Here is a 72,089-nt window from a genome sequence, read left to right on the forward strand (position 1 = left end):
TCCGAGCGGACCATGCTTGGCATGGTGCCAAGTCGAGCATGTCCGTGGAAGCCTAATTCAGGTGTCTGATCGGATGCTTCATGGTCCGAGAAGCTTATATGTGGTTCGATCGGACCACATATTTACCAAGAAAAAAAAAGCATAATGCCCAATCGGCCATACCCCAAATCTCATTATAAATCTATATCGAAAAGAGCAATAGCCTAAAATCCCTAACACTAACATGTTTTCTCATCCAAAGCACACAACTACAAGATCAAAAAGGGGAAATTGAAAAGTTTTTCAATGTTCTTGAAGCCACATATACCATCAAAAACCCAAAAACCCATAATCATGATTTATGATTAAATTGACCTATTTTTCTTGAAATTCTTATGAAATTGAAGATAATGTTGGGTTACCCATAATACAAACATCATCAAAACAACCACCAAACACATTATATCTATAAGATTCATGGACAAATTCAAGGAAAAATCCCCTATGAAGTTTCGGCCCTAACATGTTATTTCATGAAGTTTTGGAAAAAATAACACAAGTAAAGATGGATGAAAGGGCTTACCCAACTTTGAAGAGCCCTTGATTTGCTTGGAGAAGTGCTTGAAGAAATGGAGAGACTCACCTTGAAGACCTTGAAGTTTCGGCCAAGAGAAGGAAGAAATCTAGGGGTTTCGGCCAAAGAAAGAAGGAAAAGAAGATGGAGGGTTTTTGAGCTCTAACTTTCTTGTGTGTGTGGGAATGTATAAGTGTAGGGACCTATTTAAAGAAAAAAAGTGGGAGTTACCACTTATTTTTGGACCCTTGGAATTCCTGGGATATTTTTTTCTCCCCACGATTATGGACAGTTATTTGCAGTGATCGTGGTCTGTGGAGTTGTGGTCTGCTACATGGCAGGAAGATGAACAGTTTTTTTTATATAGTACCGTTAGCTATAAAGAAGAAAGTTTATTATTTGAGACATCATATAATAAACTTTGGGGGGCAAATGTTATCCCCAAAATTTGAAAATGATGATGTGGCAATAGGAATGACAAGTGGCAAGGAATGGATGGGTGACTTGGCTTAGGAGTAGCTCAGTAAGCCATTGAAGAATTTTGACTAGCTTGAGAAGTGTCATGACCGACCAGTCACAAACTTGTCCGACCAGGCACAAACTTGTCCGACCAGTCACAAACTTGTCTACCCAGGAATGAACTTGTCTGCCCAGGAATGACCTTGTCTGCCCAGGAATGAACTTGTCTGCCCAGGAATGATCTTGACTGCCCAGGCATGATTTTTCCCGACTAGGCATGGACTTGGCCGATCGGACATGACCATGTCCTACCAGCCAAGTGCATGTCCTACCAGCCAAGTGCATGTCCTACCAGCTAAGTGCATGTCTTACCAGCCAAATGCATGTCCTACCAGCCAAGTGCATGTCCTACCAGTCAAGTGCATGTCCTACCAGCTAAGTGCATGTCCTACCAGCCAAGTGCATGTCCTACTAGTCAAGTGCATGACTGCCCAGTAGAGGTATGGCCGACCAGAAGGTGATATTCATCAACTAGGTAGAACAGACTACGTCAAGATTCCCAGAAACGGCTTCAACAAGAATCGGCCTTGGCATACGCGGGAATCTCTCATTCTTCCCACAAATTGGGTGTTCTGTTACATTTTGAATACTTTTTTAATTTAAATATAATGAAATATCTCGATTCTAGGGGATAGCAGATGTATGATCCTAAGCCTATAAATATATGGCTTATGGGATTAGAAAAGGACTTTTGGAAGTTTGAACTTTGATCTGAATTTTCTAGAGAGAGAGAGTACTTTTTCCTAAGAGAACTATTGTATTCTAAGAATCTACACTGGAGAAACTCAGTTGACTCAGGTTCATCTGATCTTGAGTGTAGATAAATAATCATATCTCTAAGTGGATTAGGCTATTACCAACATATTGGGGCTGAACCACTATAAAAATTACGTGTGTTATTTACTTTCTGTTCAAAATTGTCTGTGTCGTTTAATTTCTCTTGAAGGCTTTATCGTTTTCGATGTTCTCACGTCGTTGGCCAAAAACGTGGTCAACAGATTTGATGAACATAGTGTTCAAGGACTACCTGGACCAATTCGTGATCGTCTTTATTGACGATATATTAATATACTCTTGGACAGAAACAGAGCACGAGCAGAACCTCAGATTGGTACTACAGAGATTGAGAGAACACAAGCTATATGTGAAGTTCAAGAAATGTGAGCTTTGGTTGCCACAGGTGACTTTCTTAGGTCACATAATCAGTAAGGATGGAATTAAGGTGGATCCAGTGAAGAATGAGGCGGTCAGGGATTGACCAAGACCGAAGAATGCTTCAGAGAGTTTCTTGGGATTGGCGGGGAATTATAGATGGTTTGTGGAAGGGTTCTCCAAGGTTGCATCATCACTGATAGAGTTAACCCGCAAGAATTAGAAGTTTGTTTGGTCAGACAAGTGCGCAGACAGCTTCCAGCAGCTCAAGAAGAGTTTGATCACCACTCCGGTTTTGAGCCTTCCTACAGATCAAGATAAGTTTGTAGTTTATTGTGACGCTTCAAGGCAGGGTCAGGGTTATGTACTTATGCATACAAGGAAGATGATTGCCTACGCATCACGTCAGTTGAAGGAATATGAGCAGAGATAGCCCACACATCACTTAGAGCTTGCAGCAGTTTTTTTTGCACTGAAGGTGTGGCGGCACTACTTTTATGGTGAGAAGTGTGAGATATACATTGACTACAAGAGTTTAAAATACTTCTTCACCCAGAAGGAACTGAACATGAGGCAGGGACGTTGGTTAGATCTAGTAAAGGATTGTGATTGTGAGATCCTCTATCAGCCTGGGAAAGCCAACGTGGTGGCAGATGCCTTAAGCCGGAAGGGTTTGGGACAGTTATATACTGGTAGACAGGTATCGAGGAGATTGGCTGATGACATGACTAGAGTAGGGATTGAGTTAGTAGTGGGCCGGTTAGCCAATATCACTTTACAGTCTACTCTCTTGGAGAGAATCAAGGAGAAACAGTTAGATGATCCACAGGTGGGGCAGATTAGAGGAGACGTCCTAGCTGGAGTAGCTAAGGACTATACGGTGTCAAGTATGGGCTTATTGAGGTATAAGGATCGTATTTGCATTCTGATGGACATCGGGATCAGAAGGGAGATTCTGGATGAATCTCATACTACCCCTTATTCTCTTCATTCGGGCACCACGAAGATGTGCTAGGATCTGAATGCTTTATATTGGTGGCCTGGGATGAAGAGGGATGTGACTGAGTATGTGGCAAGGTGTCTAACTTGTCAGCATGTTAAGGTTAAGCATTAGAGGCCAGCAAGGTTGTTGTAGCCTCTGGATATCCCATAGTGGAAGTGGGAGGATATTATGATGGATTTCATGGTAGGGTTGCCCAGGACAGTGGGCCAGCATGATTCTATTTGGGTCATCATGGATCGGTATACGAAATCAGTTCACTTTCTACAAGTGAGGACAAATTACACAGTTGAACAGTATGCAAATCTCTTTGTGAAAGAGATATTTTGCCTTCATGGGACTCCGAGGTATCGTGTCGGATAGAGATCCTATCTTTACTTCTAAGTTTTGGGGAAGTTTGCAGAGGGCAATGGGTACACAGCTGAAGTTCAGCACAGCTTATCATCCTTAGACCGATGGTCAATCTGAGAGGACTATCCAGATATTGGATTACATGCTGAGAGCAAGTGTGTTGGACTTTGAAGGGTCTTGGAGTAAATATTTGCCTCTGATAGAATCTTCCTATAACAACATCCACTAGTCTACCATTAGGGTAGCACCTTAAGAGATTTTGTGTTGTAGGAAGTGTAGATCACCCATTCACTGGGATGAGATGGGTGAGAGGAAATATTTAGGTGTTGATGCAATTCAGAGTACCACCGAGGCTATTGAGAAGATTAGAGCTCGGATGCTCGCATTTCAGAGTCGATGGAAGAGCTATTCAAACCCGAGGTGGAGGAACGTAGAGTTCTAGGTGGGAGAGTATGTCTTCCATAGGGTTTCACCTCTGAGAGGGGTGAAGAGGTTCGAGAAGAAGAGCAAGCTGAGCCCTAGGTTTATGGGACCGTTTGAGATCCTAGAATGGATCGGCCAGGTGGCCTACAGGTTGGCCTTACCCCCTGCACTGTCTAGTGTGCATAATGTATTCCATATTTCCATGTTGAGGAAGTATGTGTCAAATGGAACTCATGTATTGAGCTATGAGAATCTGGAACTAGAGGCAGACTTGTCCTATGAAGAACAACCAGTTAAGATTCTAGACAGGAAGGACAAGGTCCTAAGGAACAAGATTATACCTTTAGTTAATGAATTATGGAGGAACAACAAGGTCAAGGAAGCGACCTGGGAGCTGGAGGTGGATATGTAGACTCAGTATCCCGAGCTGTTCAGGTAAAATTTCGAGGATGAAATTTCTGTAAGGAAGGGATAGTTGTAACGTCCCAAAATTAGCTAATAAGGCTTAAGGCCTTGATTAGGGGTCCAGGATGACAATATATGGAATTATAAGCTTAAGTGTTATATTTAATTGTAATTATGTGGACTATGTGATAATATGACTAGTTGTGCATGTTTAGAGATATTAAATATGCATGTGGGCCTATTTCTTATTAGAAGGGAAATCTTGGTAATTTGGCCGTTACGGGCATAATTGTATATTTATGTGATATATGTGTGAGACCACATTATTATGTGGGTTTATTTGAGTTGCTTGGCACGAGGCGATCCTAGAGAGCAAGTTAGCGGGAAAGTCACAACTAGGCTCAATACCTGACTCGGGGCGAGTCGAGGGATATTTTAGGTATTAGGCATTTAATTGGGGTTATCGGGTAATGGAAATGAATAATCGGAGATAGATTTGAAGTTGGTGAGCTTAGGAGGAGAAATTGGGAAATTTGACCATTTTGCCCTCGTGGACGTTTTTGGTACCCCGAGCCTCGAGATTAACTTAAGTCATTTAAGCCTAAGAAAACAAAAGGAAACACTGAGAAGATGCCACTTAACTAACTTTTTTTCTCTCCATTCACTCTCTCCGTCTCAAAAAATTTCTCAAGCAAACCTTTGAAGAATTAAGCAAATTTCTAGTTGAAACTTGGAGAATTGAAGTCTAAACTTTGGGAATTAGCTTTACTGCAGCTTGTAGTGGAGGTAAGCTCTAGACCATGTTTTTACCATTGAAATTTTGTGTGCCATGGTTGTTTTAGTGTATTCTTGAACCATCTAGCTTATGAATCGAATTGGTGATTTAATGGGTTTTGGGACTTAATTTTTGTTGGGTTTTGTTGCTGGAAACATGTTAGAACTATTGTGGTAATTAAATTATGGTTTTGGAGTGAATTTGGGTTAGTATGGAATGGATTTGGCTGCTGAAAATGGATTAATTTTTGGGTTGGAGGGGCCACATCACGGCTGTGTGCTTGTGAAGTTGCGACTTAGCTTGAGCCCAGGGCCTTGGGGATGCCTCTGCTTGGGGGGCACGCCGCGACCCATTAGGGCAAGTCGCGGCCCATGCCTCTTGACAGAGAGGAGGGGCGCACCGTGACCCTCTGAGTTTGTTTTAAAAGGGAACCTTTTTCTTAGGGCTCGGGATCGATTCCACTACTTGGTTTAGTGGAACTCGAGGCCCCAGAGGCTAGAAATCGGTCCAGAAGCCTTTATTTGATCGTTGTTGATGAAATTCTATTATATGGTTATGACTAGGTTACTGCCAGGGGCTTGGAACTGGGATCGTGCTCGAGGGTCATTCTTATTTACGCTTACTTGGACCTGAGGTAAGAAAACTGCACCCAATACATGTTATATGTGATTAGGGCTTGGCCCGACTGTTATCAATTATTATGATTAGGGCTTAGGCCCTAAGAACATTTATATTTATGCTAATGCTTCATACGTTGGTCGATACTTGCTTAAGTGTTCTATAATTGTTGTATGCATTTCGTGGTTAGAGCATGAGGCCCCATTAAATAAGTATGACTAGTATCATGAGAATGGTTATTCGATGGTGTTATGTGATTAGCATGCATGCGTGCTTATTTGTTGGGATATTCCTATCCATAATTGTTTCTGTATTATGGTTTGTATTCCTGGATCAGGGATTGACTTGTTAGTCAAGGACGACAATAGCGCACTGCATGCTGGTCGAAAGGCTTAGGCGTAAACTAGCAACATATTATTACGTCAGCCGACCCTATGGTTGATGAAACATTAAAGCGCCAGGTATGCTAGACTAGCTCTACGGCTAGTTACTCAAGGCTAAGGGCAAAGGCCCCAGGTGACTCTTCAGTCAGGTAGCTAGGGCATAAGACTTGGGGATTGACTCTATGGTCAATTGTATAGGGCAGTGGCCCCAATTTGGTCCAATGACCATTTTTCTGTAACTAAATGATGATATCTAGAGTTTTATATTCTTTGATTATGCACATGTTGAGTTTTCTTGCTGACCCTTGGCTCACGGGTGCTTTGTGGTGCAGGTAAGGGGAAGGGAAAGCTTGACCAGCCATGAGTTGGAAAGCTTCGATGGCGGCATGTACAAATGCGGCTGCTCGACTACCATGGCCGGGGACATCTCAAAGGAACTAGGTTATAGCCCTGTTTTTGCCGCTTAGGCAGGCTGAATGTAATTTTGATGAATATTCACCTTTTGAAAAAAAGTTATTGTAATATTTTGGGATCCCATGTTTGAACGAAACTTTTTATTCAAAAGTCAACGATTCATTTGACCAAAAATTTTAACCCTAACCCTTCACATTAACCTTAGTTTCACATTTTAAACCAAATGACTTGGTTTACAAGTCTGACACAATTTTAAGCATACAGTGTAACGGTCCTGGATTAGGAGGACGTTACATTTTTGGTACCCCGAGCCTCAGGATTTGCCTAAGGTTACTTGAGACCTAAGTAAACCACACAAACACAGAAACTTACAAGCACTCATAACCAAGCTCTCTCCAATCTCTCTCACTCGTGTGTGCTCCTCTCTCTCACAATCTTTTAATTTCTTGCCATCAAATGGGAATCGAAGCTAGCTTAGGCTATGGATTGATTGGGGAAAGGCTTAGCATCATTTTAGACAGCAGAGGTATTAATTTCTAGCCTTAATCCTATGTGTTTTCTCTAGTTTTAGCTAAGTTTTAGAGTTTTAAAACTCAATTATGAATTTGGAGATTTGGTGAGGTTTTGGCCAAGTTTAATCTTGGGTTTTGTGGGTATCGAAGTGTTGAGTTGATTGGGAACTTTACTTTTGGGATTTGGCTATGTTTGGATAAGTTATTGGTGAGATTTGGCTTGAAGAAACGAGGGGAAAATCTGGATTTTCATGTCGAGTCGCTGTCCTATTCTTGGGGCGCTGCAGCTCTCATGAACACAGTGAAAAGGAGGTGCTGAACCTCCATTTGAGTTATGGCACTTTTATGGGTGCGCCACATTGCGTGTGTCTAGAGGAGAGCCCTTGGGATCTCTTACTTGGGGAGGGTCATGACTCTTTTTCCTTGTGCCACGGCGCTTGAAGTGATTTTGAGCCCCGGGAAGGTTTTGAGTGCGGGAACTCAAACGTAAGGGCTCGGGATCGATTCTACTACCCAGTTTAGTAGAATTCAACGTCCCGGAGGCTAGGACTCAGTCCAGAAGCCTTTATTCACTCGTTATTGATAGGATTATATATTATGGTTGTGACTAGGTTACCACTAGGGTTTCAGAATAGGATCGTGCTCAAGGATCGTTCTTATTATACGTTGCACTTCGACCTGAGGTAAGAAAATTGCACCCAATACATGATATATGTGATTAAGGCTTGGCCCGGTTGTTAAATATAATTATGAATAGGGCTCGGGCCCCTAAGAATGAACATGATTAAGGTTATGTTTGTGATTAATTGATTATGCATGCTTGAGTGCTCTGTATCTAAATAGTTGTTTAATGATATACACATGTTTGCATTATTTGTGTAATTAGAGCATGGCCCCATTAAGAAACATAGTTAATGTTGTGTTTGTATTTAATTGGCTGAGATATATGATTGATATGTATGCATACTTGTATTATATGACGTATGCTTATGTGTATCTGGTTATTTATTTATATGGCTGTCTGAATATCTGGTTAAGGCATTGACTTATTAGTCAAGGGCAGCAACAGTGCATTGTGCGATGATCGAGAGGCTTAAGCCTAATTAGGGACGTACTATTATGTTGACCGACCCTATGATTGTTTCTTGGAAAAGAACAAAGCGCTTGGCTAGCTCTATGGCTAGTTACTCAGAGCTAGGGCAAATGGCCCCAGGTGACTCTATGGTCACATAGCTAGGGCATAGGGCCCCGAGTTGACTCTATGTTCATCTATTGAGGAAAGCGGGCCCCAAAATGATCCTATAATCACTTATTTGTAATTGTATGCATGCATGATTATGCACAGCAGTTCAACAGGCTGGCCAAGTTTGCTAGAAACTTGGTAGCAAATGAAGAAGCTAAGGTTGACAAGTTCAAGAGGGGTTTGAAACCCATGATAGCTCGTGATGTTGAAATGACCAGTACGGAGGTGATGTCTTATGCCCAAGCTCTGTATAGAGCACTGAAAGTTGAAAGAATGGAAGATAGAATCTAGAAGGAGAGTGTTGTGAGAAATGAAGCTTGCAAGTCATGCAATAATTTAAGAATAAAGCCTAAATAGTTCTTAATCTAGAGTTAAGCACATAATTCATGTAGAGCCTATCATTTTCCTAGAATTGTGTCCATCACAATCAAAAACTTTATCATCAACACAATTATATTTCACAAGACTATGCAATCCTAATAATAAAAAAAGCCTCAAATAACAAAGTTGAGCCGTCATTGTCTAATTATTTTCGTCCACACTTATCAAATGCATTGTCCTGAATGCATTAGGTTAGTCAAAACAGTATCAAAACTTTTGAGATACAAAATAGAAAAAAAGAATTTTAAAAGAAAAGAAAGTGAAACCTTCAAAATTTATTGTTAGGTACTGTGGTGGACATGCCTAGTCCCTTAGTGAACTAGAAATGTGGTGGCGACCTCGGTGGATAATGTGGAAATTGTGGCTCTTATTGAAATGGAGGAAACAGCAGCGATGCCTGAAAGAAAACATGATCATGTTGATTGTGCTACAACCACAGTGAAATCCCAAGAAAACACGTCTAAAGTTGTAAAAGAGCCTAGAAAATAATTTTTTTAAAATAAAAAAGAATTCAGGTTTTGATGTGACAATGATATGATAATGCCTCATAAATATTCTTCAAGTTCCTTAGAAATTAGTGAAAAATTCTTGGAAATATTTAAAAAGCTAGTTAATCAAACAGTAAAAATTAGTTTGTCACAATTTCAGGGTTATTAGGGTTGGTGTTATTAAATGTCGAAATAGGAGAAAGATGCATGTAAAATCTAAGGAATTTCCAATAAAGTTTTGGCAGAGTTTCAATTTGTTTTTGCAAGGGAAAGTAGAACTGTTTGAGGTTGAAGGTCGGGTGCTTACAAAGGAAGGGATCCTACTCTTTGCGGGATACATGTGGGGTGGAGATTGAAAGTTTCTCTAATTTGACCGTTTAGAATTGTGCGGGTAGTTATCTAATCTACAGATGAGTAAGAAGGAAAATTGACAAGCTGACGAGTCACCTCAGATAGAGTAAAAAGTATTGTTTTAACAGTCACACTTCGCTGTGAAGAACGATTGTAATGCCCTGGATAGCCAAGACCATTACACTGTGTATTTTAAATAGTGATGGACTTGCAAATCAAGTCATTTGGACATAAACGTGTTACTAAGGTTACTTAACGGATTAGGGTTAAAAAAAAATTGATCGTGGAAATAGCAGTTTTCATTAAAAGTTTTAGTTTGTATATGCGATCCAAAAAAAAAAAAGTGTTTACAAGGCATATACAACTTCAAAATATTTACAAGGTATGCTGGCCTAAGCGGCAAAAATAAATTGGCTCTAGTCCTTATTGATCCCTCGGACGTGGTAGTCGAGAAGTTGTAAATAAACACGCCACCCCTAAAGCTCTCCAACTCATGGCTGGTCCAACTTTCATTATCGATGAAGACAATCATGAACTGATCTAAATAATCCTTGAACACCATGTTCATCAGATACATAAATGTTGTTAGGGCATTAGTCAACCCAAATGACATGACCGGGAACTCATATTGCCCGTACCTCATGCGAAAGGTCTCTTTCGGGATATCCTTATCCTTGATCCTCAGTTGATGATAACCAGATCAAAGTCAATCTTCGAGAATATTGACTTACCCTGTAACTGATCAAACATGTTATCTATCCTCGTTAGTGGGTACTAAGTCTTGATAGTTAACTTGTTCAACTCCCTGTAGTCTATATACATCCTCAGGGTCCCATCCTTCTTCTTCACAAATAAAACCGGAGTACCACAAGGTGAGAACATAGGTCTGATAAATCCCAAGTCTAATAACTCCTGTAACAGTACCTTTAACTCCATCGACTCTGCCAGAGCCATTCTGCATGGTGCTATAGACATTAGTTTTGTACCTAGTGCTAACTCAATGACGAACTCGACCTCCCAGTGTGGAGACAGTCCCGGTAATTCCTCAGGGAACACATCCAAGAACTTACAGACCAATCAGGTCTCCCATGGTCCCACTTGCATGACCCTAGTGGTATCTACTGCACTGGCTAGAAAACCTATGCAGCCTCCTTGTAATAGGTCTCTAGCCCTCAACACTGATATCATGGGAATGCGAGGTCCATGCACAGTACCAACAAAAACAAAGAGGTCTTCACCCTCAGGCTCAAATGTCACCATCTTCTTCTTGCATTCTATAGTCGCCCCATACCTGACTAACCAATCCATTCCCAAAATCATGTCAAATTCATCCATACCAAACTCAATCAAGTCCACGGATAGTTCCCTGTTGTCCACCATCATAGCTAACGACCTAACCCATCTCCTTGAAATTACTAGTTCCTGTATAGGCAATATAATGCCAAACCACGTAGTATAATAATCACAGGGCCTGCACAATCTATCAATCACTTTGCTAGAAACAACTGAATGTGTAGCACATGAGTCAATCAATACAGTATATGAGGTGTCAGCACTAGAAAGTTGACTAGTCACCAACGAGGGACTAGCCTAAGCCTCTGCCTGAGTCAAGGCAAACACTCAAGCTGAAGTCAAGTTGTCTGCCTTCCTTGGTTCTTCCTTCTTCAAATTTGGGCAGTCCTTCTTGAGATGCCCAATCAACCCACACAAATAACATGCTTTTGCCCGGCATTCACCCAGATGGTGCTTCCTGCACTGTGCACACTCTGGGTAACTTCTCCATGCCTCACTGCCGCCTTAGTAGTCGCCCTGGACACCTCGGCCCCTCCTATCAAGAACAACAATGCATGAGGTGTCAAGAGTATTTCTCTTCTGATCACTGGGGCCTTCATCCCTACCTGATCCCTCAAATGGAGGCACTGCCCTTTGAACATCTCATCTGGCAGTGCTCTCCCTCCATATCTTGTTTTCTGCCTCATCAGCTATAAGGGCCTTCTCAACCACCTGGGCATAAGTAGTCTCCCCAGGTACTAAGGTAATTCGTGCATCTTGGGCTATAATAACATTCAGCCCCTAGACAAACCTGTCTTGCTTGGTTGCATCTGTAGGCACTTGATCAGGTGCAAACTTCACCAGCCTATCGAATTTCAAGGCGTACTCAATAACTATCATGTTGCTCTGTACCAAACTAGTAAACTTGTTTACCTTTGTTGCCCTAACGACATTACTGTTGTACTTCTGGTTGAACAAGTCTCTTAACTCATCCTAACTCATGATAGAAACATCTCGAGTCTGAGATGCCACCTCCCACCAAATGCAGGCATCATCTCGAAACATGTAAGTGGCGTAGGCCACCGTATCATTACTTGCCACTCTCATGAAGTCCATGATGGAGGTGTCAGACTCATCCACTATTCAGCCTTAAGTGGATTTTGTCCTCCCTCAAAGATTGGTTGATGTTGCTTCTTGAATCTCCCGTACAACGATTCCCATATGTTCCCAATATCAGGCTGCTATATGCCTGGTGCCACAATAGGTGGCAAGTCTGGTGTAATGTTCCCTGGAGGAACTTGCTATCTCAGAAGGTAGATCTCTTCCTCTTAACTATGAAGTCTAGCTTGCATATCAGCAAGCATCTGCTGCTAGTTCTCAGGGACTGGCGGAGGGTTGTGACCCTGGCTATCACTGGCTATTCGAACTGATCACCTTGGAGGCATAACTCTCCAAGTATATCTACAATCAATAATTCGGCTGATCAAGCAATGATAATAAGTTTTCGAAATAACCCCACTGTCCAATGACAACAATCAAGCAACAATATACAATCACAATGCTAACAGGCATTTCAACAATTATCCACATACAGTAGCAATGCTAATAAGCTTGCTTTATCATATACACATTGCAGTCAAGGGCCAAGCCCTTTCAGTATATCTCATGCTTCCTAGTAAATAGGTAGATAAGGCATTCATATTTCATTTGAACAGTCAAACTTATAATCAGATATATAGTTACCAAACCCTGAGTCGAGCTTGTCTTTAGCGGTGAGTGTACATGCCCAGCCCGTCTTCAGGAACCCTTAAACCTAGACCACTCTAGTACCAAGTTGTAATGACTTGGATAGCCAAGACCATTACACTGTGTATTTTAAATAGTGCTGGACTTGCTAATCAAGTCATTTGGACATAAACTTGTTATAACAGATTAGGGTTAAAAGATTTTGATCGTAGAAATAGCAGTTTTCACTAAAAGTTTAAGTTTGTATATGGGATCCCAAAAATAAGTGTTGACAAGGCTTGACATGAAGGACAATGATATTTTGAACTCAAGGTTTGACATGAAGGACATGGGACTGGCTAATGTAATTTTAGGAATACAAATTACAAGGACGCCAGTTGGACTTAGTTTGAGTTAGTGAGACTATGTGGACAAAATTCTTGACAAATTTGGTAAAAATGATTCTGGTGTGTCCAGAACACCAATTGAAATAAGTCATAATTTTTCCAAGAATAAAGGCGACAATGTCTCTCAAGAAGAGTATGCTAGAGTGATAGGCAATCTTATGTACTTGAAGAGTTGTACAAGACCAGATATTTCCTACACTGTAAGCACTTTAAGTTGATTCACGAGTAATCCAGGTGTTGAACACTAGAAGAAAATTACAAGATTACTTAGGTACTTGCGGTATACTCATGACTATGGGTTGAACTATAGCAGAGATCCACCTGTTCCTGAAGGATACACTGATGCAAGCTGGATATCTAACATCCAAGACTCGAAAGTGGGGCTGCTTCGAATGAGACTTGTGGAGTTCAATTCTCTAAAACCTCTCCCAAAACTAGGCAGATCTTCACGACCAAAAATGAACATAACCATGAGAACTAAAACTATGTCGAAAAGATATATGTGTGAGATATATCATTGTTCACACAAATGAAAGAACAGTTCAAAGACATCGTGTCTACTGATCAATTAGTAAAGTAAATATATTCTCACAAGGGAAGGTTCAAAAACTAACACCCACCTATTTTACGCAGGTATCAATCTTAGAACTCTATCACCTTGTTGCGCCAAGTCATGTCGAGTCATTGTTTCTTAATGTTGATCAATTTCATTGATGTGGGGGATTGTTAGAATAATTGAGTGAATGAGAAATTGATGCCTAAAATTGCAATGATTTAGCAAATCACTTTTATTAAAGATGACATTATCATAATATTGTGATTTATTCTAAATGATTTTAGCAAATCACTTTGGCCAAAAAATTGAGATATCAACATATTGTGTGATTGATTTTCAGAAAATCACTTTGGGTAACAACTGATATCACCAAAATAAGTGTGATTAATTCTGATTGGTTTTCAAAAATTAAGATCCTTTGCAACTCCAGCTAGGACATCCCCTCTAAGCTTTTCAATTGTGTATCACTCATCTAGCCCTCTTTTATTCCCTCCAAGAGGGTGGACTGCAAAGTAATATTGGCCACCTGGCCTACCACCAACTATATCTTTGCTCTAGTCATGTCTTCTGCCAATTCCTTCGATATCTGCTTCAAGCTAAACTGTCATGGGCCTCTCCGACTCAAAGCATTTGCCACTACATTGGCTTTCCCTAGGTGATAAAGGATCTCACAGTCATAATCCTTTACCAACTCTAGCCAACGCCTTTGTCTCATGCTTAGGTCCTTTTGGGAGAAGAAATACTTTAAATTCTTATGAATGGTGTTTATTTTGTACTTCTCTCCATACAAATAGTGTCACCACACTTTTCAGTGAAAATACCACCGCTGCGAATTCCAAACCATGAGTAGGGCACCACTGCTCATACTCCTTTAGCTGTCATGAAGCATAGGCAATGACATTCCCACTTTGCACCAACACACATCCTAATCCCAGCCTTGATGCATCGCAATACACCACAAACTCATCCCCGTCTGAAGGAATACTCAGCACCAGAGCAATGATCATTTGTCACTTTAGTTCATGGAAACTACTCTCACATTTGTTTGACCACACGAACTGCAGATTCTTCCATGTCAACTCCGTCAATGATGTGGCAATCTTTTAAAATCCTTCCACGAATTACATGTAATACCCCTCCAATCCAAGGAAACTCTTAACTTCTAAGGCGTTCTTTGGCCTCGACCAATCTCTAACTGCTTCTACATTGGCCGGATATACCTTAATCCCGTCTCCATTGACAATGTGACCAAGGAAAGTCACATGCGATAGTCAAAACTCGCACTTCTTAAACGTAGCATATAACTGGTGCTCCCTTAATCTCTACAATACCAATCGAAGATGTTGCTCATGCTCTACCTCTGAAGTGGAGTAAACTAAGATGTCGTCGATGAAGATAATCACGAACTGATCTAAATAATTCTTGAACACTCTATTCATCGGATCCATAAATGTTGTTGGGGCATTAGTCAACCCAAATGACATGACCAGGAACTCGTATTGCCTGTACTTCGTGTGAAAGGCCGTCTTCGGGATATCCTTATCCTTGATCCTCAACTAGTGATAACCAGATCATAGGTCAATCTTCGAGAATACTATCTTACCCTGCAACTGATCAAAAAGGTCGTATGTCCTCGTTAGTGAGTACTTGTTCTTGATAGTTAACTTGTTCAACTCCTTGTAGTCTATACACATCCTTAGGGTCCCATCCTTCTTCTTGAAAAATAAAACCGGAGTACCCAATGGTGAGAAGCTAGGTCTGATAAATCTCAGGTTTAATAACTACTGTAATTCTACCTTCAACTCCTTCAACTCGGAAGGAGTCATTATGTATGGTGCCCTCGACACCTGCTCTATACTTGGCACTAACTCAATGACAAACTCGACCTCCCAGTGCCGTGATAGTCCTGGTAAGATCTCAAGGAACACATCAAAGAACTCACAAACCAATCTGATCTCCCCTGGTCCCACTAGCATGACCCTAGTAGTATCCACCACACTGGCTAGAAAACCTATACAACCTCCTTGTAATAGGTCTCTAGCCCTCAACGTTGATATCATGGGAATGCGAGATCCATACACAGTACCAACAAAAACAAAGGGGTCTTCACCCTCAGGCTCAAATGTCACCATCTTCTTCTTGCAGTCTATAGTAGCCCCATACCTGACTAACCAATCCATCCCCAAAATCATGTCAAATTCATCCATACCAACCTCAATCAAGTCCACTTAAAGTTCACTATTGTCCACCATCACACGCCATGACATCACCCATCTCCTAGAAACTACTAGTTCCCTTGTAGGCAATATAGTCCAAAACCCCATAGTATAATAATCACAGGGCCTACACAATCTATCAATCACTTTGCTAGAAACAAATGAATGTGTAGCAGCAGATTCATTCAATACAGTATATGGGGTGCCAGCACTAGAAAGTTGACCTGTCAGCACCGAGGGACTAGCCTAAGCCTCTGCCTATGTCAAGGCGAACACTCGAGCTAAAGTCAAGTTGTCCGATTTCCTTGGTTCCTCCTTCTTCAAAGTCGAACAGTCCTTCTTGAGATGCTCAGTCACCCCGCACAGACAACATGCTTTTGCCCGACATTCACCCAGATGGTGCTTCCTCAACCATGCACACTCCGAGTAACTTCTCCATGCCTCACTGTCGCCCTGGACACCCCCGCCCCTCCTATCAAGACCAACAGTGGTTGAGGGGTCAAGGGTCTTTCTCTTCTGATCACTGGGGCCTCTGGCCCTACCTGATCCCGCAGATGGAGGCACTGGCCTCCGAAAATCTCGTCTTGCAACGCTCTCCCTCCATGTCTTGTTTTCTCCCTCATCAGTTGTAAGGGCCTTCCCAACCACCTTGGCATAAGTTGTCTCCCTAGGTACTAAGGTAATCCACACATCTCAGGCTATAATAGCATTCAGCCCCTGGACAAACCTGTCTTGCTTGGTTTCATCTGTAGGCCCTAGATCAGGTGCAAAATTCACCAGCCTATCAAATTTCAAGGTGTACGCTGTAACTGTCATGCTGCTCTACCAAACTAGTGAACTCGTTTACCTTCGCTGCCCTAACGACATTACTATTGTACTTCTGGTTGAACAGGTCTCTTAACTCATCCCAACCCATGATAGAAACATCTCGAGTCTGAGATGCCACCTCCCACCAAATGTGGGCATCATCTCGAAACATGTAAGTGGCGTAGGCCACCATATCATTACCTGCCACTCTCATGAAGTCCATGATGGAGGTGTCAGGCTCATCCACTATTCAACCTTAAGTGGATATGGTCCTCCCTCAAAGATTGGATGTTGTTGCTTCTTCAATCTCTCGTACAATGATTCCCATATGTTCCCAATATCAGGTTGTTGTACGCCTGGTGCCAATATAGGTGGAAAGTCTGGTGCAATGTTCCCTGGAGGAACCTGCTGTATCAGACGGTGGATCTCTTCCTCTTGACTCTAAATTATAGCATGCATATCAGAAAGCATCTGCTACCAGTTCTCAGGGATTTTTGAAGGGTTCTGACCCTGGTTAACATCTCTAGCCTCAATCTCAGCATCGGCTAGTCGAACTGATCGCGTTGGAGGCATAACTCTCCAAGTATATCTGCAATCAACAACTCAGTTGTTCAGGCAATGATAACAAGTTTTTGAAATCACCCCACTGTCTAATACCAACAATCAAGAAACAATAAACAATCACAATGCTAACAGGCATTTCAACAATTATCCACATACAGTAGCAATACCAATAAGCTTGCCTTATCATATACACATAGTAGTCAAGGGCCAAGCCCTATCAGTATATCTCATGCTTCCTAATAAACAGGTAGATAGGGAAATCATATTTCATTTGTACAATCAAACATATAATCACATATATAGTTACCAAACCCTGAGTCGAGCTTGTCTTTAGCGGTGAGTGTACATGCCCAGCCAGCTTCAAGAACCCTTAAACCTAGACCGCTATAATACCAAGTTGTAATGCCCTATATAGACAAGACCATTACACTGTGTATTTTAAATAGTGTTTTACTTGCTAATCAAGTCATTTAGACATAATCTTGTTACTAAGGTTTACTAACGGATTATGGTTAAAAGATTTTGATCGTGGAAATAGCAGTTTTCATTAAAAGTTTGAGTCTGTACATGGGATCCCAAAAATAAGTGTTTACAAGGCATATACAACTTCAAAATATTTACAAGATAAGTCAGCCTAAGCGGCAAGATTATATTGGCCCTAGTCCCTATTGATCCCTCGGTCGTGGCGGTCGAGCAGCTGCAAATGTACACGTCACCCTTAAAGATCTCCAACTCATGGCTAGTGCAGCTTTTCCTTTCCCTTACCTGCACCACATAGCACCCGTGTGCCAAGGCTCCGTAGGAAAACTTAAATCACAAACATAAATGAAAAATATAATATAAACAGTAGACTCAAAGCATTCAACTAAAATAATAACAGGACATAAGCAATGATCTAGGCAGTAATAATTTGCTCAATCCAACACATAATTCAATCTCAGCATTTAATACAGTTAGTTAAGTGTAAATGACACTTCTATTTATTTTATTGACGTGGCCAAGTCCTCTGGTTATATTGCTGACCCTGGCACGCTTAGGTCGGGCTGCATTCCGTACTCTTATCGTCAGCCCCGTCTCCCGTAGGTCGGACATTCAGATCAAGTATAAACAAACGAATAGATTGCAGAGCACGCAATCAGTTGCAGCATAAACAAGCATGCCTTAACAAATATTCTCAAACACAGATATAATAATACTTTCACATATAATCATATTCATTAACAGGCGTCCAAGCCCCGATCACAACGTGGGTGCAGTTTTCTTACATTGAGTCCCGAGCTGAAAGTATAAGGCAATCCTGAGAAAGATCCTTAATCCTAAGCCTTTGCAGTATAACCTAGTCACAATGCAATAATGGAATACCATCTACACCTAAACCAATTAAAAGCTTCAAAATACTATACTAGCCTCCGGGACCTCGAATTCCACTAAACCGGGTAGTGTAATCCTTCTGAGCCCATAGGTTTGAGTTCCTAAGCTTAAAAGCCCTATTTGGCTAGCATTCTCTATTTGAGTCGCGGCGCTCCTCAGAGGTGTCACAGCCCTCTACAAGTCAGAGAGCACGGGGCTCTCTCCTGGAAGACATGGGCCATGGCGCGCCCCAACTAGTGCTTAGGCGATTTCAGAAAACCGCCAAGGCCCTATCATGTACACGGGCTGCGGCGCTTGAATAACAGTGCTGCGGCTCGAGTCTGAAACCCATAAATTCTGGGGCTTTTCCCTGTGTTTCCCCTAGCCAAATTCACCAAATTTCTTCCTAAACGTAGACCCAAGCCACAATTAAGTCTAGAACTCTCAACAACACATCCTAGGCATCATTTATATGTTAGGAACAATTCCTAGTGTGCAGCAAAAATTGCGGTAATGGTAGTATTGTATACAACAAAAAAATTTCATATAAACAACTTTATATGAGGATCTTTTAATATGCAATATGTTAATCAACAAAATATGTATATGTAAAAAAATACGAAATGATTTACCTCTTGTAGCCTATCAAAAATCATTGAATCTTTTCGTATATATTTTGATCTTCCTATCCTCGCTAGAGTACTCACACCAAGATCTTCCAAGACGTTCTCTACATCTCAAGATGTGGGTGGGCACATAGAGAACAAGAATCAAATTTGTGAATCAAAAGTATTCTCAACACATGAGACTCTTGATTATAGGCTAGAGATAAATGTTTATCTTTTGTGAGAAAAAGATGATCAGTTTTTTCTTATTTCTCTTGTAAAATGGTTATATTCTTATTTTCAATCATATAGAATATATGTATTATTATTATTATAATAATAATAAAAAAAATTGATCATCTTAATAATCATAAAAAAATGATATTTAAAGACAAATTCCTTTTGAAAATGTTTTATTAATTAATTAGATAAAAAAACCAATAACTAATCACTATCAGTAGTGATACACGCATAGGGCAGTCCAAGAAGCCTTATGCGTTTAACACGTCCCTAAAATAAGGGGATTTGGTTTTTCATGCATTTTTATTTTAATTAATTAATAATTTGAAATTCAAATAAGTTATCATCTTTATAAGGAAAAGATAACAACTTAAATTTCAAAATTCAAAATTCAAAATTTGAATTTCCACTATCTTATTATTAATTAAATATATATAATAATCAAAACCAATTTTGACTATCCATATTTATCATTTCTCACTTAAATAAAATAATTGATTGAAATCAATTTATTTTATTTCTACACAATTTCAAAAATTGCATTACTGCAATAATAAATTGTACAACTTCAATTATCACATAATTGCATATTTATTCTGAAGAATAAATATTCTCTCAAATAGTTCATTCACAGTTTGACAACTGTATCAATATTTCCTTGAATAATGTTGATAAAGCCGCCCCGGGGACCTATGGACCAATAATTCCAAGCTTCAATAAATAAAAGATTATCAACCAAAACTCTCTGAGTCAATAATCATATTCATTAATCTCATGATTACTCCACTATAAATATGAGACTACACTCTTGAGAATTAAAGACATATATTTACTAAGTACTTTATTGTAACCATAAAGTGTCCATTGATATAATCATTACATACCAATTAATCTTATATTGATGATTCATAATTAAGTGTGAATAAAATTATCGTTTTACCATTTTAATTATATCTTGATTCCTAGTGTACCACTGAATTTACTAATGAAGGTTAATTCATAATCTGATTATGAATTTGACGTCAATAACCTTTTCAGTTCCAAAAGCCAACCCAATAGAGAATCATCATTCAATCTATAAGAAAGTATAGATTCCATATCTGTTAAGCTATGTCCCCAGCCATATACATTGTTGTACCCTAATTTTAGTACAGCTCATTTGTTCAGCTCGATTACAGTTGGCAGATAGATACACGAAGAGATAACCGAGGGGAATAATATATGCTTGTTATCCACATGGACAGTTTTAGATTCATAGTGGGCATACGTGAATATAGTCATCCTGAGTTTATCCCGAACTAAGGGTGCAATGGCTGTGAAGAGCGAGCTCGAAATATTAAATAGCTGTCGAAGCACGAGCTTGGAGGAGATATCAGATCATGGTAATTCTTGTATATTGCATACTCAAGGATCCCCAGAGACTCGGGATCCCTTTATACGTTTATTTATGACCAGGCTATCATAATTATTATCTGAGATAGCAGGAACTTGTTATCAAATCATATCCCAATATAAATGGGAATTATTTGTATTAAATGTATTTATTATGTAAATACGTGATTGACTCACGTGGTTACCCAAACCTACCCATGAAATCCCCCTATACATACTGGGAATATTGGACAGGAAAGGGGACCATTATTCTGTAATACCAAAACCCTGCCAAAATAGTGAGAGAAACAACAATAATATTGACTCGTGGACTAGGTGGATTTTAACCACTGAACCACGTAAAAGTTATGTGTTCTTGAGTGAATTTTATTTATTGTTCATTACGGTTTATCATTAAGCACTAATCTGCCTTATTATTTCTTAACACACTGTTGGCAGAAAACTGCGTCAACAGTTTGGTGCTTTCATTGAGAGCAAATTAGTGCTTCATAAAAATTCTAGTCGATTATCATCATGGTGCTCACTCAAGCAATGCATTATAATGATATAGAACAAATTGGTGGGTAGGAAGCCATCATACTACTGTTCTGAATAAACATGGCCCTAAGATTCAGCAACATCCGGAAAAACAACCGACGGGTCATGGCGACACTGGGAGTTCGGCGTCATTGCCGCCGAATCCAAATTCAAACTACCTAACAGCCGTTGATTTGGAAAACATGCAATTGAGAAGCCAATTCGATAAGTCAAACAAGCCGATTGAGGAGGTTTTGGCCCGGTTACCCCCTCTTGCAACCGACGTTAATGTCGGAAAGAGCCAAAGTGGGTCTCACAAGTCCCACAGGAATAATGGATCCAAACCAAGTCGATCATCCAGAACCGCCACTCCACGTTCTGTACCTACGAAGCAAGATCACCAAAATACTCGACCCAGTGACCATCATAGTGGTCGTCAGCATGTTAGTCGGTCGGTTAGGACTACAACCCCAAGTTCGGTGCCTTCTTCACAGGTCCCCAGGAGTGCCCACGGCAATACATGAGGAGGGGTTGGGATAGGCTTACAAAGACCAAATGTTCCAACCAACCCTCCTACATCGCGATTGGATCGCCAGGCACAGAGAACCGGAGACATTGGAGTAGAACATAGGCGAGCTAATTTAGTCCGCCCTGATGGAACAAGGATAGCCTCACCGATAAGGCATCCCCCTTCACTTATAAGACATCCGACACCACCTCAACCTGAACAGGACATTCCAGTTTATGGAGACAGTAGGAGGAATCCTCCCCCATCTGCCAATGCGTACGTCCCACGAACTCATGTTAAAAATCCAAATCCTCGGTCACAACTGCGAGCTGTAAGTTTCACAAACATGAGTTACTATACTGAAAGTCATCATAGCAGTAGGTCCGAGAGAGACCTAAGAAATCAGTTGAGTTCAGCACAGAGCCCTCGGTACGATCCACAACCCGATTTGCGTGATCTTCTGAATTTGCAGAGAAAAAATCCAACTCGAAATGAAGATATTAGCTATACTCGACAAGAAGGAGGTCCATCCATAGTATGCAATAATGGGAATGCCCCACAAAACCAAGCTCGAGCATGGAGGGACAGTAACCTATCAAACGCATACGATAGGATGGGAGTTGTTGAACAGCCCAAAGGTAACCTAGGGACTAGGGACCAAACTCTCGAAAGACTAGCTTTGATGGAAGAACAAATGAAGATGCTTTTATCTGGAAAAGAAAAAGGCGATTGCAACTCAAAAGACAAGCTTAAACCTTGCGCTCCAAATACTGCAACGGCCACATATCCAGTAGGCTTTAGAATGCCACACTTGTCAAAATTTGATGGAGATGGAGATCCGTCAGATCACCTCAGAATGTTTAACACCATGATGATGGCTCACAATGTTGGGCTAGATCTAAGGTGTATTTTATTCCCTGCAACTCTGGTCGGGCCATCCAGGTAGTGGTTTAAACAATATAAGAGGCATTCCATAAGCTCGTGGAAGATGTTTTCCTCTGATTTCAAAAAAGATTCTGAGCTTCACAGCCAGCTCGGGTTGATACTGATTCATTGGAAAACGTAAAGCAGCAACCCAGCAAGGCGTTAAAGGCATATCTAAGTAGATTCGCCAATGTTGATGCACGGGCTAGGGATATTGATGACAGTTCTAAGCTAATGGCACTGAGGACAGGAATCCTTGTCGGGGGCGACCTGTGGCAAGAACTCCATAGAAAAGGAGTTAAGAGTGTGGATGAATTCTTGGCCTGAGCTCAAGAGTGGATTAACCTAGAGGAGGCGCGATCTTCCATTGTGAGAACCAACTAGACCCCTATCTAGCCTGTTGGAGCGGTAACGAATGTTCCATCTACGGCTCAAACTATTACCTAGAATAACCAAGGGGGAAATAACAAAAGGAAGGGAAATGGCAAGGGAGACCAGAGTGGGACAAAGAAAAAAAAATATGTAGAGAAGTTCAAACCTATTAACGCATCTTATACCGACTTAACGGACACCAGGGAGCACATCTTCTTGACAAATGCTACTCACCTTCCATGGAAGAATCCAGAACCATTGAAGAACCAGAGGGCGAAGAGAGATTCTTCAAAGTTCTGCCGATTCCATAACGACATCGGTCATAACACTGATGACTATCGACAACTGAAGGATGAGATTGAAACTCTCATCAGAGTTGGACCGTTGGCCTAGTACACCCGAAATCAGGTTATACCTAATCAGCCCATTGGACCAAACCCTCAATCAATTCTCGAAGCTCCAGTAAGTCAAACTAGAGCTCAAAAAAATCAGGTATACCCTCCTCTAATAGTAGGGGGGATATAACCACCATTTCGGGAGGACCTCATTTGGCAGGCATGAGCAGCGGGGCCCAGAACAGGTACATTAACAAACTGAAGTCCCATAACCGGGTGGAGTTCGTCCCGGAACAACAGTTATCAAAACAACAACGATTGGAAAAGCAATCAATCATTTTCACAGAAGAGGATGCTAGCCACATCCAATTCCCACATAATGATCTATTGGTCATAACCGTTCAAATCGCCAACCGGAGGGTCCGGAGAACACTAGTAGATAATGGAAGTTCTATGAATCTACTTTTCAAGTCCACCTTGGAAAAAATGGGGTTACTTGTAACTGATTTGAAGGCAACCTCAATGACTCTGTACGTATTTTCTGATGAAGGGTCAGCAGCCATCGGGACAATCGGATTGGTGGTGACATTTGGAGAAGACTCGTGAACTATTTCCAAGTTACTTGACTTCGTAGTAATCACTTGTCCAGCTGCGTACAATGCGATTTTAGGCCGACCTGCGCTGATGGTGTTTGAAGCCATAACCTCTATCTGCCACCTAGCAATAAAATTCCCCTCAGCCGCGGGAATATGCACCATCAGAGGTTATCAGCTCGCTACCAGAGAATGCAATAGCATTTCTATGAAGAAAAAATCACAACCCGGACAGCAAGCAATGGTCATAATGATGGAGCTGAGGAGTCCCAGGAAGTAGAAGCTACTTGCGAGACGGAAGAACCTCAGCAAAAAAAGGATAGTGACGTCGCCCAACGTGATGACATTGACCCACGGATAAGCGAAGGCAAGTGAGAACTTCAAGCCATAGAGGAGCTCGAGGAAGTAAACATTGATCCCCAAGAGGCTTCAAGAGCCGTAAATATTGGGAAGAATCTTGATGATAAAAGGAAGAAGGAGCTGGTCGATTTCTTACAGGAGAATCTGGACGTTTCACTTGCTCACATGAAGATATGGTGGGAATAAGTCCGAATGTAATCATGCACACCTTAAATTTGGACAAGAACGTGCCGGCAAAATCCAAAAAGGGAGACACTTTGGAACGGTCCGAGTTGAAGCTCTCGAGGATGAAGTATCTCGACTATTAAAATGCGGGTTTATCCGCGAGGAAAAATAGCCAATCTGGGTCGCCAATCCCGTTCTGGTCCCGAAGTCAAATGGGAAGTGGAGGACCTGTATCGACTTCTCCAATCTCAATAAAGATTTTCCCAAGGATTGTTTCCCACTGACAAGGATTGATCTGTTGGTAGATGCCACGATAGGTCACGAGCTCATGTCCTTCATGGATGCATATTCTGGATATAACCAGATCGCTATGAATCATGTGGATCAGGTTCATACTAGCTTCATGACCGAACATAACGTATATTGTTATAAAGTTATGTCATTCGGGCTAAAGAATGGCGGGGCTATATATCAACGCTTGGTCAACAAGATGTTTGCTAATCAGATCGAGAGAAATATGGAAGTGTTTGTCAATGATATGCTTGTCAAATCAAAGACTTCCAATAACCATGTGTCTGATCTAGAAGAATGTTTTGGAATATTAAGGAGGTATGACATGAAGCTGAATCCTTATAAATTCACTTTCGGAGTGGCATCTGGAAAATTCCTGGGGTTCATAGTCAACACAAGGGGGATAGAGGCGAATCCTGAGAAAATCAAATTGTTGTTAGAAATTCCCTCACCTAGGTCGCGTAAAGAAGTTCAAAGCCTGACTCGAAGGGTGGTGGCTTTGAATCATTTCATTTCAAAATCCACTAACAAGTGCCTGCCATTCTACAACTTGCTCAGAGGAAACAAAAAATTTGAGTGGATTAAGGAGTGCGAGCAGGCATTCCTCGACCTAAAAACGCACCTGGCCGAGCCCCCAGTGTCATCTAAGCCTATGTCCGGAGAACCTCTATTCCTTTATCTGGCCATGACAGAGAATGTAGTCAGTGTCGTGTTAGTTCAAGAAGAAGATCGTGCTCAAAAACCAGTATACTATATAATCAAGAGACTTCTCAGAGCCGAGTCACAATACCCATTGATAGAGAAACTGGCATTCTGTCTGATATTGGCTTCTAGAATGCTTCGGCCATATTTCCAGCCCCATTCTATCAATGTCATGATCGACCAACCTTTAAGGCAGGTTTTGCAAAAACCTAAAATGTCAAGACGTCTTTTAAAATAGGCTATCGAACTTAGCCAGTTCGAGATATTGTACATGCCGCAGACCTCAATCAAAAGTCAAGCCCTTGCTAATTTTATGGTTGAATGCACCGGGTTTCAAGAGGAGTTCTTGAAGGAGCTAGTGCAAGAGTTATGTAAAATCTTCGTGGATGGATCATCAAATGAGAATAGATTGGGAGCTGGGATAATCTTAATCTCACTAGAAGGGCATCGATTTCACATAGCTCTGAGATTCGGATTCGAGGCATCCAACAACGAAGCTGAATATGAGGCCTTACTAGCAGGGCTGAGAATGGCAAGGGAGCTCAAAGCGAAAGCTATTCAATGTTATAGAGATTCTCAGCTCATGGTCAATCAGGTATTAGGAGAATATCAAGCTCGAGGTACCAAGATGACGGCCTACCTAACTATGGTAAAGGGAGAATTTTTTGAATTTGAGTACAATCCTGTTGAACAGATACCCCGCGAGCTGAATTCTAATGCTGACGCCTTGGCACGGCTTGCCACCACCAAAGAAGTTGAAACATCGAATGTAGTGCCGGCGGAATCTTTGAAAGCCCAAGTGTGATAGAAGGAATGATAGAGGTCGAAATGGTCGACGTAAGACCGACCTGGATGACTCCCATAATGGAATACCTCACAACATGAAATTTACCTGACAACAGAAAAGACGCAAGAAAAATACTTTTCCAAGCTCTGCAATACGTAATAATAGATGGAACCTTGTATCGACATGGTCATTTGTTGCCTCTCCTACGATGCGTTCTTCCCGAGGAAACCAAAACCATTTTAAGATAAATACACCAAGGCATTTGTGGAGATCATGCTGGGGGGCAAAACCTAGCACTGAAGATATTGAGGCAAGGCTATTTTTGGCCCACTTTAATGAAAGACTCAATCTCGTATGTTCAGAAGTGCGACAAATGTCAGCGTTTCGCTATGATTGCCCGAGCTGCTCAGGTCGACCAAACGATGATTTCATCCCCATGGCCATTTGCGGTATGGGGAATCGACCTAATAGGATCCCTACCTATGGGAAAGGGGGGAGTTCGTTATGCGGTGGTGGCGATTGACTATTTCACAAAGTGGGTAGAAGCCAAGCCTCTGGCAACCATCACTTCAAAAAGAGTCCTGGACTTCGTGGTGAAGATTTTTATATGTCGGTTTGGGCTTCCTAAAAATATCGTGTGAGACAATGGGACACAGTTCGACAGTGATCTCTTCACTAACTTCTGTGAAAAATATGGTATCACTAAGAGCTTCTCCTCAGTAGCATATCTGTAGGCCAATGGGCAGGTCGAGGCTGTAAACAAAACCCTTAAGGCAATCCTAAAGAAGAGGTTAGACGAAGCCAAAGGACTATGGCCCGAATAGCTCCCACAAGTACTTTGGGCCTACCGAACTTCTCACAGGACCTCCACGGGGTATACTCCTTTTTCCCTGACTTTCAGAAGCGAGGCCATGCTTCCAATCGAAGCAATGGTAACTACTCATAGGCAAAGGAAGTTTGATCAAGAGCAGAATAATGGATTACTTAATGCATACTCGATCTGATCAAAGAAAAATGAGAGGAATCGCAACTACAACTCGCCCATTATCAACAAAAGATCACTCGTTATTTCAATTCAAAAGTCAAAAGTCGTAGACTGGGGTTAGGCGACCTAGTTCTCTGAAGGGTCTTTTTGGAAAATAAATACCCCAAGGATTGTGTATTAGGCCCGAATTGGGAGGGACCATATCAGGTCGTTGAGGTTTTGCGTGAGGGAACTTTAAGATAGCTCGGCCGAATGGGGAAGTAGTCCCAAGGACTTGGGATGCTCTACATTTGAAAAATTATTATCAGTAGTACCACCATCAATGTAAGGCTTATTTATAAAAGCTACTTTAATTAAATAATAAATGGATTGTTAAATAACTATTGCCTAGTGTTGTATTAGCTCGTGCTCTCATAGTTAGAGAAGCAACCAAGAAAGTTTATACATTCTGGTTACTTGGGGGGCACATAACTGAGATTGGAAAAAATTAAGCCTGCTTAGATAAGATTAAGAAACTTAGAAGCATGGATTAATTGATTATTCAACGACTTTTTAAAGCTCGAGTTTTCAATAAACCTAGCGCGAACTAAGTTTAAATCATTTAAAATCCTAGATATAACCAGGTCTGAAGCTTAGAAGCTTGGATTAATTAATTATTCAACAGCTTTTTAAAGCATGAGTTTTCAATAAACCTAGCGCAAACTAAGTTCAAATCATTTAAAAACCTTGATATAACTAGGTCAAAACATGGAAATTTAGGAAAATTGATTATTCAATGGCTTGTTAAAGCTTGAGTTATCAATAAACCTAGCACGAACTAAGTTTGAATTATTAAAAACCCTGGACATAACCATGTTTAAGGCCTAATTATTAATAAGTATGAGACAAATAAGTAAACAAAACTTGGATATAACCAAGTTCGATCAAATCTATCTCGATCTAAAAGTCGATTCCTAAAATCTCGAGTGGACAAGAATCTAAGGATTCATATGCATAAGAAGATAATAAAGGAAAGAAAGGTGGATCAAAAGTTAGATATATATTGAAATAAAACAAACCAATTGCACCAAGGAGAAAAAACCTCGAACTGAGCCCGAAGGCAATTGTTTAAATATGAAAAAATTGTTAAACAATTGCAAAGGAAACAAAAAAAAAAAAAAAGAGATCATTTGGCTTCATCAGCTCGCCCCACAGAAGTGACCTCCTCCCCGCCTCCCTCCGCCACTCCAAAAGCCTCACCAGTTTCCGAGGGTTCTTGCAGGAACCGAGCCTTGAATTTAGCAAGGTACGGATCCCACAACCCGGGCTCCATAAATGAGAAGTTTCCATCCTGGGTGAAGGCCCAGCAATGGTATAACATCTCCTCCATGGCTGATGAAGATTCCACCTTTTCTTCCTTGGCCTTAGCTTCGGCCTCAAGTAGTTTTGCCTTGAGCTCACCAATCTCGACCTGAAGACATTCAACAAGATGATTCGCCTCACCGGTCTGAGCTTGGGAGGTAGATAGCGCAGTCTTCACAGCTTGCTTGCTTTCCTAGGAAGAGGTGAGAGAAGTCCGGGCAGCCTGCTCATTCTTCTGAGAATTTTTCAAGGCGGATTTGGCGGCCTGCTCATTCTCCTTGGCAGCATCCAGCTCAGCCCAGAGTTCATCATTTTTATCCCTAGCGCGAGCTATGCTCCGGTATTGGGCCAGGACGGACTACAAAATGACAGAGCAAGTTAAAAATATAAGGTGAGCGTAGTAAAAAAAAAAATTTCACCACCAATTATGGGAAAGGAACTCATATTGAGATTCATCCCCATGGCGGACTCAAGAACGTTCTCAGGGTTGCGCTTCTCAATGGTCCTCAGATCCCTCGAGCTAGCTTTATAAGCATGACCCACCATGTGAGTCGAGGTCTCATAAATGATACCCCAAAAGGCTTCAGGGATCTTCTCCAGGTCTTGAGGATCGACAAGTATTCGAACGGTGGGGGCCTCTGTTTGTATAACATGAGGAAGCATGGATCAAGGTGGGGGAGGAGGAAGCTACCCAACAGCGACATTAGCCACCAGAGATGGCTCCCGAGTTGAGCTCGTGTCCTTATTCTTGGTGGGGGACTTTGAAGTGTTCCCCGTTGCAGGGGTGGTCTTATTCGCCACCCTGAGCCTCTTCACGACAGGGCCCGCGCTGGCTTTCTTAGCCTAGAAAGCAGTTCATAGGTCGAGAGCTCCTGATTGTTCAATCTCTTCACCTAAAAAGAACAAAAGGAGTTAGTTCACAAAAATAATGTTTCAAAAAAATTTATAAAGAAAGAAAGAAAACAAAGATCCTACCCTCTGGGCTGGGGGAGGAGTCTATTATCACCAGCTCGGGTGTTTTGACCGTGATAGGCACCACCTTCGACCTTGGAACTAATGGAGGAGAAGGGGAATCTACAGTTAATACTTCTTGGATCCTAAGGGGTTCAAGTCCTTCCTCGGGGCTGGACTCATCTACGTATTGTCTGAACCCAGGGGCAAATGCACCCTGGAAAAAAAAAGGCCAGGACCTACGGTTTGTCCCGTATTCTTCAAAAATGGCTGATCTAAAATTTAGGGTGTTGTCAACTACGATTTTGCCCCTGGGATAACTATTTTCATGGCGTACCACTAGATGGTCTATGCACTGGAGCAGGGTTTTGTTTAGATCCGGGTTGGAAGGATGACAGCTAACGAGTTTATTCAAATTATAACGAACTAATCTAAAGTCGGCAACAACCCTATCTAATTCCCTAAAGAGGTATGGGTTACCTTGGACGAAGGGGCTGGCTGCTGCCCCTGATGCAACTCGATCTGGATCGGGTTCTCGGACAGCCTCGGGAGCCCGTCTTACTCGCAAAAGTGGCACCTCGGCCTCTTTCTCCTCTCTGTCCTCACAAGCCAGTAAGGCCTCTTGAGGAGCGAGAAGCTCAGGGATGGTTGGGAGCGGAGCCCGGGTCCTCAGAACTAGTGTCTGCCCCTCTCCGATCAGCTCGCATGCCAACATGGTGGCATCATTCACGACCTAGCGATAGTCCTTTTCACCAGGGGGAAGACTGGATAATTTTTCGTATTGACCTCCGAGGGTCATAGATTTTCCAGTCCTCGCAAATATGGCTGCACAAGAAACAAAATCAATTAATACATGTACAAAAAATAAATGTTTTAAAGGAACAAAATTCACGAGCTGAGTTCATAAGGGTAGAAGACTTACGAGGACGGTTGAAGTACCGGTGTTCGCAGTTCTTGAAGCCATTTGACATAAAGAATAGATCTTTATAGTCATTTGGATGACTAGGAAGCTCAATGACAAGGCCGAAGTTGGGAAACTGCGTGAAGTAATAGAATATGTCACCTCGCCTTCTCTGATTAGGGCTAGCTTTGAGACAGAAGAAGTATAGTATGTTTGTCGGAGTGGGGACCTCCCACTCGTGCTTCAAAAATAAGTACTTCAACCCCGCCATAAGCCTATAGGAGTTCGAAGGGAGCTGGAATGGAGCCAACTTCACGTAGTTCAGGAAGTCCGCAAAGTATTGGTCCAAAGGAAGGAATGCACCGGCCTTCATATGTTCGTCGCTCCAAGCCGTTTAGTCATCTTGAAAGGGGGCACAACTCTGTTCCCCCTCGAATGCAGGTCGGGCAAGAAGACTACCGGATCCTACTTCTATATTGTGACTCAATAGGATTTTGTTGACTTTCCCTTGAGTCGTGATTTTCGAGACTATAAGCGCAGCCTCAAAATATGCATTGGGATCGATCACGAGCTCCTTCTCCACCATCAAACCGAAGTGCAGGATGGGAGATTCAGAGGCGACTTGCTTCCCTTTGTTCTTCTGATTAGAGGACGAGCTTGAGGCATTCTTCTTCATAGCATTCTTCTTTTGAGGAGCCATCAGATCGCCTGATGACAAAGCAGCCTAATTAGTAGGCGACCTAAGATAATCTATAACTTTGACCTGATAGTACGAAGAACGAAACGAGTTATTTTTTATATACAGGCTAAAGTTAGCCTCAGCCCCACCGCATGATGCCACGTGATGTCCTAGGCTACACGCCTCAGTTTCTTAGCAGTCCCCTGATATTTAGGGATCCGTGTGACAGAAATGTCAGGCCGCTACTTTCCTTTGAAAAGAGGTTTTGTGCAAAAACGCTTAAGGAATCGTAACCCTTAAGCTACCTGCTTTTAAACCTAGAAACCTTACGATTTTTATACCCCAAACAAGTATTTTCTAAACCTATTTGATATTAGAACTACCCCAGATTAACCCATAAAATTACCCAGTTTTATGAATACCTTCATATTTGGTTTCACTTATGGAGTCTAAAGTCGAAGCTCATTCCCTATTGACGTTCACAAAAAGCCTAACAATACCTAGCGATGAACATTACAAAAAGAAAAAAAATGTTGCTGGATCATTAAAGATGGAGATACTTACAGTAAGTGTGTTTGTCGATGGGAGGATGTAGACTCGGATCACAAAAAGCTCTTGGAAAGCTTCTGAGAATCTAGGCACGACAAATCGTTATAGGAATTCTGGTGAAGAAGGAGGAAATTTGAAAAATGGTATTTTCTTGAATGAAAAGGTGGTAAGGTCTGAGGCTGGTCACCTTATTTATACGAAAACCATGAAAATCGATCTAGATCGTTCCATGGGATTGATTCGAGATCCAAGGGTCAAGGTCAAACAAACCATATGGCGAAAAAAAGTTGACAAGACAATTATTACAGTCCTCGAAACCCGAACAGACGCCAATTGCAATAGACCACGTATTCAGTAATCGAGTAGTGGGCAAGCATGGTTTTATGCAATAGAAGTCTAAAAGTCCCTACTATGTAGGTCAGAAAGTGACGACATCAAACATGAGCAAGGACTTGGGGGCAAATGTTGTACCCTAATTTTAGCACGAGTTCATTCATTCAGCTCGGGTACAACTGGCAGATAGATAGACGGAGAGATAACTGAGGGGAATAATATCTGCATGTTATCCATGTGGACAGTTTTAGATTCATAGTGGGCATACGTGAATATAGCAGTCCTGAGTTTATCCCGAATTAAGGGTGCAATGGCTATGAAGCGTTAGCTCAGAATATTAAATAGTTGTCGAAGCACGAGCTTGGAGGAAATATCCAGATCATGGTAATTCTAGTATATTGCATACTCAAGGATCCCCAGAGACTCAGGATCCCTTTATACGTTTATCTATGACTAGGCTGTCATAATTATTATCCGAGATAGCAGGAACTTGTTATCCTGTTATCAAATCATATCCCAATATAAATGGGAATTATTTGTATTAAATGTAATTATTATGTAAATACATGATTGACTAACGTGGTTACCGAAACTTGTCCATGGAATCCCCCTATAAATATTGGAATAATTGGACAAGAAAGGGGAGCATTATTCTATAATACCAAAACTCTGCCAAAATAGAGAGAGGATAGCAATAATATTGAATCGTGGACTAGGTGGATTTTAACCACTGAACCACATAAAAGTTATGTGTTCTTGAGTGAATTTTGTTTATTGTTCATTACAGTTTATTATTAAGCACTAATATGCCTTATTATTTCTTAACACTATGTTGGCAGAAAACCGCATCAACATACATCATTGAGTCTCCAAAACAATAGTTCTTAGCCTAATCATTCTGACAAACTGTAACGCATGAATCAAAGGATCAAATGACATATATAGGAGTTCTTAGTAACTCAAGAATAAGATCAATTTGTATATGATGATCAATTAATGTGTTTTATAATACTACAAAACAGTATTTAAACAAGTATTATTAAATCACATCTGGTCCAGTTCTACATACTCTCAGTATGCAAAGTACCTCCACTAAAATGTCCTACTACACTAGCAACCCGAATCTAGGTCACATGTATTCATAATACTAGTAGACCGTAATAGCAGTAATTGATCTAAAGATTCTATAACTTTATTTTACTATGAACTATTTAAGTCCATTATATCAATCTTGATCCGCTCATACCAAGATGAGATTGAGATCACATAGATGAACTTGGTAATTTTCTGATATTTACTTAATATTATTAACAATAATATAGTACATGAGCTACATATATACAATAATTCAATTCATTCATTTATTTCATTAAAACCATTGTTAACTACAATTGCTTTAAGGGCACAATTCCCAACATTATAACCCTAAAACCAGCCAACAATCTAACCATAACTCAAAAACTAAAACTAGAGTCTAATCCTCAGCCAAAGTTTAAACTAATTAAAAACATTCATCACAACATGGAAGGTACCTTACCTCAGTTGATAGCTCCAATCCTCAACCTCCCTTGACCCCAATCCTAGCTCCAATTCTCAGCTTTAGTTCCCAAACTATCACCTTAAGAACTCAAGGAAGCAGACCACCTCAAGGGAGAAGAGGAAACCGTGAGAGAGAAAGAAAGGCTGAGAATTTTTGTTTGTTTTCTGTTTTCTGCTTGTTTCTAGGCTTCCTAAGGCATTTAGGCATCTAAGATAGTCCAAGGTTTAAGTCTGTCCCCTTGACAAAAGACTAAAATACCCCTTAATCATAACCTTATTATTTCATGCCCTCGAGGGCAAAAACGTCACTTGCAACATTCCCCGCTAATCCTCAAGTAGTCCTATAAATTCTCAATTAATTCTGACGTGCCCAAAAAATCATTAAATAGCTATCTGTTACATGGTAAATCCTGAATACACGTTAAGTTTCCCAAAATACCCCTAGGCTCATCCCGAGCCGAGTATTGCCTCGTTGTGACTATTCCGCTAATCTGCTCACTAGGATTGCCTCGAGCCGAATATCGCAAATATATCCACATAAATAATGTGGTCTCACTCATTTAACACATATAATCACATTTATACCATCAACGAGTCAAAATTACAAATATGCCCTTATTAACAAGAACGGACCCGCATACATATTTAATACACATAAACATGCACATATATACATATTACCATATAAATCATGTATGTCACATAGTCACACATTTATTCAATTAATTCCACATATATAAATTCAATTATGCCCTCCCGGCACACTAATCAAGGTACTAAGCGTTATTAGCAAATTTGGGACGTTACAACAATGTAATGATTGTCGATCTCACAAGACAAAGCTTGAATTAAGTCCATAATAGAGTGGCCTATCCTAAAGAATTGGGGGCAATTGTTATGAGATATTTTTTGTAACGCCCTAGATAGCCAAGACCGTTACACTATGTGTTTATAATGGTGCAAGACTTGCTAATCAAGTCATTTAGTTAGAAACGTGTTACTGACTAAAACTATAATTGAACTAGGGTTAAAAGATTTCAGTCACAAAAGTTACATTTCATATAATCAAACATTTTGAACATGGGACCCCAAAAGTAATAATGTTTAAAAGACAGTTTACAAAATTTCAGGATAAAAGTACAGCTACTAGCCACTCTAAGGGCAAAATAGACATTTAAGCTTTCCCGTCCTGTATCACTCCTCGGCCGTGGCGGCCTATCAACCGACTATGTACATTCAGCCCCAAAGCTCTCCAACTCAGGACTAGTCCACTTTGCCCTTGCCTTTACCTGCACAACGTAGCACCCGTGAGCCAAGGCCCAACAAGAAACCAGATAACAGAGTACAGTCATTAAACAATCAATTTACAAATCAACAATCAAACAACTCATAAAACTTAGCCATAAACTCAACAATCAATAATAGTTACATAATCAGGCATTCAGCATACCAAGCTCATCAAATATCATTAATAACCAATTCATATATTAACCAAGGTCGACGCCCTTAGGTCGCACCCCCTGTTTATCCCACTGACTCCGGCCCGCTTAAGTCGAGCTCAGTGAATATTAAGTTGTCCTCAACTACCAGTGGTTGAGCCGCGCCCTATGCGCAAATATTGATTCTGGCACTCTTAGGCCGCTTATCATATCTCCATGGCATAATACCATCTATGACATCATACATATATAGGGAGCTCTTAGTCCCATCATTATCACAAAACCGGGTGCAGTTTTCTTACCTTTAGGTTCTGATAGCTTAATTAGTGAAACTGACCCTCAAGCACGATCTCGTCCGAGCCCTAGCGTACACCTAGTCACATCCATAAATTAACATCATCACTAAACTTCAATTCCAAAACCTAGCCTCGGGACCAATCCCGAGCCCTCGGGAAGCCCTAATTCCACCAAATGAGGTGGTGGAATCAAACCCTGAGCCCCCGGGCAAAAACCCTAAGAAATAACCCAAAAAACCCCTTCTGGAAACAAGGTAGCGCTACAGTGCCATTAAGAGGGCGCTATAGCACTACAAATAGAGCCAAAAATCTCTGAAACACTCAGGCCTAGCATTGTAGTGCACAATGACTAGCGCTACAACGCTAGTCACAGCACAACCAAACCCTGACTATCTTCCTTCGATTTTCCCCGAGCCAAACATCTCCAAAACTCATCCAAACCTCAATCATACCCCAAAACAAGCCTACCATCATCTATAACTCACCCCATGAGTCCCAACCATATGAAATTCAACAACATGCACCCCAAAATAAAGAAACTACCATGATTCAACTTAAGGCTCAAAACAACAGAAATTTCAGAACTTCAAGGCTAGAACTTCATACCTTTGATGGAGAATTTCGACCTAGGTTATATTCCACACCTCCTTAGCTTTCACTCCTCAAAACATCAACCTTAATTCGCTAGAATTCCCATCAAAACTCAGGTCAAAAATCCATTTCAACACCAAAAACTAGAAACTGAAAAACAACCTTGAAACTTACCTTAATTAGATGACTAATTTCTGCTGAATCCTCAAGCTTAATCAAGGACCCTAGTGTTGAGCCTTAGCCTAAATCCTCCTCTGAATTTTAGCTTCAAGTTCAAGAAGAGATGGGGAAGAAGACCTAAACCGTGAGAGAGAAGAAAAGACCTCTGTTTTTTCCTTCTTTCCTTTTCTTTCAGCTTTCTTTTATTTTCTTTTTGTTTCTTTCAGTTTCTACTACCCTCTAAACTTTCCACTAAGGCTAAAAGCAGATTGATACTTATCTCAATTTTTTAAACCAAATGAACAATTTTCCCTCCCAATAAAATCTAAACCTTAAATCATTCTAAGGGCATTTTGGTCATTTGCTCCCAATTCCCGCTAATTCCTCGAGTGTCTCTAATAATTACCGCTTACCTCCCGGCACCTATCTAATTACCAATTATATTCCTCAATATCAAATAGCCTCCAATATATTTCCTAAATTCCCAGAAATACCCCCAGGTTCACCCAGAGCCGGGTATAAATTCCCACAGTGACTTTTTCGCTAAACTGCTCACTAGGATCGCCTCGAGTCATAAGCTTCAAATGTATCCACATAATAATGTGGTCCCAATAATTTATTACAAGTATTAACATTAATGCCCTCAACAGGCCAAAATTACGAATATGCCCTTATAACCTAATCAGAGCCTTCATGCATACTAGTACACATAGTCATGCATCACATATATCCAAATAATCATATAAGTATGCCTATCACATAATCATGCATTTAATCATTTAAATCATACATAATCCAGTTATGCCCTCCCAGCACACTAATCAAGGCCCTTAAGCTTTATTAGTAATTTCGGGTTGTTACATTTTTTACCTCAGATAGAGAGAACCACTTTGTGTATGTTCAAGGGTGTATTTGAAGTCAAAAGATACATAAAGTATGAGAACTACTTCGTTATTCTCGGGGGGGCATGCTCGCCGTATCGGCAGTCTTTGAGGAAAGGTGCACTCTTCTTAGATCAATGTGTAACGCCCTACTTCCCTAGAGTCGTTACTAAGTGAATTTAAAACGTGCATTTGACTTGCTAATCAAGAATTTAGGTCAAAAGTGTAACTAAACTGTAATAAAATCACATAATTTGAAAATGTAGTCATTCATTGAAAATTATAAAGCATTTAACATTCGGGATCCCAAAATACTTTTATAAATATTTACAACTCAAAAATATGATTAAAGTCGACTAAACGACAAAATATGATTTAGTACAAAACATCTCCCAAAAATACTCCTGGCCATGGCAGCCAGGCAGGCCGAACATGTACGCGTCGCTTAACGCTCTCCGTACTCATAGTTGGTCGACTTTCCCCTTGCCCTTACCTGCACCACAAAGCACCCGTGAGCCGAAGCCCAGCAAGAAAACTCCACACAAATAAATAACATATGCATATTAATCACTCAGTATATAACAAATCCGCCAAAAGGCTAAACACATACGGCCATGCCGTCCCAGGCGCTTTACCAGGCTCTGGGTTCGCGGTCTACACCGTGAGGATATCCCAGGTATCCTTTAGGGTCTCACTCTGGCAACTCGAACTTCACATGCTAAACACTGCTCCCAGACCCTTGTCGTTCTCGGCCTTCGCCGTTCCCAGCCCTCGCCATTCTCGGCCTTCACCATTCCCGACTCTTTGTCGTTCATTCACATATATGCACACATAACATAATTAAACAAATACTTAAACATGTATAAACATATTCAATGGGGCTACGCCCTGCAACACAATCATATAGGGTCGTGCCCTGCAACACAAACTATAGGGCCTCGCGCTGCTCTATGGGTACAACAGTTTTCTCACCTGTGTCCCCAGCTTCTTGAGCACCGAAATCCTGAGCACAGACCTCTAACCTAAGCCTTGTTGAACACCTAGTCACAACACATACATAACACTCTCATTACTAACCAATTCATAAACATACCCCCGGAACCAATCCCGTGCTCTCAAGACCTCCCGTTTCCCCACATAAGGTAGTGAAAGCGTCTCCCGAGCCCCCTGAGCCAAAACCCTAAAAACATAAAATCCCCATATCCATAAAATGGCCTAGCGCCACGACACATCCATATAGGGGCCGCGGCGCCCAGCAAAGCTCCCTTGTCCTAATTCAACCGAGCGTTGCGGCACGGAAGAATAGGGCCACTGCACTCATACGCAAACCCAGAAAACTAGGTTTTTCCCAACATTTTTCCCGAGCCAAAACTCATCCAAATCACTACCAAAGTGTAACGCCCTACTTCCTTAGAGCCGTTACTAAGTGAGTTTTTAAGACAAAACAGTGTGCAATGGACTCGCTAACCGAGGTTTTGAAACAAAAGTGTGACTAATTAAAAGTTAAGGCTGTAATCTTTGAAAATGCGTCATTTCATTAAAACTTCTATTATTAAACATTTGGGATCCCAAAATAAGGTTTGAAAACTATTTACATCTTGAAATAAGTTTACAGTTGATAAATCATAAAATCATAGATTATTACAGCCATTTTCAAATAAACCCCCAACCAAAGCAGTCGGGCAGGCCAAACATGTACGCGTCGCTTCACGCTCTCCGTACTCATGGTTGGTTGACTCAGACTTTGCCCTACCTGCAACACGGAGCACCCGTGAGCCGAAGCCCAGCAAGAAAACTCATGCAGAACATAACATAAGCAATTTATACAATTTATCATAACAGATAATCCACACATAAACAAGTCAACCATAGACTAAGCAAACACAGCCATGCCGTCCCCGAAGCCTTACCGAAGCCTGGGGTCTCGGTCTTCACCGCAGGATCTCACACATATCCTGTGGGTCCCGGGCCCTGCCCTGACCATAGCATCCCATGTGCTAGGTGTTACTTCCGGCCCCGCTGCCGTTCTCGGCCTTGCCGCCCTCGGCCATAGCCGTGCAATTCACTATAATCATATATAGCATAAATCAAACACATTCAACAAATATCAATTTATTTAAATCTGCACCCTAACATGTAATGCAATAGAGGGCCATGCCCGGCAATCATTTCATCATGCAACATGCAATATAGGGCCGTGCCCCGCAATCACACTATGGGCCCATGCCCTATCCTACGGGTGTTATAGTTTTCTTACCTTTCCCTTCAATAGCTTAGATCACCTGACTCCTTGAGCACGATCCCACTCGAGCCTTAGCGCACACCTAGGCACAAACATAGGTCAAAGTCAACACCGAATCCCAAGTCCGAATACCTAGCCTCGGGACCAATCCCGAGCCCCCGGGAAGTCCTAAATCCCCAAAACAAAGTGGCGGAATCGAGCCCCGAACCCTAGGTCAAAAACCTTCATAAAAACCCAAAAATTCACCTCTGTGAACAGTGCAGCGCTACAGCGCTCTAAAGAGGGCGCTGTAGCGCTACAAGCAGAACACTCCCCCCCCCAGAACAGGGGCTAGCGCTACAGCGCCCACTGACTAGCGCTGTAGCGCTAGTTGCAGCCCAGCAGAACCAAAAATCGCATCTTGCGATTTTCTCCTCCCATTTCAACTCCAAACTTGTCCAAACCTTTTCCAAACCCAAAATCAAGCTTATACACACTCCAAACTCATCCCGAGCATCCCAAGAACTCAAAACCCAATCACATTCAACCCAAATCTCAAAATCTAACATGATGAACTCAAAAACCAGAAATTCATTCAACAACAAAGTTAAAGGCTTAGAATTCTTACCATTGATGCAATTTCGACCTTGATTCAACCCTAGGCCTCCTTAGCTTGTTCATCCTCAAAGCTTGCCCAGAAATCCCCTAAAGTTCTCAATAACTCAATTCAAAACACAGCTCAAACCAGCCAAAACCCTAAAACAGAAATCTCCAAGAACTTACCTCAAACTTCTGATGTGATCTTGCTAACCCCTAGCCAATCCTCAAGCCTAACCCAAGATCCTTGATGCTCAGCCTATCATTGCTCTCCACCAAGCTTTGCTCCAAGAAAAATGGAGGGAAAAAATGGTGCAAGAGTGCACAACCGAACCACCCCTCTGTTTTCCCTCTTCTTTTCCTTCTTTCCTTTTTTTTTTCTTTCTTTCCTTCAGCATTCACACTCTCTAACAATCCCACTCACAATATAAAGCCTTAAAAATCTATCTTTAAAGGCCAAATGACCAAAATGCCCACCCTGTTAAATTCTAAACCTTTAAGTCCCTAAAGGGGCGTTTTAGTCATATACCCGATTCCCGCTAATCCTCAAGTGTCTCTAATATTTTCCCGTTGCTTCCCAATACCTGATAAATCACCAAATAATTATCCCCCATGATCAAAATAAATCTCAATCTATTTCTCTAAATTCCTGTTCATACCTCCAGGCTCGCCCCGAGCCGGGTATAAATTCCCGTCATGAATTTCCGCTAGCCTGCTCACTGGGATCGCCTCGAGTCACAAATCACAGAAACATCCACATCACGGTGTGGTCTCAACAATCATCACATATCAATACAGTTATGCCTAACATGGCCAAAATTACAATTATGCCCTTCTAACACGATCCGGGCCTACATGCATACTAATATACATAGTCATGCATCTCAGATAAACAAATAGTCATATAACATGCTTTAAATCACAATCATGCATTTAATTTATAAATATCACACATAAATCCCGTCATGCCCTCCTGGCACGCTAATCAAGGCCCTTAAGCCTTATTAGCTAATTTGGGTCGTTACAACTATCCCCTCCTCATAAAAATTTCGTCCTCGAAATTTATCCAAACACATCAGTCAATAAACCCGCAACTCTGACCATAACTTCCAAGGTCCACCGCCTTTACTTTACTTTCAACTACACTCTTACAAGAGTAACAATCTTGCCCCACAAGATATTGTCTAATGGCCATACTCTCGATAGCCTCTCGTTACACCGCAACCCTGCCGAAGCCCAGGGTCTGCCTAGGTTACAATGACCAATTCATTGTCTTAATCCTGATTCCGGAGATACTCAAACGTCGTCACCTCTGCTAGGTGGGACTAACTTGTAGGCCCCGCTGGCCTAACCCTTAGTACAACTTCGGAAGCTAAGGTAAATCAAGAGTCAGAACTCTCCCTTCCCTCTCTGAACACCTTACAGGTCCTCGTCTGTTATTATGCAGAGACGCAACTCTTTCCTTCCGGAACTTTATTTCCTCATAAATTAGCAGTTTACCAGCTCTTTAATCTTTCAAATAGGCAGACACTCCTGCCTTAAGGATTCCAACAACCTCTCTGGCTTTCTCTCTGAACCAATGCCAACTAGTAGTATTCATTATCCTTCGTCTATTACCATGTCCTATGTCGTGTTACTTTAACAAGACGCCAACATTTGCCACCACGGCTAACTCACCAGGGATAACGCTTCCCTTAAAATCTCAAGTTTTCGCATACTCAGCACTCAATTCAGTAGATATCTGATAAACTTTCAGACTGCCATTCCACTTGCAATCCACTGATAATTCCGGGTTCCCACTCTGTTCTTATCATTCTCTAAATCCATTCCAACAATTTAAAATACCATAGGGCCTCAATTTAGTATCATCGACGTTCTATCTCGAAACCAGTTCACTTGACCCAACAACATTAACTCCCTCAACTGAGTTAAAACTTTTCATGTCCAAAAAATTTACTCAAGGCCTAAAGTGGTCTATTCCCATGATACACTACCACATCACCTAACCCCTCAGGGTCCAAAGGAAAACACTATATTCCGTCACCCGCTCGACCCTCCCGGTACGACGTACCCTAGGAGGTGGAATGATGTCCATTCGGAATTCTCATTCACAAACTGAATCTAATTGGGTCCTTCATCCATTCCTGGTATCCCAACTTGTACCACCTTAGCAGGGTCCTTCCCTGCTTCAACCAAAGCCGACACTTCGGATTCCATAGCTCGGTGACACTCACTAGCTAATCATACCTGCCAACGTTACGCCAATCTCAGTCGTTGCCTTGTATCCTCCATCACAATCTATGGCATTATTCCCCTGACGGACACACGCCTCACAGCTAGGAGTTCCGCCTCCAATTATATCTCCCCTTGCTCAATCGAGGATTTCAAGCACTGGTCGTCCGTCTGTTACTTTTCACCGCATCTGGGTCTCAACGTAAACCTTCTTACTAATACCCAACACTCAAGTACCTCATCATAGACCAAGTCCTTTATGCCACCACTCTTAACTTAGCCATAACACACACATTCCAGCATTCCCAGATATTAATCAATTCTTCTCTTACCTGTCCTTTCTCCTTGTAGCTCTAATCTGAGCATTCCTGACGATGCTCAAACTAACACTCCGTAGAACCTTACCTGAGACTCTGCCTTCTGGGTACTAACGTCTTCAGCATAATTATCAGTTGCTCACCATTTCCGTCTGGGAGTAATCCACATGCACTGCTCATGAACTTGAAGGGGACTTGCCCATACCGTTCACGCATTCTCCGCCTAAAGAACTTACCTGTGCTGCTGCAGCTTGAACCGTTCCAGAATCCTTGTTACCAATTCCTCACACCCTACCCGGTGCAACCTAATCAATTCACGAAAAGTCTTTATCCTTGGTTTCCAACTGGTAATAACCAGGTCGTAGATCAAATCTTGGGTGTAACGACCCAAATTAGCTAATAAGGCTTAAGGGCCTTGATTAGCGTGCCAGGAGGGCATGACGGGATTTATGTGTGATATTTATAAATTAAATGCATGATTGTGATTTAAAGCATGTTATATGACTATTTTTTTATCTGAGATGCATGACTATGTATATTAGTATGCATGTAGGCCCGGATCGTGTTAGAAGGGCATAATTGTAATTTTGGCCATGTTAGGCATAACTGTATTGATATGTGATGATTGTTGAGACCACACCGTGATGTGGATGTTTCTGTGATTTGTGACTCGAGGCGATCCCAGTGAGCAGGCTAGCGGAAATTCATGACGGGAATTTATATCCGGCTCGGGGCGAGCCTGGAGGTATGAACAGGAATTTAGAGAAATAGATTGAGATTTATTTTGATGATGGGGGATAATTATTTGGTGATTTATCAGGTATTGGGAAGCAACGGGAAAATATTAGAGACACTTGAGGATTAGCGGGAATCGGGTATATGACTAAAACACCCCTTTAGGGACTTAAAGGTTTAGAATTTAACAGGGTGGGCATTTTGGTCATTTGGCCTTTAAAGATAGATTTTTAAGGCTTTATATTGTGAGTGGGATTGTTAGAGAGTGTGAATGCTGAAGGAAAGAAAGAAAAAAAAAAGGAAAGAAGGAAAAGAAGAGGGAAAACAGAGGGGTGGTTCGGTTGTGCACTCTTGCACCATTTTTTCCCTCCATTTTTCTTGGAGCAAAGCTTGGTGGAGAGCAATGATAGGCTGAGCATCAAGGATCTTGGGTTAGGCTTGAGGATTGGCTAGGGGTTAGCAAGATCACATCAGAAGTTTGAGGTAAGTTCTTGGAGATTTCTGTTTTAGGGTTTTGGCTGGTTTGAGCTGTGTTTTGAACTGAGTTATTGGGAACATTAGGGGATTTCTGGGCAAGCTTTGAGGATGAACAAGCTAAGGAGGCCTAGGGTTGAATCAAGGTTGAAATTGCATCAATGGTAAGAATTCTAAGCCTTTAACTTTGTTGTTGAATGAATTTCTGGTTTTTGAGTTCATCATGTTAGATTTTGAGATTTGGGTTGAATGTGATTGGGTTTTGAGTTCTTGGGATGCTCGGGATGAGTTTGGATTGTGTATAAGCTTGATTTTGGGTTTGGAAAAGGTTTGGACAAGTTTGGAGTTGAAATGGGAGGAGAAAATCGCAAGATGCGATTTTTGGTTCTGCTGGGCTGCAACTAGCGCTACAGCGCTAGTCAGTGGGCGCTGTAGCGCTAGCCCCTGTTCTGGGGGGGGAGTGTTCTGCTTGTAGCGCTACAGCGCCCTCTTTAGAGCGCTGTAGCGCTGCACTGTTCACAGAGGTGAATTTTTGGGTTTTTATGAGGGTTTTTGACCTAGGGTTCGGGGCTCGATTCCGCCACTTTGTTTTGGGGATTTAGGACTTCCCGGGGGCTCGGGATTGGTCCCGAGGCTAGGTATTCGGACTTGGGGTTCGGTGTTGACTTTGACCTATGTTTGTGCCTAGGTGTGCGCTAAGGCTCGAGTGGGATCGTGCTCAAGGAGTCAGGTGATCTAAGCTATTGAAGGGAAAGGTAAGAAAACTATAACACCCGTAGGATAGGGCATGGGCCCATAGTGTGATTGCGGGGCACGGCCCTATATTGCATGTTGCATGATGAAATGATTGCCGGGCATGGCCCTCTATTGCATTACATGTTAGGGTGCATATTTAAATGAATTGATATTTGTTGAATGTGTTTGATTTATGCTATATATGATTATAGTGAATTGCACGGCTATGGCCGAGGGCGGCAAGGCCGAGAACGGCAGCGGGGCCGGAAGTAACACCTAGCACATGGGATGCTATGGTCAGGGCAGGGCCCGGGACCCACAGGATATGTGTGAGATCCTGCGGTGAAGATCGAGACCCCAGGCTTCGGTAAGGCTTCGGGGACGGCATGGCCGTGTTTGCTTAGTCTATGGTTGACTTGTTTATGTGTGGATTATCTGTTATGATAAATTGTATAAATTGCTTATGTTATGTTCTGCATGAGTTTTCTTGCTGGGCTTCGGCTCACGGGTGCTCCGTGTTGCAGGTAGGGCAAAGTCTGAGTCAACCAACCATGAGTACGGAGAGCGTGAAGCGACGCATACATGTTTGGCCTGCCCGACTGCTTTGGTTGGGGGTTTATTTGAAAATGGCTGTAATAATCTATGATTTTATGATTTATCAACTGTAAACTTATTTCAAGATGTAAATAGTTTTCAAACCTTATTTTGGGATCCCAAATGTTTAATAATAGAAGTTTTAATGAAATGACACATTTTCAAAGATTACAGCCTTAACTTTTAATTAGTCACACTTTTGTTTCAAAACCTCGGTTAGCGAGTCCATAGCACACTGTTTTGTCTTAAAAACTCACTTAGTAACGGCTCTAAGGAAGTAGGGCGTTACAACTTGGTATCAGAGCCTTGACCCAGCCGGAAGTGTGGCCGACGGGGACGTCGGGCTCGTAAAGGGGGGTGATTGTGACAGTCAAAATCCCGTGATCCGTAAGGGGAAAGACCGGGTAAGCTGTGCAATCCCACACCGCCTGGGGAAGGTCAAGTGTAATGATTCTAAGACTGTGTAGGTATGGGACTACACAGTTGAAGAGGGCTTATATGGATTGATGGGTACTACCTATATCAGGAAGGTGCATCTTCTTTTCGGTAGCCCATCACTTAAGAACTCCATGGTTAAGCGTGCTTGGCCTGGAGTAATCTAGGGATGGGTGACCTCCTGGGAAGTTTTCCCAGGAAGTGTATGAGTGAGGACAAAGCACGCTGGAAAGACTTGTCTTGGTTTGTAGGGTCAGTCGTCATTCCAGAAAGCAGCCATAGTGACGTGGGGCGTCACATTGGGGACATCGTCCCTTCTTGTATCCAATCTTGTACTTTTCGTCCTAACCCGACGTTGCTAACAACCCCTGCAGTACAACACTCTGGCTTTTCCAGGGTCAAATTCCTTCGATTGTTTCAATATACTTTCTGTCGGCCAATACCGTTTTTTTTACAACATCCCTTATACCAATCCTATCTGTAGTCTGACCTTGAAGTATTCCCTAAATCTTTCTTTGCATACTCACATAACTTTCCCACTGGTCAGCTCTGTCTCCTTTACGTACTCCAGATGAGATCCTCTACAATCCGTCTGCCAGAGTCTCTATTTCCTTCTCAATAAGTATTACTGTCCTCGGCCTCTCAAATGGCACCTTTGAGTCGACCTCTCTATGTCCATCTCTCACTCGGGACATTCTCAACACCGAGTCCTTCCAGTTCGTTACGCAACCATAGCATAACCATTCAGTTAAATACTCATCCTCGAGGAATCAGCCTCGAACCTTGAACGTATCGATGCATTCCAGTTCTCTGTTCCCTCACCAGGGGAAATCCATACTCACATCTCGAGTTACTCTAAGTAGAAGTCATGCCCTCACCTGACCTCCTCTCAGGTGGTATCCTCTCCCTCATGTGCACACCAAATAACCTCCTGGTTCCTGTCGCCATCTCGATAACTACCTTTTCAATCAGGCTTCTTTCCAATCTCAAATTTAGATGCCCAAGCACTGTCTGGGGTCCTTCTACCTCAAAAATCAAGAATCCGACCTCGTTGCGTCCTATCAACAAAAGTACCCTCTTATCAATCAGACTTTTTCCCCTTTCTTGGTCAAACCAGAAGCCACAGAACTATCCGGGGTTCTATCAACTTGATTAACACAATTCTCTCTTTACTAACTCCATCAAAGGAAGCACTGCCCCTGCGGCTCTAGCACTCATGCTCTAATCATCAACCATCAGTTCCTCGAACCCCATGGCTCTCTCTGCCATCCACATACAGACGATAAATCCTTACATCAGAACAGCCCAAACTACTTAGACCATTCCATATCTCAAATCCTTAAATGGGTCGCCATCAATTCCAGATACATCCATCAGTATAAACTCCCAAAATGAACTATCCAATTCACCAAACCCATTGATCTACGCTGTTGTTACCCCCAACAGTCCAAACCAAACTTATAGGTCCACCAGTCTCCACAGTTCAAATCATGTCTTTAAAAATCTCATCTAACCATTCATCATCTAGGTTCTTTACAACCCATTAAGCCAGTACCTCAGCCCGAGTACCAATTCCAGGCATCCCTCTGCCTCAACATTTAACATAACCCCCTAATCAGGATCTCTCGTCCTCTTAACCAAGGGTGGAATTAACTCAACTCATCTATTGATAAATTCCTTGTCAACTCGTACCTTCCTCAACTCTAGAGGATAACACCCTATACGCCTTTCATATAGTACCCTTATCTGTCCATACTTCACAGTAAACCATCACCGGTAACTTTACTGTTAAAACATCTAATTCAACCATCTCCCCAGAGAATCCGCTGTTCTTCTATCCCATCTCAACTAACAAACTCCACAGCTAACTCACACACTAGTGACCCTTTGCTGCTGCTCTCAGGGATAACTGGAGATCTCAACTCCAACTTACATCTAGAAACCCCCTTTTTAACACAATATCTGGTCCCCAAACCCTTCTAGGAACCGACAACTCGAGTTCATCTGTCAAAACCGACCAACTCCTGAACCCTGTGGTTCCTACTCTGAACCAAACAACCACTAGGTCCAAATATCCACAGGTATAATGCACACACAAGCATATACTAGTTCAAATCCACAATGATATACATTTAGCTACCAGATTTAACATCACTAAGTATATCCATGCTCATCATGCTTCATACAAGCCAATATACAGATATAACATATGAATTTAATCCAGAAAATTAACCATATACACTCAATATGCGAACCATTATGCTAATATTCATCCATATGCATAATAGTATTATTCAGCATGCATCAATCTCAACATGCAATAATCAAGGGCCCAGCCCAACAGCATCTCATGCATATGTCATCTCATTCCACATGCTCCATATAAAATAAGCAGGCAAACAGGGCATTCAAACATATATTCAGACATGTCAATTAATCATACCAACCAACCCTGAGTCGAGCTTGTCACTGACAGCGAGCGTACATGTTCGGTCGATCTCCAGAACCAATAAACCTTGGCTCGCTCTGATACCAAGTGTGTGACGCCCCACGTCACTATGGCTGCTTTCTGGAATGACGACTGACCCTACAAACCAAGACAAGTATTTCCAGCGTGCTTTGTCCTCACTCATACACTTCCTGGGAAAACTTCCCAGGAGGTCACCCATCCCTAGATTACTCCAGGCCAAGCACGCTTAACCATGGAGTTCTTAAGTGATGGGCTACCGAAAAGAAGATGCACCTTCCTGATATAGGTAGTACCCATCAATCCATATAAGCCCTCTTCAACTGTGTAGTCCCATACCTACACAGTCTTAGAATCATTACACTTGACCTTCCCCAGGCGGTGTGGGATTGCACAGCTTACCCGGTCTTTCCCCTTACGGATCACGGGATTTTGACTGTCACACAAAGTATAGGCCTAAAACCTCAAATAAATAGTATAGCAACTCAGAAACAACAGCAACAAACCAAAACACACAATCGAACCTAAGAATCACCTAGTGGTTTAAAATTCACAAAAACTTAAACCACACTTCACAAAGTTTAAAGCACCCTTCAAAAAACTTAAACCACACCAGCAAATAAACTTCAGAGATGCATGGAACTCTTACCTCAAGTAGAAATTCGACCCTGAGCTACTTTCCCAATCCAATTCCAAACTCAAATCCATAAGTCCCCAAGCTTAACCTTGCCAAACTTCATCCCAAGAATCCACAAAGAAAAACACAATTTAACTCACTAATCTAACATTTCCAGCAGAAATTCAACAGAGAATTGACTAGAAAACTTACACTTAAACTCAATTAAGCTTTTGAATACTTGAATCTCTGGCCTAGGATCTTTCACAATCAAACACCTTAGAGAGGGGGAGAGAACCGAATGGAAGAGAGTGAGAGAGAGCTGAGAGAATTAATCCTTCTTCCTTCTTTTTTTTCTGCTTTTCCTAAGTGGTTCTAGAGTCCCTAGCTCCTAAATGAAGTATATCCTCTTGCCAAAATGACCAAATTACCCCTTAAGTTAACCTAAGTCCTCAAATAACACCAAGGGTAGTGTAGTCATTTGACACATCCCACTAAATCATCGAGTACACCTAAAAATCCCTGTTTAATCCCGACATACCAAATTATTGATAAACTACTCACCATTACTCAATAATTCTCGAACACAAGTTATATTCCCAAAATACCCCTAGGCTCCTCCCGAGCCGGGTATTTGACCCCGTTGTGACTTTCTAGCTAAACCACTCTCTAGGACTGTCTCGGATCGTGCAACACAATTATATCACCACTCACACGTGGTATCAATCACAATATATACAAATATTAGATTTAAGCCCTCATCGGGCTAAAATTACAAATATGCCCCTAACAACCAAATGGGGCCCACATGCATATTTAATACACCAAAACATGCATTTCTAATCATATACTTATCAAATTCACATACTAATACAATATATCAATTATTGCCCTCCAGGCATGCTAATCAAGGCCCTAAGCCTTATTAACAAATTTGGGATGCTACACAACAAGTAGGGAATGCACAAAGTGCGACCAAGCCAAATGACTCTACAGTTAAGGCCAACAACTCATGCATAAATCTGAATTGAACATAATGCGAGAATTATCATTAATATTGAAACTGCTCATTCATTAGTTAATCGTGTCATGTTTCATGGTTAAAATCATTGAAATGATCATTTATTAACCTTAAAATAGATGTACCTAATATTTGAAAAAGGTGAATCACAATATACTCCCAATGGACATAGGCAAAAATTTGTGGAACCATTTATAATTATGGTGTTGTTTACATTATTGCATAATTGCTTTAAGTGATTGTTATTTTATTTGAGTGCTCGCAGTGTGGTGTTGTTACAAAAATCCTCCAATAAGAATTTAAGATGTGACCAACTCAAGTTCTTTTTCACTTTTTTAAATAAATTCTACAAGAACAATTTTTTACTTACTAAAACCATTTATGAAGCTACAAATATTCCATATAAAACATTAACGTTGAGTCAAAATCTTAGTAAAAATTTCTTCAAATTTCCATTGTTAAATATCTTAAAAGGCAATGTCATTGAGGAATATCATTGTCAAAGTTGATGAATTTTGCCAAAGAAGATGAAAATTGTTGAGAGAAGAGATCTATTAGAGCCCATAGTTGATGGTATCGAACACTAGTATGGCTAACACTGAATGTTTTATGTTAATGAACTGAGAAAGTTTTTGGATTTAGTAAAAAAAAAATCTATAATGACATGTTTTGATTTCATTGCGTGGGCAAAGAAGTGTACACGGAAAACAGACAGAGATTCCTGCTCAGCCACGTCATGCTCTCTCAGCAAGCTAGTCTATATTGTTATATTATTTTAAATAATATAATGTTAGATTAAATAATGTGACATAATGTGATTTGTCACACATTGTAAAATATTATTGAGAGTCGCAAAATTGGACACATGTGTGTGCCCAAATGTGACATATTTTGGAGTTTCAAAATCAGTTACAAATTTGTAACTTTCAAATATTACTCGATAATGTATAGATTGTGTATTACACATTTTAGTTTGGATTTCACAAAGACATTATGAAATATGGTTGTTGAAGACATATTTTTAACTCTCATTAGGTGTATGGAGGTTACAAAATCATGTGGGAAAGGGTTTGTGATGTTTTGGAAAAAACTGAAATTTTGGATGTTGAAAATGGGTGTGGTCGCAGCCACTGGTATTCACTGGTCGCAGCCTGGGAGACAGAGGCCAGTGGTCATGGCCACTGATACTCCTAGTCATGGCTAGTGAGCCTGATAGCCAATACCACTTTTCAGTTTTTTTTCCAATTTGAATGGTTCTAACATCCTAAGTAACTCTCAAATCTTCATTTTAATTCCAAAAACATTCAATTAAACATTGGTAACAGCCATGGGGGTTGGTGGAATTTGAAATTCAATGGGTATTTCAAACTCTATAAATAGGAGTCTAATGCTCACTTGTAAGACACACCATTTTCTATCCACAAAGCACTTGGCTGGAAAATACACCATAGAGGCTTGATAATTCCATAGAGTTATTTCCTTAAGAGATCCCTTAGTGCTTAAGAGAATAGGGAGAAATAAGCTTTTGGACAAAGGTTTTGAACATTGTGCAAGTTAATGATCCCCACTACTCTACACATTGGTTGTGCGAGAGTTTGTGTTCTTATTATTGTTATTTTCATTCTTTTGTTCTTGTTGTTCTTATTTACTTGTATTATTATTGTTTTGAGTTTGTGGACTTCTTCTTCTACATCTTTCTATTTACTTGTATTTTGAGCAATAGAGTTGTAACACTTCTTTATCGATCATCTTATTTTTTGTATTATTTTGCTTAGAGCTGTATTTTGGTTTCTCTATTCCCATTGGATATACTATATTCTCTAACATATACTTAGTATTATTTTTAGCAAGACAAAGAAGACAATAAGGTAGCTAATTAGTCACATATAATTTGAACATCTCATACATTATTTGTCTTCTATAAATAGCCTGGATTTGGTCAATTGTACTCACGCACAATTTTGTATTGAGAAGAGACTCTCCCAAATTGCTCTCATTTGAAGATTTTGCTCAGAGTTCATAATAACAGTGACTCGTGGATGTAGGTAGATTTTAACTATTGAACCACATTAAAAATATTTTATTTCTTTTATTCTTCCTAAATCAATTGTTTATTTTTCGACATAATTAAGTTGACAAAAAATGGTGTCATCAGTTTGGTGCTTTCGATGAGAGCATTAAGCAATTCTTCTAATTGTTTAGTGTAAAATCTCTTGCCCAAAAAAAATGGTTTCCTTACATCCCTAGAACAAGTGGACGACCATTGCCTCAAATCCCTGAGGAGCGTACCCCACGAACTGAGCCCCCCCCCCCCTCCCCCCTGAAGGCCTGGAAAACAACCCATCATTGAACAGAGTCCTGATGAGGGGAGTGCCTCATCATCTTCTAGACGTCGACCTAATCAGAATCCTAGGCCCGGTGAGGATTTGTACTATAATCCTGAAAGATATGTGCCGGTAGTGAAGCTAGAAAATTGCAGGCTGCTTCAACAGCTGGCAGAGGCTACACGGCTAAATGAGGAGATAACAAGGCAAGCTACTGAAGTTCAAGCACCACCCCGGAGAGCTAGAGGACTACCTAGGGGAAGTACGACTACTAGAATGGCCGAACAAAGGGCCCAACAAGCTCAACCGAGACCTAGGGAAAACATTGGAAATAGTCGACCTGGAGCAACTACTCGGAACCCTATTGAGAAAAAACCTGTGGGAATTATTCTTGCGGGAATTGGGAATAACCGAGCTCCCTAGATAGCTCAGAACAAATACCTAGGACCTGTAAGGAACAACCCGGAGCCTGCCTGGGCTAACCTTGAGTCTTTCAGACCAAATAACAAGAGGCCACCACCTTCGCCCATTAGGCATCATCCTTCTCCAATAAGACATCCACTCCAGCATGGGATGTACCCCATCCCATTCCCAGTGGGAACCGGGTAGGAGATCGAGCACCCTAGAGGACTTCTCAAAGTGCTCGAAGTGGAAGCCGAGACAGGAGCCTTCGGGCTTGACCTGAGAACAGGGGTGAACGCGAGGCCCCGCGACCAAGGACATAGACAACCTCATCCATATGGAATTTATATGTCGAGGTCACAAACGACCAGGGTGAGGGCGCAAGTAGAAAACCCACCTCGTAATAATCGAGCCACACAACAACGATAGCCAGAAAGAAATGTTAGTTTCTTTGGCGGCAGTCAGGATTATAGTAGGTCGGTGAGTGTGTATAATATCAAGCTTAGAGATTACGAGAACAATTATCCTAACCTTCAATATCATCTAAATCAAAACTGGGGGCAATCTAATCATCAAAACTCAGATCTACAAACCACTTAAATAACCAGAGAAAGCCTTTACAACCAGTATATGGGAATCAATATAACCTTGTACTGAGACAAGGATCTGGAGTTCGTACAAACAATATGTGACAGTCAGAATCCCGTGATCCGTAAGGGAAAGACCGGGTAAGCTGTGCAATCCCACACCGCCTAGGGAAGGTCAAGTGTGATGATTCTAAGACTGTGTAGGTACGGGACTACACAGTTGAAGATGGCTTAAATGGATTGATGGGTACTACCTATATCAACAAGATGCATCTTCTTTTCGGTAGCCCATCACTTGAGAACTCCAAAGTTAAGCGTGCTTGGCCTGGAGTAATCTAGGGATGGGTGACCTCTTGGGAAGTTTTCCTAGGAAGTGTGCGAGTGAGGACAAAGCACGCTGGAAAGACTTGTGTTGGTTTGTAGGGCTAGTCGTCATTCCATAAAGTAGCCATAGTGATGTGGGGCGTCACAAAATGGTATCAGAGCCTTGACCCAGCCGGAAGTGTGGCCGACGGGGACGTCGGGCCCATAAGGGGGAGTGATTGTGACAGTCAGAATCCCGTGATCCGTAAGGGAAAGACCGGGTAAGCTGTGCAATCCCACACCGCCTAGGGAAGGTCAAGTGTGATGATTCTAAGACTGTGTAGGTACGGGACTACACAGTTGAAGAGGGCTTAAATGGATTAATGGGTACTACCTATATCAATAAGATGCATCTTCTTTTCGGTAGCCCATCACTTGAGAACTCCAAAGTTAAGCGTGCTTGGCCTGGAGTAATCTAGGGATGGGTGACCTCTTGGGAAGTTTTCCCATGAAGTGTGCGAGTGAGGACAAAGCACGCTGGAAAGACTTGTGTTGGTTTGTAGGGCCAGTCGTCATTCCAGAAAGCAACCATAGTGATGTGGGGTGTCACACAATAACTAGCTACCACTGGTGCAAGCTCCTCCTCCAGTGGATATGGTCCAAGATATGATCAACCAGCTCGAAGAGGCATTCAAGCTCATTCAAGAGGGGGAAAATAAGGAAAAGACTTACGATTCTGACGAGGAGCTCGAGCCTTTTTCTCTCCACATCTCAAATACCGTGTTTCCTCACAGCTTCAAAATACCCCATGTGGCACCCTATGATGGGACTACCGACCTAGGCATCCACATGAGTACATTCAATACGGTAATTGTAACGTCCCAAATTTGCTAATAGGGCTTAGTGCCTTGATTAGCATGTCGAGAGGGCATAAATGGATTAATACATGAACTTAATTGAATATATGTGTGATTATGTGAATTATATGAGTTATATTAAGAAATAAATATTTATGCATGCTTATGTGTATTAAATGTGATCGAGGACCCGTTTTGGTGAAAAATCACTTTTTTTTTAATTTTGACCCGTTAAGGGTATAATTGTAATCATATGTGTTATGTGAGTGAGACCACATTAATATGTGGATATAGTTGTGATAACTAACATAAGTCGATCCTTTAGAGTAATTTGGCAAAAAAGTCAACGAGGACTTGTACTCGACTCGGGGCGAGCCAAGGGGTATTTGGGTAATTTGGTGTATGTTGGGAATTATTGGAGCATTATTGAAGGAAATATTAGTATTTGGAGGGTTAGTAACTCAATAGGGAATTTAGGGTGTTAATTGAGGTTTAGTAGGATTAGCGGTGAAATGACTGATTTGCCCTTGGGGGATACCTTGAATGGGATTTTAGAGTGAGGGTATATGGTCATTTGACCAAGGGCATAGACCAAGGTAGCAGCAGCCTAGCACACCACGTTTGGGCACCCTTCACTTCTCTAAGCTTCTCTCAAAAACTTGTGTTAGGGTCTCAAGCAAAAGATAGGAAAATTGAAGGATTTCGGTGAAAATTAAGGAGATTCAAGGTCATGAGGAAGGTATTGAGCTACCAAGATCATCATTTAGCTTATGGGAATTCAAATTCAAGGAGGTAAGAACTTATAGCTCTGTTTTTCATCTTATATTTTCGTGTTCTTGGTTGAGATGAGGTTAAGGCAAGTTTTAATTATTTAAGGTTTCTATGAGGTCTTAGTATAGATTTTGCTTGAAGAAACGTGTTGGAAGGCTCTAGCAAGCTTGGAATTCAGTTTCAATTTGCACTTCAGACCTGAAATTCTCCGATTTTGGGTTAAGCTCCTAAACTCAAACTCCCAGAAGGTAGAATCTTTGAATTTTGGGGTTAAGTGTGTATTTGGGGTACCTTGTTATAGGTTGTTGTTTGCTTAAGCTATTAAGGATGTTTTATGGTCGTAAATCTACTGAAATATTGAATTGGGGTCAAGTTTTGGGTCTGAGATTCAGGGAGAAGTCGTAAGTTTGAATTGGGGAAGAACACTAAGTTTTTGGGAAATTTTTGGGTTTCTGGGGACCTAGCGTGATCGCACTAGTGTCTCAGAAACCAGGGAATTTTGGTTGGGATTGAGGTATCGAGTCTAGTGGTGTGACCGCGCTGGGCTACGGAGCGACTACGCCAGTTCCCCAGAAAGTCCAAACTTTTTGCAGGCGCGGCCGCGCCAGGTGTCCCGAAATATGGTTTTGCTGATTTTACGATTAGGGCTCAGGGAGCTCGGGAATCCATTTGGTGGCCCACCTAGGAATAATAATCTTAAGAATAGGGTATGGGGTGAGGCTCATGATTTGAATTCAATCCCTAATAAGAGTACATTTGTAGCATCCCAAATTTGTTAATAAGGATTAGGGCCTTCATTAGCGTGCCTAGAGGGCAATAATTGATTTAATTACAATAATATGTGAATTTGATGATTATGTGATTAGAAATGCATGTTTAGGTGAATTAAATATGCATATGGGCCCCATTTAGCTCTTAGGGGCATATTTGTAATTTTAGCCCGTTGAGGGCATAAATGCAATATTTGTGTATATTGTGATCAATACCACGCGTGAGTGGTGATATATTTGTGATGCAAGATCCGAGACAGTCCTAGAGAGCAGTTTAGCTAGAAAGTCACAACGAGGTCAAATACCCGGCTCAGGAGGAGCCTAGGGGTATTTTGGGAACGTAATATGTGTTTGGGATTTATCAAGTAACGAGTAGTAATTTAGTAATTATTTGGAGATGTCAGGATTAAACGGGGATTTATAGGAACACTTGAGGAATTAGCGGCGTTTGGGAAATGAAGAAATTTCCCTTGATGATACTTGATGACTTAGATGACTTAAGGGGAAATTTGGTCTTTTGGTAAGGATGTGCATGGTTTAGAGGAGGCTGTGTATTCTTGAGAAGTCACTAGAATTAAGGAGAAGGAAAGGAAATAGAAACTCTCAGCTTTCTCTCTCTCTCACTCATCCTCTTGGGGACTCAGCTTGTTTTGGAATTTTGGATGAGAAAATCATAAACTAAAGCTTGGAAATTGGGAAAGATATGCTTAGGGTGCTGGAGAACAAGTCTAAGCTAGAAATCTTCCTTGTGGTAAGGAACCTAGCACTGAATTGTTTAAGTTTCTGCTGAATTTTTGTTAGAGTTATAGGTTTGCATGTGAATTGGATTTTAAGTTTAATTTTGGATATTGGCTAAGTTTATAGGGTTGTTTATGGACTTATTGTGTTAACTAGGATATGTAAACAGGGAATCCAGGTTCAATTGTGAGTTTAATTGATGTTTGAATTATGAAATTGGGGTTTAGGTTCAAAGAAAATGCAGGAAGAATGGTGATTTTCTAGGTTTCGAGGCTCGAGTCGCGGCCCTGTTCTTCAAGTGTCGCGACCTGTGTGTGCCGAAGAGGCTGGAAGCCTCTGTCTACCCAGGCACGCCGCGCCCCAAGTATTGGAGCGTCGCGGCCCGTGTCCCTCAATAGAGAGGCATTTTGCCTCTAACTTGAGCGCACTGCGGCTCAAATTCAAAGTATTGATTGCTTGAAGGTTTTTATCTCGGAAACCCAAATGTTAAGGCTCGGGAAGGATTTTACCACCCAGATTGGTAGAAACCAAGGTCCTGGAGGGTAGAATTATTTTCTGAAGTTATTTAATGGATTAGAACTTGATGGATGGCTATTATGAATGCGTTGTGACTAGGTTTTCAGCGAGGCTCGGGTTAGAGGACTGTGCTCGGGATTGCGGTGCTCAGGAAGCTTGGGACACAGGTAAGAAAATTGTTATACCCATAGAGCAGGGCGTGACCCTATTATTTGTATTGTAGGGCCTGGCCCTATTGATTGGATTGCAAAGCGTAGCTCTATTATATTTGTCTAGTATATGTTTAAATATTTGTTGATATTATGCTATGTAGTGCATATTTGTGAATTAACAGCGAAGGCTGGGAACAGCGAAGGCCAGAAATGGCAAAGGCTGAGAATGGCATGAAGCTGAGTACTACAAGGGACCGGGAATGTCATTGAGCACGCGAAGTGCATAGTCGAGTACGGCAAGGGGCCGGGAACGGCATTGAGTAGGCGGAGTGCAATTCGTTAGGGCAAAACCCTCCTAAGATGCTGGAGTCATCCTCTTGGTGAAGACCGCGAACCCAGGGCCTGGTAAAGCGCCAGAGATGGCATGCCCGCTATATGTTTAGCCTGTTGGCTGTTTTGTTATATGTTGTTGATAGATATGCATATCATATTTGTTTTGTGTTGAATTTTCTTGTGGGGCTTCAGCTCACGGGTGCTCTATGGTGCAGGTAAGGGCAAGGGAAAGGTCGACCAGCCATGAGTACAGAGAGCGTGGAGCGATGGGTACATGTTTGGCCAGGGTGGCCACCACAGCTAGGGTTATTTTGGGGAAAATGTACAGTAATAGTTGTTTTGTTGCCTAAGTCGAACACGTGTACATTTTGATCTATAATACATTTTCTAAACAGAATTTTGAAATCCTAACTATAAAACTTTCTGAAATTTCAATGAATAACCAAATATTTTATATTTAATGACTTTTAACGGGTTTTATCTCATTTTAGTCACACTTTTAACATAAAACCTTGATTAGCAAGTTAATGGCACATTTTAAACTCACTTAGTAACGGCTCTAAGGAAGTAGGGCGTTACAACTTGGTATCAGAGCGAGCCAAGGTTTATGGTTCCTGGAGATCGACCGAACATGTACGCTCGCTGCCAGTGACAAGTTCGACTCAGGGTTGGTTGGTAATTGTTGAATTATATGCTTGATTTTTTTTTAAAATGCCTTGTTGGCCTTAATATTTTAAATAGAGCATGATGAATGAATTGACATATGCATGATGCTAGGGCATGGCCCCTTGATTGTTGTATGTTATCTGTGTTATGTGGATTTGCTGAGTGTGGTTGGTTGATGAATTTGGGAGGTGGTTCTGGATGTTGTTATCATGCCTGATAAGCGGCGTCATTGATTGTAGATATATTACTATAATGCCTCAGCGATCAATCAAACTATGCGACAATAGGGCCGAGGATGACAACCAGGGTCAGGACCCTTCACCTGCCCCACTGAATACGCAACAATTATTTGCCGAGAAGGAAGCTAGACTTTACTGAATAGAAGATGAGCTTTGACAATTGAGGCAACAGGCCCCTCCTCAGGGCATTGGGTTGCAGGTTCCACAGGCTAAGGCACCAGTGCCATCCCAGCCTATTGTGGAAATTAGATGGGAACCTTTGTATGAGAGGTTCTAGAAGCAGCATCCTCCCACCTTGCAGAGCAGTGGATGAACATGATTTCTTCCATTCTGGATTTCATGAGGGTGGAAGGGAATGAGAGAGTAGCTTGTGCCATCTACATGTTGAGAGAAGACGCCCACATCTAGTGGGATGTTGTGTCGCAAAAGAGGAATGTAGTTATGACCTGGGAAGAGTTTAGATACATTTTTTATGAGAAGTATTACAGTGTTGCAGTCCGAGCTGCGAAGGTTGGTGAGTTTACCAACCTGACTCTGAATCGAATGACGATTACTGAGTATGCTCTGAAGTTTGACCAGTAAGCAAAGTTGGCTTCGGATTTGGTGCCGACTGACATGGCACAAAGAGATTGGTTTGTGCGGGGATTGAATGTTATGATCACCCATGATGTCAAGATAACTTTGGATTCGGGGACTACCACTTATGCACAGGTAGTGGACAAGGCCCTTACAGCTGAGGGGGCCAGGGATCAGATATGGAGAGAGGGCACTGCTAGGCGTGATGCTCGAAGGACGATGCCTCCTTTCACTGGATCTAGTCGGGGTGGTGGCCCCAGTGAGCAGAAGAGAAAGGCCCCAACCTCTTTTGTTCCTCCTAGCTCGGATAGGAGGCCACGAGGTGCTTTTAGTGGCCATCAGGACGGGGGAGACAATTGGAGGAGTTTCCCAGTGTGTCCTCGGTGCAGACGACGACATCAGGGAGAGTGCAGGATCAGGGCCTGCTTTACTTGTGGGAGTATTAGTCACTTGAGGAAGGATTTCCCACAAGCCAGGAAGGAAGATCCAAAACAGGGCGACATTCTCACTCCTGCCAGAGTATTTACCTTGACCCAAATTGAGGCTGAGGCTAGCCCCTCGGTCGTGACAGGTCATATTTCTAGTGCTGGTTCTTCTTTTACTGCATTGATTGATTCGGGGGCTACTCATTCATTTATTTCTGCTACAATGATAGATCAGTTGTGTAGACCTAGTGATTTGTATGCTGGGGGATTTCAGACTTTTTGCCGACTGGGGAACTGGTAGTCTCTAGGAGATGGGTTAGAGCATTGCCAGTAGAGATAAACAGTAGGGAGTTGTGTGTGGATCTGATTGAGCTAGCAATGGATGACTTTGATATGATCCTAGGTATGGATTGGTTATCAAAGTATGGGGCGACAATTGACTGCAAGCACAGAATGGTGACCTTTGAACCAGAAGGAGAGGTAGCTTTTGTATTCGTGGGGACAGTGAGTGGTCCACGAGTACCTATGATTTCAGCACTGAAGACTAGAGACCTGATACAAGATGGTTGCATAGGATTCCTATAAAACATTGTGTGTAACGCCTTGGTTACTCCAAGACCGTTACTGTGAACTTTAAACAGTGCTTAACTCGCTATACGAGTCATCAGGTTATAAATGTGCATCTAGGTGTTATTAATAGGCCAGGGTGAAAATTTTCTACTAAAATGAATGGATATATTTTATTTAAAACATTAAACTATACATGGGCCCATAAAAGCGTTTACAAGTTATTTACAATCCAAAATGGTCATTATAGTGTAAAAATTACAACTCGCCAACCTAAGCGGCAAAATATAGGGTTAACCCCTAGTTCCCCTGAGAAACACCTTGGCTGTGGTTGTCAAGCGGCCGCATATGTACACATCGCCACCTAAGCTCTCCACTCAAGGTTGGGTGAGCTTTTCTTTCCCTTTACCTGCACCACATAGCACCCGTGAGCCAAGGCTCAGCAAGAAAACTTATTACTGCATGTATACAATATCAATAAATGATTATGGTAATCATTTTTGGCTTGTAGCCCAATCAGATAAGTGAATATCAAGTCACACAATGTGCAGGTGACTAATAAGTCTACCTCTAAGGATTTGTTCCTTGTATAGATGACTAGTAAGTCCATCTCTAGGGATACCCAGTCAGATAAGTAAATATGGAGTCACAAACTGTGCAGGTGACTAATAAGTCAACCTCTAAGGATTTGTTCCCTGTATAGATGACTAATAAGTCCATCTCTAGGGTTCTGCTCCTTAAATAGATGGCTAATAAGTCTGTCTCTGGGGATCCACTCCCAAGCCATGTGACGTGTCGGTCACCTTAGCCTTTTGGCTCTGGCTCTAAGTAACTAGCATTTACACTAGACAAGCGCTTTTAAATTTCATCGAACTTAGGGTCGGTCAAGCATTTCATGCTCATGTTGATAATTCTTATGTTGATTAGATCTAATCTTTAATAACTTGCATTAACCACACTAATACCGTTCTTCATAGGTCAATCCTATATGACCAGTGCTCAGTACTACCGTTGAAATTGACTAATAAGTCACAGCTTCACAGTCAATACTAATATCATTGTCGATTCTGACTAATAAGTCAGTACCATTCGCAGATAAGCAAGAATGCTAAGCATTTACAATGCAATCAATGTCCACATATAGAGCACTCAACATGCCTCATCAATAACCATGCATGTCAAATACTGGGTTTATTTTTCTTACCTCTGGGTCCATTAATAAAATAAATCAATAAAAGGTTCATGCTCTAAAACCTCGCCCTCGGGACCTCGAATCGTACTAAAATGGTTAGTAGATTCCATCCCGAGCCTTAGGATTTGAACCCTCAAGCCTAAGCCCTTGAAAACTCCTCCCTGGCACAAAAGGAAGAGGCAAGTTGTGACTTGGCCTAGCAAGTCACAGCACGCCCCAAGTTAGAGAGCACATTCAGCCTGGGCACTAGGGCGGGTCGCGACTTGCCTGGCCAAGTCGCGACTTGACCCCACGAACAGAGCCCCCTTGCCATTTTCGCCATTAAAACCAGCCAAGAACCTCAATCAAACCTCCATTAAACAAACCCAAAATCAAAACCAACCATCAACACATCATATCCACTAGTTTAACCCCAAAACCCAAGCTTTAAACCAATTAAAATCACCTCAAATAACTACTTCTATAATCAAAAGTTCTAGCTCAAAAACTAACTTCAAAACAGAGCAAAATGAGAAAAATTCAAGCTGAAACCTCACCTTAAACTCAAGTTTGCATCCCCTTCAATGGCTGAAAAAAAGCCTAGAACCTCAAGCCTCAACTCCCAAGCTTGAACCATCAATCTCAGGTTCAAAATTTCAAAGGAAAAGAGGGAAGAAGATGATCGGGGAAGAGGAAGAAGAGTACTCTATTTTTGCTTCAGCTTTTTACCCTTCTACAGCCATCCAACTTAACATATATCCTACAGTCAAATGACCAGAATTCCCCCCATGCCTAATTATTTCCTTAACAGCCCCCAAGGGACAAATCATCCTTTCGCATCTAATCTCGTTAATCATAATTAATGTCATCCAATTCCCGTTATTCCCAATATTCTCAAATAATAAATAAATCATATCCCATTACCTTTTAATCCCCGGTAATGTACTAATCATTAAATTACCCCCGAGACTCACCCCGAGCCCGGTAAATAACCCCGTTCTGACCAAACCGCTAACTTGCATTCTAAAATCGTCTCATGCCGAATAGCTCAAACATATCCACATAATAATGTGGCCTCATTCATAATTCACCAACATGCATAAAAATATACATATATGCCCTCAACGGGCCAAATTACCAAAATACCCTTATAATGAAAAGTGGACTCGCATGCATGCATTTATCATCATATAATAATATAATTCACATAAACATGCATATAATCATTTAATTGCATAATAAATCAATTATGGTCCTCCCGACCCCCTAATCTATGCTCTAAGCCACATTAGGGAATTTGGGGCGTTACATTGTAGATACTTCTAGAGTTGTGTCAGTTGGGCCGAGTGAGACCAGAGTGGTATGTGAGTTTCTAGATTTGTTCCCCATAGACTTGCCAGGGTTTCCACCACACCAGAAGATTGAGTTCGTCATAGAATTGGCACCAGTGGCATAGCCAGTATCTATGACACCTTATAGAATGGCTCTGGCAGAGTTGAAGGAACTAGAGATTCAGTTGCAAGAGTTATTGGATTTGGGATTCATCAGACCGATTTTTTTGCCATGGGATGCCCCAATGTTGTTCATCAAGAAGAAGGATGGATCCTTAAGGATGTGTATCGACAACAAAGAATTGAACAAACTGACAATTAAGAACAGTACCCACTACCTGGGATCGATGACTTATTTGACCAGCTATAGGGGAAGACAGTGTTTTCTAAGATTGACCTTCGGTCAAGCTACCACCAATTAAGGATTAAAGAGGAGTACATACCAAAGACCGCTTTCTGCACGAGGTATGGACACTATGAATTCCTGGTTATGTCCTTTGGATTAACCAACACCCTAGCAGCCTTTATGGACTTGATGAATAAGGTCTTCAAAGATTATATGGACAAGTTTGTGATCGTATTCATTGATGACATATTGGTGTACTCTCAGTCAAAGACAGAGCATGAGCAGTATCTACGCCTGGTATTACAGCAGTTGAGGGAGCATAGTTTATATGCTAAGTTCAGCAAGGGTGAGTTTTGGCTACCACAAGTAACATTTCTGGGTCATATTGTCAGTAAGGAGGGGATTCTGGTTGACCCAAGCAAGATTGAGGCAGTGAGAGATTTTCCTAGGCCGAGCAGTGTACCAAAAGTTAGAAGCTTTCTGGGATTGGCAGGGTACTATCGGCGGTTCATCGAGGGGTTCTCCAGGATAGCCACACCATTGACCGAATTGACGCAAATGAAGACTAAGTATGTGTGGATAGACAGGTGAGAGAATAGTTTCAAGGAATTGAAGCGGCAACTGATCACCGCTCCAGTATTGAGTCTGTCGTCAGACAATGGGAAATTTGTAGTTTATTGTGATGCTTCTAGCAGGGTTTAGGGTGTGTATTGATGCAGTCTGGAAAGGTAATAGCCTACGCATTGAGACAACTGAAGGAGTATGAGAAGAGATATCCTACACATGATCTGGAATTAGCGGCAGTGGTATTTGCACTTAAGGTTTGGAGACATTATTTATATGGTGAGAAGTGTGAAATATACACCGACCATAAGAGTTTGAAGTACTTCTTTACTCAGATGGATCTAAATATGCGCCAAAGACATTGGCTGGAATTGGTAAAGGATTATGATTGTGATATTCTATATCATCCTCGAAAGGCCATTGTAGTGGCCGACGCACTGAGTCGGAAAGGCCCAGGACAGTTGTTCAGTTCGAGACAGATATCAGATAAGTTAGCTGAAGGGATTACTAGAGCGGGTATGGAGTTAGTGGTTGGTCAGTTAGCCAACATCACTCTTCAGTCTACACTACTTGAGAGGATCAAGGAGGCTGTAACGCCCTACTTCCTTAGAGTCGTTACTAAGTGAGATTAAAAACGTGCTCTCAACTCGCTAATCGAGGTTTTAGATCAAACAGTGTAATTAAGCTATAAACAGAGGAAAAATCTTAGAAATAATAATTTCCATAGAAAATCATAAAAGGTTTACACTTGGGATCCCAAAATACAGCTTAGAAATATTTACAACATATAAATTGGACCACGTCGACTAAATGACAAAATCTAGATTTATTTGCAAGCATCTCCCAAAATCTTCTGGTTGTGGCAGCCAGGCCGGCCAAACATGTACACGCCGCCTCACGCCTGTTGTACTCATGGTTGGTTAATCTTCTCTTTACCCTTACCTGCACCACAGAGCATCTGTGAGCCGAAGCCCAGCAAGAAAACCCACAAACAGATAACATATGCAACACATATATCAAGCATATAAACAGGCCACCAATGGCTAAACACATACGGTCTAGCCGTCCCAGGCGTTTACCAAGCCCTGAGTTCGCGGACCATGCCGTGAGGATATCCCAGGTATCCTTCTAGGGACTCACCCTGGCAACTCGCACTCCACGTGCTTAACGCTGCTCCCGGGCCCTTGCCGTTCTCGGCCTTGCACTCAACGTGCCCAATGCCGTTCCCGGCCCTTCGCCATTCTCGGTCTACACCATTCCCGGCTCAAGCTGACCATTCACATCATAATATACATAGCATAACAAGCAAGTATAGAATTCTAGCATATTCAGTTAAAGGGCTACGCCCCGCAGTTCTAACATATATGGGCTCAGCCCTGCATACCAATTCTATTCAAACACATTGGGCTCAGCCCTGCACACAAGCTCTATGGGAACAAGGGTTTTCTTACCTGAGTTCCGAGCTCTCCGAGCACCGATGTCCCGAGCACAGTCCTCTAACTTGAGCCTCGCCGAAACCCTAGTCACAACACATTAACAATATCCAATCATCAAGTTCTAATCCAATAAATAACTTCAAGCCATAACCCTCACCTCTGGAACCTTGAATTCTATCAATCCGGGTGATAAAATCCATCCCGAACCTTTCCCATTGAGTTCCCAAGCCTAAATACCCTTAAAAACTCAAACTAGCACTAAGGGTCGCGGCCCCATCCTCAAGAGCCGTGGCTAGCCTCAAAACAGAGGCTAGCACACCCCTGCAACACACACGGGCCGCGGCGCGCATGAACTCTCGGCCATCCTTGGCCGCACGCGCACACGGGCTGCGGCGCGCCCATCCTAGGGTCGCAGCCCTCATCACCGAACCCAAAATTCTTCATCAGTTTTCTACCTTTTCTTCAAGCCAATCCTCACCAAAATCAAGCTAACAATCTCAAAGCCTACTTAGCAAACCCAGATAGTTAACACATACATACCAGCTCAATATCAACACTAAAACCCCATTAAAATCTGCCCCAAAACCCAACTAAAATACTCAAGAACATATCAAACTTAACTAGCATGCATATTCTAGCAAACCAGCAACAATTCTCAGCATAATCCCAATAATTAAAGCTTAGCTTGCTGAATTCAATCCCTGTAGTTGATCCTCAATCCTCAAGCTTTAAGCTCCTAAGTTTCCTTAGTTTTCCCCAGCTAAAATCCCTTAGCTTTATATTAGTTTTCCTTAAGGTTCCCCTTGGGTTTGCCTTAGTGAGTGAGAGAGTGAAGAGGATGAGAGCTATCTCAGCTAAGAGAGAATGTATATGTCAGTTTCCCCAAGGTTCTAAGTAATTCCCCCTTTTTTTCTTATTCACCTAAGTCTATGTGGCCACCTCAAAGCTCGGGGCACCAAAACGTCCCCGAGGGCAAAAATGGTAAATTTCCCCAATATTCCCGCCTAGACATTCTATCCTCAAATATATCTCCAAATATTTATTTTCATGTCCCGATATTCCCATAACACACCTAGTACCCAAATTACCCCTCGACTCGCCCCGAGTCAGAATCTCAACCCTGTTGTGACTCTCTGGCTAACCGCTCCCCAGGACTGTCTCGGATCGTGCTGCACAGGCATATCACATATATATAACATATATCACATTCATGCCCCTAATATCCAGACGCGGCCCACATGCACATTTAACTCACTAACCATGCATCACTATCATATATTCACATTAATTCACCCATTAACATATTAAAGCATATTAAGTCATTTATTGCCCTCCAGGCACACTAATCAAGGCCCTAAGCCCGATTAGAAAATTCGGGTCGTTACAGAGGCACAGGGGGAGGATCCCCAGTTGAGAGGACACAAAGAGAGTGTCTTAGCCGGAGCGGCTAAGGACTTCTCTATTTCGGAGATAGGACTACTGAAGCACAAGGGTCGAATTTGCATTCTGATGGATTTTGGTATTCGGCGAGAGATACTGGATGAGCCTCATACCACTCCCTATTCTTTACATCTGGGTACGATGGAGATGTACCAAGATTTGAGGACTCTGTATTGGTGGGCGGGGAAGAAGAGGGATGTGGTAGATTATGTGGCCAAGTGTTTGAATTGTCAGCAAGTAAAGGACATCATAGGCCAACAAGGTTGTTGTAGCCTCTAAGGATTCCAGAGTGGAAATGGGAGGATATCACCATGGACTTCGTGGTTGGATTGCCGAAGATTGTGGGACAAAATGATTCTGTGTGGGTGATTGTGGATAGGTATACCAAATCCGCCCAATTTTTTCCTGTGAGGATGACTTATACAGTGGAGTAGTATGTTGAATTGTATGTGAAGGAAATTGTACGACTTCATGGGGCTCTGAGGTCGATAGTATCCGACAAGGACCCCACCTTCACCTCCAAGTTTTGGGAGAGCTTGCAGAAGGCTATGGGCACACAGTTACAATTTAGTACCGCTTATCATCCTCAGACGGATAGGCAGTCTGAGAGGAAGATTCAGATACTGGAGGATATGTTACGAGCCTGTGTGTTGGATTTTGGGGGATCTTGGAGTAAGTATCTCCCTTTGATTGAGTTTTCGTACAATAACAGTTATCAGGCGACTATTGGAGTGGCTCTGTATGAGATGTTATATGGAAGGAAGTGCAGATCACTTATCCATTGGGATGAGACAGGTGAAAGGAGATACCTTGGTCCTGAGGTTGTTCAGAGGACCAATGAGGCGATTGAAAAGATTAGAGCTTGAATACTCACCTCCCAAAGTCACCAGAAGAGTTACTCAGACTTGAGATGCAGGAACGTAGAATTTCAAGTCCGTGACCAGGTGTTTCTAAGAGTTTCTCCCTTGAGAGGGGTGAAACGGTTTGGTGTGCGGGGAAAATTGAGCCCTAGGTTTGTTGGCCCCTTTGATATTCTGGAACGGGTTGGAGAGGTAGCTTATAGATTGGCGATGCCTCCAGCTCAATCAGGGGTTCACAATGTGTTTCACGTATCCATGCTCCGAAAGTATGTATCTGATTCTACGCATGTACTGAGTTATGAGAACTTGGAGATGGACCAGGATTTGTCATATGAGGAGAAGCCGATTCAGATTCTTGACTGTAAGGGTAAAGTCTTGTGGAGCAAGACCATCGCCTTAGGAAAAGTGTTTTGGAGGAACAACAAGGTAGAAGAGGCAACATGGGAACTTAAGAAAGATATGCGGGATCGGTATCCCGAGTTATTCATGTAATTTCGAGGACAAAATTTCTGTAAGGAGGGGATAGTTGTAGCATCCCAAATTTGCTAATAAGGCTTAGGGCCTTTATTAGCATGCCTAGAGGGAAATAATTGATTTAATTTCGTTAATATGTGAATTTGATGATTATGTGATTAGAAATGCATGTTTAGGTGAATTAAATATGCATGTGGGCTCCATTTGGCTATTAGGGGCATATTTGTAATTTTTTCCCGTTGAGGGCATAATTGCAATATTTGTGTATATTGTGATCGATACCACGCGTGAGTGGTGATATATTTCTAATGCACGATCCGAGACGGTCCAAGGGTGCAGTTTAGCTAGAAAGTCACAACGGGGTCAAATACCCGGCTCGGGAGGAACCTAGGGGTATTTTGGGAACGTAATATGTGTTTGGGATTTATCGAGTAACGGGTAGTAATTTACTAATTATTTGGACATGTCGAGATCAAACGGGTATTTATAGGAACACTCAAGGAATTAGCAAGGTTTGGCAAATGACGAAATTGCCCTTGATGATACTTGAGGACTCAGACGACTTAAGGGGAAATTTAGTCTTTTGCTAAGGATACACATGGTTTAGAGCAGGCTAGGTATTCTTGAGAAGTCACTAGAATTAAGGAGAAGGAAAGGAAACAGAAACTCTCAGCTTTTTCTCTCTCTTGGCTTTCTCTCACTCATCCTCTTGGGGACACAGCTGATTTTGGAATTTTGGAGGAGAAACTAATAAACTAAAGCTTAAAACTTGGGAAAGATAAGCTTAGGGTGTTGGAGAACTAGTCTAAGCTCAAAATCTTCCTTGAGGTAAGGAACCTAGCACTGAATTTGTTGACCACGATTTTGGCCAACGACGAGTAGACGTCAAAACTACAATAAACCTTCAAGAGAAAATACGACACTGATAATTTTATAGTGGTTCAGCCCCAATATGTTGGTAATAGCCTAATCCACTTAGACTTGTGATATATAGATCTACACTCAAGATCAGATGAACCTGTGTCAACTGAGTTTCTTAAGTGTAAATGAAAAAAATACAAGATTTCTCTCTGAATACAAATTCTCTCTTAGAAAAATCAGAATCTGCATCCTTTCAATGATGCCATGAGCTCTTTATTTATAGGCTCAGGATCGTACAAATCAAAATCCCTCATAATCGGGATAATTCAGTTGCTCTAACCAATATTTAATTAATAATCAAATTTAAAATACAACAATATGCGATTTCTTTGGGATAATCTGAGAGATTCCCGTTGTGGGTACGACTAATTCTAGCTGAAGTCGTTACTAAAATTTTGCTGCAGAATCATGATCTATCTGGTCGGCCAACTCCACTCCCTGAAATAAGACTGGTCGGCCAAAACACCCTTCTGGTTAGGCAAAACATTTAACTGACAGCATACACTTGACTCCAAAATGACTGGTCGACCAAAGCGCTTGACTAGTCAGTCAAAAATCCTTACCGGTCGGCCAAAGCGCTTGACTGGTCAGTCAAAAATCCTTACCGGCCGGTCAAAAATTTCACTTGGCCGGTCAAACCACTTCCAAACTAGATAAATAATTTTTATGACCAGTAATATCGCAACTCTAAATATTAATTCAAACCTTTTTCCTTTCTTGATAACACATTTATTGACTACCATGTATTGCCTCCTGTCACTTTTGATCGCCACGTCATCGTATTTAAATTTTGGAGTTAACATTTGCCCCCCAAGTTTATTATATGATATACTCACATAATAAACTTTTTCTCAACTGCTGAGGGCATAAAAAGAAAACTGACTTTTTACATTCTCCCACCTTTTCAAACAAACCACGACTGAAATCTTACTAGACCACGATCATGGTAGTTACCTATTCCCAATCGTGGGGGAGAGAACAGCAAAAAAAAATTTAACTGTCTAAGGGTAAGTGAAAATTTCCATTCTCTTCCCTTTAAATAGACCAATAGGTGCTTACAATTCATAAGCAAAAAAGGGCTCACAAACTACTCATCTCTTCTTTTGGCCGAAACCTTCAAGGTTTGCTCTCCTCTTGGCTGAAATCTTCAAAGAACTCCAAGAAGGGCTCCAATTTCTTCAAGCACATCCAAGGATCTTTCAAGAAATCAACACCTCTTCAAGATATTTGGGTAAGTTCTTCTTCCCCATATTCATTTGTAAGCATTTTAAGCTTTAAAATTTCACATAAAAATTTGTTAGAACCCATATGTTCCGAAACCATCTTCTTAGAATACACTCTTGGATTTGTGTATGAATCTTTGATGAATGATGCAATTTATGGTTGTTTTGATGTAGTTTAGGCTATGGTTAAATCAATTTTGTCCCCAATTCATGAAAAAATGATTTTTTACTCTACATTGCATATTTAGGTTTATGGGTATTTGATGAACACTTCTTTCCTTAGGACCTCTTGAGCTTTTCAAATCCCACCTTTCGATCTTGATGTAGTGTCCCATAAATAGAAGAACATGTTTGTGCCTCAAGCCTTTGAGATTTACGGTCTTTCAAAAATAATTTATTGGGAAAGCATGAATGTGATCGATCGGTCATCTTCTTTGAACCATTTGGACACTCGGACATGCCCCTAAACTGCTTAGGCATGCCTCCTCCTACTCGGATGCAAGGGCACAATCACTCGGACACACCCATGGCTGATCGGACACTGATCCGGGCTGCTGGGACACGCACGTCACCTGAGTGGACGCTCCTCCATCCGCTCAAATGCTCGCGCCAACTGATCGGATACTACGCGCCTCCTCTCAGGCACTCACGCCATCAACTCGAACGTTCCTCTATCCACTTCGGACGCTCATGCCAACCGACCGGACATTACGCCCCTCCTCTCGGACACTTGCCCCATTTTCTTGGACATTCCTCTATCCGCTCAGACGCCCATGCCAACCGACCAGACACTATGCCATCCGCTCGGTCACCACGTCTATCCACTCGGATCAGTGCCCCAACCGATCAGACACCAGAGCCTACCCGATTGGCCCTAAAAGCTCTCAAGCCTTTGGGCCTGTAAAAATGATTCATGCATTTTAGGCACCAAAACAAAAAAAATTCTTATGCCTGTTGCCCTCATACTTGTTTATCTGGGGAGTCAAAAGTTTTTTTACTAACCAGTAAAATACTTTTTGAGTAGTAAATAAATATTTTTACTTTGCATTGATTGATTTATTTTTGTTTGGTTCACTCACCACCCCATACTTTTTTGTATATGAATCGCTTCGACTACAGGGGAAGTGACAACCATGCAAACTTCGACTCTTCAATTCCCAAGTCAAGTGACACTCCTCTAAGTAGCGACTCTTCATCCAAATCTCCTAGCAGTCGTACTCCTGAAGATCGCCTTCGTCGTCTTAAGAAAATCGTTCCCCGATCTTCTTTGTACTTCCTTCACGAAGAACTGTTTCTTAATCAACAGCTTCAACATCTACCAATGAGGGTGAAAAAATCCAATCGACTTCCTCAAGACCAAGATCCTCAAGTGGCTCGTAGAGCGACACAAAAGGTAGTGGAATGTGGTGAAGCCCAAACTGCAGTTTCTTCAAGGCCGCCGTGCCAGATCCTTAAAGCTAGCAAACCCCAGAGAAAGACTATCTAGAAATTTACAACTGAGATTCAACTATCAACTGTTCTAAAACCAAAAAAAGATGAAGACGAAACGCCTTCTTGGTTCATAGCCAAACCTTCTAAACTTAACTCCAGCATGTTCGATAAACACATTCAGGCTTCGGTCCTTGAAGGGGTAAACGTGATATGCCCACGACCTCATCAGAGAGCTAACAAGCCTGGTGGACCCTATTGTGCCTGGTTTAGTACCATGTTTTTGCAGGAGCTACTATCACACTGCACCCTTTTTTCGGTGAGTAGCAGATTACTTCAATGTCTCTCCTTTCCAAATAACTCCTAATGGAATTCAGGAATTATTTGCTTTATATATTCTCTACTGCTTTCAAGGCTGGGATCCACCCACTCCTCATGAAGTGCACTACCTCTTTGACTTTAGGACCAATCCAAGCCACAAGAATACAGGTTTTTTCCACCTCTTCCACAGGCATAAAGGGATTAAATACCTCCATGGTATCGCACATAAATCAAATCCCAGAAAATACTATACAGAGTATTTTCTTACTTCAGACATTAAGGCCAACAACTTGGCCTTCACGCATGCAGGTCCTTTCCATTAACCTCTACCAACTAAGGAAATGTATTCCTGAGTAGAAGAACTTGTTAACATGTCTACCGAAGAGAAAAATGTAAAAGGGTTGGTCAACATGGACAATCTTCAGTTGGTGGGGTTGTTACCAAGCAATCAAAACATCATAGAAGGTAGCACTACTGAAGAAGAGAACGCAACTGACCAGTCAAATGCTGACACTAAAGTAGTGACTGATCAGTTCTCTCCTGAACCATCTCCCTACTCACGCCGACCAGGTGACCTTATTATTAGGGAACCCCTTCCAGAGGACCATCGTAGACGTGCCATTCCTACAATGCCTGGGAAAGGAAAGAACCTTGAGCTCCATAGAGATGTCAACTCATCATCTAAAGAAGAAGAAGACGACTTTCTTGATCAAATTCTAAACTCAGGTTTTTCTGCTAATCGGTAACCATAGTTTGGTATTTTGTTATAAATAACTTCCTTCGAGAATGATTGTATGAAATCTGTAGAGTTATGTGGTAATAGTAAAATTTTCATTTATATATTGTCTCCCATTTTTACTAACAAGTCTTGTGCTTCACTTTTTTTTGCAGATCTAGATATGTTCAAACAATTCAACACTTCCTCTGCCCAAAAGTGGAAACCTGGGGAAGGTAGTAGCTCAAACCCTCCAAGAAAAGTCGTGAAGACTATACCGACCAGTCAGG

Source organism: Humulus lupulus, chromosome 5, assembly GCF_963169125.1.
Source record: "Humulus lupulus chromosome 5, drHumLupu1.1, whole genome shotgun sequence".
In the NCBI taxonomy this organism is placed as follows: Eukaryota; Viridiplantae; Streptophyta; class Magnoliopsida; order Rosales; family Cannabaceae; genus Humulus; species Humulus lupulus.